The sequence below is a fragment of the Pituophis catenifer genome, unplaced genomic scaffold (genome assembly GCF_029215685.1).
Source record: "Pituophis catenifer annectens isolate HBS135680 unplaced genomic scaffold, rPitCat1.0.hap2 SCAF_4, whole genome shotgun sequence".
Taxonomy (NCBI): Eukaryota; Metazoa; Chordata; class Lepidosauria; order Squamata; family Colubridae; genus Pituophis; species Pituophis catenifer.
Genome location: NW_027256884.1, coordinates 15,138,966 through 15,211,054, shown reverse-complemented (window position 1 = coordinate 15,211,054; position 72,089 = coordinate 15,138,966).

Genomic DNA, 72,089 nt, shown 5'->3' with positions numbered 1-72,089 from the left:
ACATATTACATGCCCCTTTTCCTCTGTTTCCATGAAAATAAGACCCAGCTGGAAAATAAGCCCTAGCATGACTTTTCAGGATGCCCTAGCATGACTTTTCAGGATGCTTGGACTGGCTTGAGTTAAATTTTAAACTGATTTTAAATTGGGTTGTTTTAATTTACGGCCAAAATATTTAATTATTTTAATACTGTTTTTAAATTTTGTATGCTTTGTTTTTTACTTTGGCTGTTCACCACCCTGAGTCCTATTTGGAGAAGGGCGGTATAGAAATGGAAACAAATAAAAATAAATAAATAAATAAATAAGCCCTATCCACAAAATAAGCCCCAGTTAAGATTGTCAGCCAGATGGATGCATTTAGTATCATAGTTTCCCCAAAATAAAACCTAACTGGAAAATAAGCCCTAATGCATCTTTTGGAGCAGAAATTAATATAAGACCTGTCTTGTCTCTCCTTATGGACCAAGAAACTCAGCAACTGTCCTTCAAATGTTAAGTAGGATGAAGTAGGAAGAAGGAAGGAAGGAAAGAAGCCAATCCTTCTTAACATGGCAATTTTAACAAATAATAAGTTATAAGGGGGCAAATCAGAACATTCTCATGCTTTATGTCCCTTTCTGCTGCAACTTCGTCCTTGGCCTTACAGCCTCTACTGAGATAGAGCAGAAACTTTAGCAGATACAATAGAATAGACTCTTCAGCAGCTCCTTTACCAACTACCAAGGAGATTACATTTATAGGCAGAGTGTGCCTATAAATGTAAGGTGCACACATTTCTAGATGCATATATGTATCTTTGAATTATTCTCTTCTGTTGTACCATATCTCTCGAACAAAATTTTGGCTTGCTTTTAGAACAAATATTTATGTTACTGTAAATGTACTGTCAGAATCTGCTTGCATCGTTTTGGAAAATAACTCAGTGCCTAAATATATACAGTTCCTAGTGAGAGATTTTGTATAATATCTGCATTCTAAATATGTTGTAGAGGCATCTGTAGAATCCCAGTGGTGGGATTCAAATAATTTAACAACTGGTTTTCTGCCCTTCCAACAACCAGTTCACCAAACTGCTCAGAAAGTTAACAACCGGTTCTCCCGAAGTGGTGCGAACTGGCTGAATCCCATCACTGGTTGTAGATGAATAGCATATATCTATATGCACATAGATATACACACAAGGAATATATTTACTTAGATCATTATCCAGTTCTTGGTCACTTTCTTCCTGATTTTTTTTTTTTAACAGAAACTCTGCCAACGACCTATAAAATTTTGGGAAGTTTTTTTTTTTAATTCTGAGCCAACTCAGAAAGCTCAAACTGCCCAAAAAGCTGCTGATTCAATTCTACAGAGGAATTATTGAGTCTGTCATCTGCACCTCTATAACTGTCTGGTTTGGCTCTGCAACCCAACAAGACAGACACGGACTTCAACGGATAATTAGAACTGCAGAAAAAACAATTGCTATCAACCTGCCTTCCATTGAGGGCCTGTATACTGCACGAGTCAAAAAGAGAACTGTGAAAATAGCTACAGACCCCTCGCATCCTGGACATAAATTGTTTCAACTTTTACTCTCAAAACAATGCTGCACACCAGAACAACTAGACACAAGGACAGTTTTTTTCCCGAATGCCATCACTTTACTTAACAACTAATTCCCACAATACTGTCAAATAATTTACCTGGACTGTATTGCTATTATTCTTCTCTTCCTTACTAGTATCTATCTCTTCCCACTTATTACTATAACCATGTCGCTTGTATCTTTCAATTTATATTGTTTTTATTTGTTTCCTAGTACGATTTAATAGCTTATAAGTAACCTTGACTCTCACTAAGTGTTGTATCTTTTTATTCTCAATGAATGTATTTTATTCTCCTTATGTACACTGAGAGCATATACACCTAAGACAAATTCCTTGTGTGTCCAATCACACTTGGCCAATAAAGAATTCTATTCTATTCTATTTCAAATATCGTAAAATGGAAACGTGAACTCAATCCAGAGGATTAGGAATGAGAAGAATCCAATGACTGTTTTTTCTCTCTCTCTCAAAATCATTTGCTTCTCACTAAGTGTTTTTGCCTGCAAAAAAAAATAGCACTAATGAAGCTATTTGAAAGGCTTTTTTTGGACAATGGCGTCTTCTTTGAAGATTAAATGAATGATGTTGATGTGATTACTCTTGTACAGGGAGTGATGGAGCAGGCAAAAAATACCTTGGTGATTTTCATAATTAAACTGAATCAACATTTCAAAGAAATGCCAGTGTTATCACTTGTACTGTACATTAGAATTACATTCATTAGAGAGAAGAAAACAAATAATTTGAGTAAACAAGGTTTTTTTTTTGTCTTCCTTTTAGTGTACTGAGACGTTATGCCCTGCCTTTGAGCCGCTTGTTATAAATCACTGCCACTGATTAATTTTAGCCTGAGTGTTTCATTTTAATTTTATAGGATTTATTTTGTGCTTTAAAAAATATAGCAAAGCCCTGATAAATTGCAAGTGACCAGCTTTACCAGTTCATATTTCCCATCTTAAGTAAATTCTGCAGAATAATAATAATAATAATAATAATAATAATAATAATAATAATAATAAGACTCTACAAAAAACCACCTTACTCAGAACAGCTTACATCCTCCGACGATACCTTAACAGTTCCTAGGTCCTTGGTTAGGACTCGAGCTGCTGAGCTATTAACCAGCCTCAAAGGCTGTGAATCTCACTAAAGATTAACCAATAAATAATAATAATAATAATAATAATAATAATAATAATAATAATAATAATAATAATAATAATAATAATAATATAATGGAGCAATACCCAAAGGGCTACCCTGCTATTTAGAAATTCTAAATTTGCCGGACTTGAACATTTTGACTCTACAAAAAACCACCTTACTCGGAACAGCTTACATCCTCCGACGATACCTTAACAGTTCCTAGGTCCTTGGTTAGGACTCGAGCTGCTGAGCTATTAACCAGCCTCAAAGGCTGTGAATCTCACTAAAGATTAAATAATAATAATAATAATAATAATAATAATAATAATAATAATAATAATAATAACAACAACAACAACAACACAACAACAACAAAAATAAGAACAATAATACATGATAATGACTGGTCATTATGTTAAAAATATGCCCTACCTGTATCCGAAAAGTCATGGGAACATAAAGTGGAAAAAGTTGTTGAAACTGAAATGGTGGAGATCTTGTGGGACTTTCAAATACAGACAGATCATCATTTGGAACACAACACGCCAGATATCATGGTTGTCGAGGGCCAAAGAGTACAATTTATTGATACCGCTGTACCAGGAGATGCCAGAGTTGAAGAAAAAGAACTGGAAAAAAATCATGAAATATCGCGACCTGGCCATTGAAACTACACAGTTATGAATGAAACGTGTAACAGTGATACCCATTGTCATCGGGGCGCTTGGTATCATGTCCAAGAATTTTATAAGACACATCAACAAATTGCATCTTCCTGCAATAACACCAGCGGAACTGCAAAAAACTGTGAGACTCGGAACATCGTACATCTTAAGAAGGTACTTGGTTGATACCTAGGAGGCTGGCAGCAACGCATATCAGCCATTAGCACCAGTCAATTGTATTTGTGACACATTTTTAAGTGTTCAGTTGACTGAGTTTCATGTTTAATGAATAAAAGAATCCTCCTCCTCCTCCTCCTCTAACCTTCAAATGTAATGTAAAGCCATTCTATTAAGTAGGCACACCTTAATATAGGTAGTCCTCAGCTTACAACATTTCACTGAGTGACCAAAGTTACAACAGCACTAAAAAAAAAAAGGGATTTATGACCATTTTTCACACTTATGACCATTGCAGCATCCCCATGGTCATGTGATCAAAATTTGAACGCTTGGCAAATGACTCATATTTATGACGGTTGCTGGGTCCCAGCATCACATGATCCCCTTTTCCAAACTTCTAACAAGCTAAGTCAACAGGCAAGCCAGATTCCCTTAACAGCTGTGTTACTAATTTAACAACTTCAGTGATTCATTTAACAACTGTGGCAAGAGTAGCAATAGCAATAGCACTTACGTAGACTTATATACTGCTTCACAGTGCTTTACAGCCCTCTCTAAGCGATTTACAGAGTCAGCATACTGCCCCCAACAATCTGGGTCCTCATTTTACCAACCTTGGAAGGATGGAAGGCTGAGTCAACCTTGAGACTGGTGAGAATTGAACTGCCGAACTGCAGGCAACCGGCAGGCAGCAGAAGTAGCCTGCTGTGCTGTATTGTAACCACCGTGCCACTGCAGCTCATAGGAAAGGCCGTAAAATGGGGCAAAAATTCACTGAACCAATGTTTCACTTAGCAACCAAAATGTGAGGCTCATTTGTGGTAGTAAGTCGAGGACTACGTGCATTGCAGAAATTATGTAACCTTGTGTTTTGATATCACTAATGTTAGTATTTTTTATTTCTAAAAGCCCAGTTTGACCACAAGATATAAACTGCTTAGAGAGGGCTCTAAAGCACTGTGAAATAGTATATAAGTCTAAGCGCTATTGCTAAAATTCCCTACTACACAGTAAAGATAAAGTAGACAGCAGTCACTCTGACATGTTCTCCAGAGCAGTATGGGGGTTTTTTTTGGTCATATTTCTTGTTTTGCAGTATCAAAATCATTGTCAACAATCTCCAATTTCTCTTAATCCAAGTACTGTTAGAATGAAGGTGAAGGGTTAATGATTGTTGCCTCGGTACAAATTCAATGTATTGCTTGTCCTATCACCACTTTAAATTATTTTAAAGGTTTCTTTGTGACTTTTGGTAACCCTGATATTTGCAGTGCATTTTCGGTCATACAGCAATCTTTCCCTCTGCCGCTGTTTAATGGAAAAAATGAAATTACTTCCTTAGCTTAGTAGATCAAGAAACAGCCTTTCACCTCTGGGCTTCCTAGTTTGGTCCAGCTTGGTCATCTTAACTGAAATGAGTTTAGCGGTTTCTCCACATCATCTCTTCTCAGCTTCGTTCAAGGAATCCACATTTAGGGTTGAGTTAGGATCCCCAGACAAGTAGGATGGATTTTTTTTCTGAACGGTAAGACGAGCATGTGAACTTTATAAAAAACAATTTCTGGAACATTCACAAAATGGCGTAGACGGTTGATTTAGAAAATAACTAGTTTAGCGTAACTCTAGAAAAGCAAAGTTAACTCAGTGTATTTTCAGGAAAGAAGGAAGGGAGGGAGGGAGGGAAGAAGAAAGGAAGGAAAGAAGGGAGGAAGGGAGGGAGAGAGAGAGGGAAGAAGGGAGAAGGGAGGGAGGGAGGAAGGAAAGAAGGGAGGAAGGGAGGAAAGAAGGAACTGAGGGAGGAAGAATGGAAGGAAGAAAGGGAGGGAAAAAAGTGGGAAGGGAGGAAGGGAGGAAAGAAGGAATGGAGGGAGGGAGGGAGGGAGGAAGGAAGAATGGAAGGGAGGGAGGGAAGGAGGAAGAGAGGGAGGAAAGAAGGGAGGGAGGCAGGAAGGGATGGAAGGTAGAAGGGAGGGAGGAAGGGAGGGAGGAAAGAAGGAATGGAGGGAGGGAGGAAGGAAGAAAGAATGGAAGGGAGGGAGGGAGGAAAGTAGGAAGGGTGGAAAGAAGGAATGGAGGGAGGGAGGAAGGAAGGAAGAATGGAAAGGAGGGAGGAAGAGAGGAAGGAAAGAAGGGAGGGAGGCAGGAAGGGAGGGAGGGAGGGAGAGAAGGAAGGAGGGAGGGAGAGAGGGAAGAAGGAAGAAGGAAGGAAGGAAGGAAAGGAGGGAGGGAGGAAGGAAGGAAGGAACTGAGGGAGGGAGGGAGGAAGAATGGAAGGAACGGAGGGAGGAAAATAAGAAGGGAGGAAAAAAGGAATGAAGGGAGGAAGGAAAAGGAGGGAAGAAGGGAGGAAGGAATATTGTTACTAAGTTGTCATTTCTATTTAACTACGTTATGTCTACAACATTATGACTCCATGATGTCTAATTCAAAAACAATTCATCAGCCTCTCTTTTGATACCTTCCCTGGTCTGCTACCTTCTTGGTCCTGGGCATTTGCAATATTCACATCTGTGAATGTTGCTCACAGCATCTGTGAGCATGTTATTGGTGCAATTCATTAAATACTGTCATAAAATAAAACTAGCTTCGTTTTATCTTTTTTTTTTTTTTTTGCTTTTTTGCCTTCGTTTTATTCTTTCCCTTTTTTTAGGCTGAAAGGGATCCAGGAGCTTTCCCACCCATGGAGGAGAGGCTGTAATTGGCAGCATATTATTGAGATTTATTGCTATGTAGTTAGGAATGGAATTATGACATTATGCTTGTCCGTCTCTTCTTTTATGTCTACAGGTGCTATGGCTTGTCTTTGCATTAATTAGAGTTTCTGTTAAAGTGCAAAACATCATTGTACCACTTAATTTTACAGAGCTGTTGCTCTTCCTCCTTTCTTTTGTAAGAGGAGAGAAGCTGCACGAACACATATTCCTATATATATAAAAAAGATTTTATAGAGTCATAGAATAATAGAGTGAGTGGCGCGGTGGCCTAGAGGTGGAGCTCTCGCCTCACAATCAGGAGGCTGTGAGTTCGATCCTAGGTAGAGACAGATATTTCTCTCTCTCTCTCTGGGCACAATAAGAATGTATCTGCCTGAACAAAACTCCGCATTGGCGACAGGAAAGGCATCTGGCCAGTAAACCCTCAGCTCCATTCAGTTGCCCAGACGCCACCCCCGCGAGGGATTATGGGGTCATTAGAAAAATAGAGAAGCACCTGGCAGATAATAAGACAGGTGTGGCAGGCGTTGCAACATCTAGCCAATTATAAGGGAAATACGATGAAAACAGCCAACACTGATGCGCTGCTGGTGGAGGAGCTGAATAGCTTCTTCGCCCGCTTTGAGGTTAAAAGGCCTGTCTCTATAGCGCTAGCTCAAAGGCCCTTTAATCTCCAGCCACTCACCCTGCATGAACATCAAGTGAGAGCTGTGCTGAAGGCCGTAAATCCCAACAAAGCTTGCAGGTCCAGATGGACTGCTGGGGAAAGTGGTAAAAACCTGCACTGACCAATTAGCAGGGGTCCTGACAAGGATTTTTAACATCTCCCTGCAACTGGCTACAGTCCCATCATGTTTGAAAGCAACCACAATCATCCCAGTTCCGAAGAAAGCAGCCATAAACAGCCTGAATGGCTATAGACCCATTGCGCTGACGTCTATAGTAATGAAGTACTTTGAAAGACTGCTTCTACAACACCTCAGGGCAGATGGTGAAATGTAAAATTTGTTACTACCTGTTCTGTGGGCGTGGCTTGGTGGGAGGGGGTAATGTGACTGGGTGGGCGTGGCCAACTTTTTTTTTTTAACTTTTAAAAGCATTTTTTTTCTACAACCTCCTCGGCCGAAGAGGTTGTAGAAAAAAATGCTTTTAAAAGCTTCTGATGATCAGGCAACTCAGCTGGGATCGTCAGAGCCTTTTAAAGGCATTTTTTTCTACAACTTATTCAGCTGCAGAGGTTGTAGAAAAAAATGCTTTTAAAAGCCTCTGACGATCCCGGCTGAGCTGTGCGATCATCAGAGGCTTTTTTTTTTTACTTTTAAAAGCATTTTTGTACAACTTATTCGGCCGCAGAGGTTGTAGAAAAAATGCTTCTAAAAGCCTCTGACGATCCCAGCTGAGCCACGCGATCATCAGAGGCTTTTTTTTTACTTTTAAAAGCATTTTTTCTACAACTTATTCAGCTGCAGAGGTTGTAGAAAAAATGCTTTTAAAAGCCTCTGATGATCCCAGCTGAGCCACGCGATCATCAGAGGGGGGGGGAGTGCAGGGATTTTTGCTACCAGTTCTCTGAACCACCCACTGCAATCGCTACCAGATCGGGCGATCCGGTCCAAACCGGGAGCATTTCAGCCCTGCCTCAGGTCCTGTCTTCCACTAAATGTTGATCAACACCAGTTTGCTTATGGAGGCAACAGGTCGACAGAAAACGCCATCACCACTGCTTTACATACTGCATTGAGAAACCTGGAAACTATATCAGAATGCTTTTTATAGACTATAGCTCAGCCTTTAATACCAACCTACCAGGCATTCTCATTGAAAAACTGACCGACCTGAATTTCTCTTCTCTCATTTGTGACCAGGTCAAAGACTTCCTGACGGACCATCCACAAACAGTAAGGGTGTCAAGCTTCGTTGTTATCTCCAAATAAATGAATTTCCAAACGCCCGATCTTTGAGGAAATTTTTCTCTTTATTGAGCATAACGAACTGACCCTGACTCAATGCGCAGTTAGCACTGAACTTTGCCCCCCCCCAAAACCCTCTCTTTCCGGTTCCCAATTCTCTGCGTCTCATTGGCCATCTTCCAAGCCACTCTCTCATCCCATCTCTGTCAGTTCACAGGAATGTCCCCCCTCCCATCCCATCTCCGTGGAGACAGTTCTTCAGGGGAATTAAGTAGGTGAAAGTTCAAGCCTCTCCTCTCCTTCCTTATGGCAGCTTGGAAGCTGACAAAGGGTTGGTTCCTTTACATCTTCCACCCTGAAGCTCAGCACAGGTTCCCCTCAGGCCTGCGTGCTCAGCCCCTTCCTGTACCTGCTGTATACACATGACTGCACATCCTCAAATCCATCTAACACCATAATAAAGTTTGCACAACGGTGTTGGGGCTCATAACTGGAGGGGACGAATCAACATACAGGGAAGAAGTCCAGAAGGTATTCATATGGTGTTCAAAAAAACAACCTACATCTAAATACTAGTAAGACAAAAGGAGATGGTGATAGATTTCTGGAAGCATAGAGAGGAACCTGCCCTACTGTATATCGAGGGGGGTTGTGTGGAGAGGGTTTCCTCTTTTGAAGTCTTGGGAGTGCTTATTAGTCAATATCTCACCTGGAAAAACAACAAAGGGGCCTTGGTAGTACAGGGGTTTAAGGCACCCTGTTATTAAGCTGGTTATTAAGACCAGTTGCCTGCAATTACTGCAGGGTTCGAATCTCATCAGGCTCAAGGTTGACTCAGCCTTCCATCCTTTCTAAGGTAGGTGAAATGAGGACCCAGATTGTGGGGGCAATAAGCTGACTTTGTATAAATATACAAAAGGATGAAGGCTATTGCTGAGCACATTGTAAGCCGCCCTGAGTCTTCGGAGAAGGGCGGCATATAAATCAAATTAAAAAAAACAAAAAAAAAAAAACATGTCCCTAGTGGTTAGTAAGGCTCAACAGAGTCCTGTGGAAAAATCGGGTGGGACAATGGCTGATGACCTCTTTCTATCGGTCTACGATAGAAAGTGTCCTCAAATTCTGTATAACAGTATGGTATGCTCAGTGGTGGGATTCAGCCAGTTCGCACGACTTCGGGAGAACCGGTTGTTAACTTTCTGAGCGGTTTGGCAAATTGGTTGTTGGAAGAAAACATTAGGGCAGAGAACTGGTTGTTAAATTACTTGAATCCCACCACTGGGTATGCTGGTTTAACTGCTGTGGACAGGAAGGCACTACGGAGAGTGATCAATTCGGCATAGAAACCATCAGTTGCCCTCTAACACCGCTAGATGACATAGCCAGGTCTCGCTTTTTCAGAAGAGTAAGGAAGATATTTAGGGATGATTCACACCCTGGCCAGTGTCTCTTTTCGCTTCTATCATCGGGCAGAAGACATCGAAGCATAGCCAGCCGGACAAACAGGTTTAAAGACAGCTTCTACCCATGGGTAGTAAACACAATCACAATCACTCCACACACATATGGAAACGTATGAGCAGTCTTGTTTTCCCAATTACTTGAATTATTCTCTGTACTATTTATGCCGTTTTGTATTTTCTGTTATGGATTGCACCAGAGAGGCTAAACCAATTTCGTTGTATATATGATGTACAATGACAATAAAGGCTATTCCAGGGGTGAAATCCAGCAGGTTCTGACTGGTTCTGGAGAACCAGTAGTGGAAATTTTGAGTAGTTCAGAGAACTGCCGCTGGCTGGCCGCAGAGTGGGGTGGGAATGGAGATTTTGCATTATCCTTCCCCCTGGAGTGGGGTGGGAATGGAGATTTTGCATTATCCTTCCCCCTGGAGTGGGGTGGGAATGGAGATTTTGCATTATCCTTCCCCTGGAGTGGGGAAGGAATGGAGATTTTGCAGTACCGCTCACCCCGCCAGTACCTGCTTGCCCCGCTCACCAAGCCATGCCCACCAAGCCATGCCCACAGAACCGGTAGTAAAAAAATTTCACCACTGGGCTATACTATACTATAAAAGAAGGTGACAGAATAATAGAGTAGGGAGGGACCTTGGAGGTCTTCTAGTCAAACCCTTTGCTCGAGCAGGAGATCCTATAACCATTTTAGACAAATAGTTCTCCAATCTCTTTTTGAAAGCCTCCAGTGATGAAGCACCCACAATTTCTGAAGGCAAGCTATTCCATTGGTGGATTGCTCTCACCTTTAGGAAATTTCTCCTTAGTTCTAGGTTGCTTCCCTCCTTGGGTAGTTTCCCATCCATTTTTAAACTTTTAAGAATTAAATTTTTTAAACTTGCATCATGACCAAGACATAACATCTACAGGTTGCCAAGCATCTGAATTTTGATCACATGATCATGGAGATGCCACAATGGTCATAAGTGTGAAAAACTTAAGTCTTAAGTCACTTTTTTCAGTGATGTTGTAACTTGGAACGGTCACTAAATGAACTGTCGTAAGTGGAGGACTACCCGTATTGGCTAAAATATGAACACACAAAATCAAGAGGACATTGATATTGAGAAAAGGGTTAAATAGTTCCTATTTTGCCTTCAATTTGAACAGTTCATATACATTCTGCGAAAGGTAAAGGTTCCCCTTGCACATATGTGCTAGTCGTTCCCGACTCTAGGGAGCAGTGCTCATCTCCATTTCAAAGCCGAAGAGCCAGCACTGTCCAAAGACGTCTCTGTGGTCATGTGACTGGCATGACAAAGGCGCACGGAACTCTGTTACCTTCCCACCAAAGGTGGTCCCTATTTTTCTACTTGCATTTTTTACGTGCTTTCGAACTGCTAGGTTGGCAGAAGCTGGGACAAGTAACAGGAGCTCACCCCATTACGCGGCACTAGGGATTTGAACTACGGAACTGCCGACCTTTCAATTGACAAGCTCAGCGTCTTAGCCACTGAGCCACTGCGTCCCTTCTAAAGCATATCAGGAGTAAATTACATGCACCAGTGACACTTGCATCGAAGTAAGCATGCATAGGACTGCAGCTTTAACTGCAACCTTTCCCTTATACATTTGCAACTCACAAAGTAGTGGCTTCTGTAAAGTAGAGAATTATGTGAAATAATTCCAGCTTTATTTCAAGTGTGGCCATTGCACAGCTAAGCCGGTGGCAATTTTCAACCGAGTGGTTATCAGCAATTTAAACCCCATCTGTTATGACTTTGCTGTCAAGCTCCTTGCTAACAAACTGGCTGCGCTTTGCATTAAAAGCAAGCAAACATTATTCTCTAAACAACTGCTAACTAGGCAATCGTGCCACTCGTTCAGTGGGAATGCGAGCCTATTTCGTGATGCGATGCTCCAATCTGCCTCGCAGATCTGGTTGGCTGGTGACCACGGGCTTTTGCCCAACCTTGTTGGAGGAGAGAGGGGCTCAGCTGCTCCAACCATCTGCACAAAGACCACCCAAGACATGTGGGTGCCCCAGGAAGAAACATAAATGGCAAGCTTACCTCGGTAAAGAAAAATAATAATGCATCAAATCACTGGCATTTTCTGCACGTGCGTGGGCAGGCATGTTTCGATGCGCGCACTCTCCTCAAACTTTGCAATCAGGTGCAGGGCTTGTCACTCTGCCTAGTATTACATTGGTGTGATAGAATTTCTGATCTTCTTTTTGCATGCCACTTTGAGGGTAACCAAGGCTTAACCAAGGAGCCTGAGTGGCGTAGGAGGCTAATGCCTCCTACTAAGGCAGCATTTAACATCCAGCTGCCTGCAATCACTGCGAGTTCAATTCTCACCAGGCTCAAGGTCGACTCAGCCTTCCATCCTTTCTAAGGTGGGTAAAATGAGGACCCGGTTTGTGGGGGCAATAAGGTGACTTTGTATAAAATATAGAAAAGTATGAAGGCTATTGCTTAACGCATTGTAAGCCGCCCTGAGTCTCCGGAAAAGGGCGGCATATAAAAATAAATAAATAAATAAATAAATAAATAAATAAATAAATAAATAAATAAATAAACAAACAAACAAACAAATAAATAAAATAAATCTCAAAGGTGGACTTGGCATGCTGCTCCCTAAGACAAAGGGTGAAATGCTACCGGTTCGCACCGGTTCAGGAGAACTGGTAGTGGCGGTGGCGGGTGGTTCAGAGAACCAGTAGCAGCGGCTGCAAAAGGCTCCACCTACGTCAAGACGTAGTTACTTCCTGGTTTTAACCTGTTTTTGACCTTCTGCGCATGCGCAGAGGGTCCAAAATCGCACGTGATGCGTGCACGTGTGCGAACGCGCACTTCCGAACTGGTAGGGAAGGTAAGTAGATTTCACCCCTGCCTAAGACTATGAGTAAAGTTTCTTCAAGACATCTCAGGTTTAGACTCCCAACCATTTGACCCCTTAATTAGCAAAGGTTAGAATACTGCACCTAATTTCAGTCACCCTATTAAAAAAAACATGTAGAGTTTCTGGAAAGAGTGCAGAAAAGAGCAACGAAGATGATTAGGGGCCTGGAGGCTAACACATATGAAGAAGGGTTGCAGGAATGTGGCTTGTCTAGTGAAAAAAAGGACCGGGGGTAACATGATAGCAGTGTTTCAATATTTGAGGGGCTGCCACAAAGAAGAGGGAGGGGGGGTGTTCAACCTATTTTCCAAAGCACCAGAAAGCAAGACAAGAAACAATGGATGGGAACTAATCAAGGAGAGAAGCAACCTAGAACTAAGCAGAAATTCCCCGACAGTGAGAAAAAATAACCAGTGGAACAGCTTGCCTTCAGAAATTGTGAATGCTCTATCACCAAATGTTCTTAAGAAAAGACTGGAAGCCACTTTTCTAAAGTGGCTATAGGGTGTCCAAATTGTGCAGGGGGTTGGACTAGATGACCCACAAGGTCCCTTCCAACTCTGTTATTCTGTCTTGCCTCTTCCTGCTCTTCTGGATAAGCAAAGCACTCATATTGAGCCTGGATAGCTCAACGGACAGAGCTCTGTAATTTAACACCAGCTGTCTGCAATTAAAGTAAGATCGAATCCCGCCAGGCTCAAGGTTTACTCAGCCTTCCATCCTTTCTAAGGTAGGATGAGAAGCGAAACGTCTTCAAAAGGAAAAAAAAAAAAACCCAGAAAGTCCAATTGCCTCCTGAAAAAAACGCCTTTGGGACAACCGCCTGGTGGCTCAGCAGACTGATAGCATTGTGATTAACACCAGCTGTCTGCAATTACTGTAAGTTCGAATCTCACCAGGCTCAAGGTTGACTCAGCCTTTCATCCTTTCTAAGGTGGGTAAATTGAGGACCCAGTTTGTGGGGGCAATAAGCTGACTTTGTATAAATATACAAAAATATAAAGGCTATTGCTTAACGCATTGTAAGCCGCCCTGAATCTCCGGAGAAGGGCGGCATATTATTCAAATTAAAATATATATATATATCTGCAGATTTGCTCTTCATACAATACATTTGGAAAGTCCAAGGAAAAGGAGAAAGAAAAAGTACAAACTGGAATTATCATATTAGGGCTGTAGAAGAGTACCAGATGTCTTTACAGTATTATTCTGCTGCCACCCACTTATTTTTCTGACTGTCTGTAGTTCAGATACAATAGACTACCAGGGGGAGGGAAACAATAGCGAAAGAGAAAAAGGAACAGGAAAAATAACCAGTTTATGGGAGAAGATGAAATGCAAGACAGAATACCTGGTAGCACATATGGGCTCTAAATTGCATTGTGCTCTCTCAGCTTTGGCAACATCAGTTTATAAAGCCAGGGTTATCAAGCATTAGGCGTAATGACTTCTTATGCCCTTTAGGGATGTCCGATAAAGCCTGTGCTACCTCAGTTCCATTCTGCATAAATTATCGGAGAACCTTTAGGATTAGAAGCTGATGGTTTTTTTTTTTTTTTTAGTTGGCCAAAGGGCTTTATTGCATACTAGTGCTGAAGTCTCTTCTTTGATGCAATTGTGCCGATCACTGCAAAAAAGATCTATAAATGGTTATGGGCAGAAAACAGGGCAGAATTACAGAGAAATTTGGAGAACATGACAAATTGGAATGGGGGATTTGGTATCAAATTTGACAAGAGTGACATTATTGATAAAAAATATATACAGTATATATAGGCACAATCTCCGAACCTTTGATGAGAGAGTTGGTCTCAAAACCCACTGGGATTTGATAGCTCTTTGTATACTTTTGTATCATTTTAATTTCCTGAGGACTATTGTTTTTAATCTGTTAAATCTTCTCATTCATAACGGTAGTATGTTGTCAGAATCCATTCCTCACAACTTCTAAACATTCCTGTTTACATGCATTATTGGTACTAATGGGATTGGCGACATCTCTGAAATATTGTTTTGTTTATTGATCAACGTATTGTTGGATAGATTGAAGCTGTCATTGTGACAAGAAAAATATAAATAACATCTGATCGTTTATTTTAGTTCCATGGATCTTTTCATGAATATTATATTTCCATGTCAAACGTTTGAAAACCTAATTTTAATCTCTCCCTCCCCACAGACCAAGAATGTTCTGTCTGTCTCTGCTTGTATCTCCACATAGCGAATTCTATTTATTTATATCCTCGTGCTATTTAAATATGTTTTACCTCTTTGTATTCTATAATCTTTTGAGCTGGACATCAAACTTCCTTAAAATCTGCCTACAGTCTTTGAACTGTGAATCTGCATTAGTTTTGCCACATATTATTAAACTAAATGAAGATCTTTGCGCAAATTTAATTCCATTGCACTTTTGTCATATCAAGTCAGTAGCTGTGTTATTTTCATTACCACTATTCCTCTAACACACTTGTGTTAGAAGCGATGGGTAAGACATTTTTTTCTCAGTGGTATAACATTTGACACACCGAAAATCATAAATATTCCAATTATTTGAGGTTCTTAAGTCAAGTGATTACCACATACCATTGTTTTCTGCAACAATTTCAACATTGGTAAATTAGGCAAATAAAAACAGAAACCGTTCTTGGGTAATTTTCTATAATAAATTAGGCTGCGGGTCAGTTTCTTAGATTAATCTTATTGAAACGAATGGCAGTTTAGAAACTGGAGGAATTTGAGTGTTATTTTTCTATTTGACCAGAGTCTTTGAGATGATGTGAATGAGCCTTATTTACCTGTTATTTTTACATGCGCACCAAGACATAATGCAAATATATTTTAAAAGTATTTTTTTTCCTCAGGAAAATCAGAATTGTAGAAACAGTTAGTAAAAGCAAGAATGACAGAAGGGTTTGGTAATTACACTATATTTATGCTAAAACAACCTAAAATAGCCCTAGAAATACTTTTTAATTATAAAAGTCCCAAAAGTTCTTTTTTCAAAAGGCAGTTGGATTTTCTTTGTTTTTTCTAGAAGACATTCACTTCTCATCCAAGAAGCTTCTTCAGTTCTGACTGAATGGTGAGGAATGGAGGAATTTATATTCCTTGCAATCACCTGATTGTTAGCATTGTCTCTCAGAGTTGTTGAGGCCGCTTGTTTTTTTTTTTTTTTTTTTTTTTTTTTTTTTGAGGCTTGACGGGCACAGATAAACCCCCAAGAGGCCTCAGTGGCTCTCAGGGAAAGTGCTAATGACCAGATGACTGCAAGGAATATAAATCTTTCCATTCCTCGCTGTTCAGTCAGAATTGAAGAAGCTTCTTGGATGAGAAGTGAAACATCCTCAAGGAAAAAAAAAGTATAGTTGCTGTTTCAAAAAGCACCTTTGGGACAACCATGGCCTGGATGACTGAGAATCTTCATAGACATTAATTACCGATGGCAACCAGTATAATGCCTTTTTTACTGCTTTCCCCTCTTATAATTTACTTTGGTACCAAATACTCTAGCAGGCCCTTAATCACATGAGGTTGGCCTTATCTCATCCCCAGGCTAGGTTTTAACCAATTGTATGCCAATATTTTCTGTTTTGAAATAATAATCAGTTTATTCTGCTTAATCACTCGGGACAATACATAACATGCATTTTGTTAGCCAGCTAAGCTATTCATGAAAGTCAGGACGCCATATTGTCATCTCGTCAGGACATCTAACAAAGACGGAACTATGGTGCATTAAAGATCTCTAATGAGGAAAACTCTTGATTTGGAAGGACTTTGCTGTTTAAAAACACCTCAGATTCACTGAAAATGGTGTTTTAAAAAATATTTTACACACTGCTCAAAGCACAGCTGAGCTGACTAGGCAATTCCTTCTCAGAGCGTGAATACACCTACAAAACATAGAACTGAATAACAAGCCTTCAGTTTTTTCTGCTTCTTTGAAAGCCTCTTATCAACTCAGTCATGAATAACGTTTTTGAGATAGACACGGAAGAAGAAGAAAAAAAAGGCCCTGAAGCATGTTAGTCTGTCTTATAAATATCATTGTCATTGCATTTGTAAAGACAGCGATTATTGTATTTCAAGGATTTTTGTTTAATTATTTTAGACAGACAGACATACAGACATATAGATAGATATAGATGATAGATAGATAGTTGATAAATGGATAGATAGATAGATAGATAGATAGATAGATAGATAGATAATAGATGATAGATTTCAAAAGAAATCTGTTCCAAATGCAAAACACAAGCAGAGGAGAGGAGTTTCACTTTCAGTTTTACTTTCACAGCAGAAAGCAGCTTTACTACATAACACTTGAGCTAAGCCACACCCAGCCTCCTTCCTGTCTTCTTCTTGCTCACACAGCAAATACTGTTTGAGTTTCCAAACATCCCTCAACTCTCTCACACACTGACAGGATACTAGCCAGATGAATACCGATGGATGCTACAGGCTGGAACATTCTACTCCCCCTTCCCCTCTGTTCCAACTGCCAGTTGCATTGTATTAACACACTCTGATGCTACGGAGCTACACATTCTACATTAAGTTTCAGGCTGTAAGTGTCAATTTATCAAGCCTGAGCACATAGTTTCATAGCAAAGCACGGGCATCCAACTAGTTACATATATATAGTTTATCTCACTACAATGACATGAGTGGCTGACATCAGGATACAAATCCCATTCTTACCAACTTGTATCCCGATATCTGAAGCAAATATGCTAGCCAAGTATTTTTTATCACTTGCTGTCCATCTCCTGCTAAGGTTTCTTGAGTGCTTCTCTGAACAAAAAGGAATGGTATAAATTGACTGAATAAATACTAACTGAAAACGTAATATGTAGTATAGTGTAACTCTAAAAAATATTCAATCATTTCGAATTTTGACATTCTGATTTTATTTTTGCTCTAGTAGTTCACATCCTTCGTTTGCACAAGCTTTGAGTATTCTACCCCACACTAAAATGTTCAGTCTTCACAAATGCCTAGTTTCTTTGACCATCAGACAGTTTTGAAATGACAGTTGCACGAAAGTTGGTTATTTTCAAATAGTCACCATATAACAATTATTTTAGATGCAAAAACACATTCCTGTTTTCTATTGTGGCATCTTTGGAAATGTAAGGTCAATATTTAACCAAACAAAGACCTTCTTTCTATAGAAGTGAAAACCTGAATCAGAAAGCGCAAAAATGCCAAGGATGCCCTATGAAGAGAAGTAGTGAACCATCTTTTAATCTATAAATACCAGCTCTGAGGTGAATTTCATTGAGTTCAATGGTAGCTTAACTCAAAACCAGCAAAACCAAAAAGAAACTATAATTTCCCCAATGAATCAATCAAGTTCACCAAAGTTTAGTTTATCCTCAGCATAAAAATACTTGCGCCATGGAGGTGTGTTACATTGAGAAGTGCAACTGACTGCCAAAGGAATTTGAAGACTGCCAGAAAAGATGAAAGGCCTCCAAAGAAGAGTCAACATTGCTGAAGGAAACTGAAGTTCTTCAGAAGCCTGCGAGAAGTCAGAAAAGGACAGGAAACAGCCAGGATAACTTCTTCAGAAAAATAGGATTCTTCTGAACATTACTACGTTTATTAGTACTGTAAACTCCCCCGTCCCCCCACTGAAATGTGTAAAACGAGGAATGGAGTCAGGAGATCAGTGGAATGATGACAAGAAAAGAATCTATTGATCTCTTAAGGCACCGTCCCCTGGTCCTCATTTCATGGGTTCTTTGTTGTTTCAACAACAACAAAAAAATACACATAACAGGACTTACTTTATAACACAATCATGAAAATATGACTGTAATGCCACCTGGCATTCAAGAAGCAAGGTTTTTTTCCCCCAGAAGGGACTGAAACAGGGGTGAAATGCTCCCGGTTCAGACCAGATCGCCTGATCCTGTAGTGATGGCGGCGGGTGGTTCGGAGAACCAGTAGCAAAAATCCCTGCGTGCCCCCCCAGTGCTCAGCTGAGCAGCGTGATCATCAGAGGCTTTCAAATTTTTTTACTACCGGTTCTGTGGGCGTGGCTTGGTGGGCGTGGCAGGGTAAGGATACTGTAAAATCTCCATTCCATCCCCAATCCAGGGGAAGGTTACTGCAAAATCCCCATTTCCTCCCGATCAGCTGGGTCTTGGGAGGCAGAGAACAAATGGGGCAGGGCCAGTGAGAATTTTTACTACCGGTTCTCCAAACTACTCAAATTTTCCGCTACCGGTTCTCCAGAACTGGTACGAACCTGCTGAAACCCACCTCTGGGGTGCATGTGCAGGAGGCCAGGTGCATGTGTAGAAGGTGGGCGCACAGTGAACTGGTAGTAAGATAATCCAAAACCCACCGCTGCTCATGATCATATTGTCTGATTGGTTTCAAAGAGCTAGACGCAGTTAATCTTTATTTGCACAAGGACATGAAAATAAACTCAGAGACTCATGCCGGTTTGAAGCTTCTGAGAGAAGACTGACACATTCTATTAAATAAATAAATAAATAAATAAATAAATAAATAAATAAATAAATAAATAAATAAATAAATAAATATTCTGGGCTATGTTTCTACATGCTCATCTCTCTTGCTGTTATGTTGGATAACAGGCCTCTTTCTGAGTTCAGGACAATTTTGTATTCCAACTCTGGTTTTTCGCGCAAACATTGAAAAAGAATGTAGTTTAAAACCACTGGCTACATCTGGTGCCTTATATTAAGCCTGGAGCAACACTTACACACTCTGGCGCTCTAATGATGAGTGAGATGTAAAACATCTGAGCACTAGAAAGAGAAAGTCGGGAGATAAAAATTCCTGGAGAGAGACTGACCTACTTCTGATCAAATTTAATATGGAACCTGCAAATCATGCCCAATTCTGACAGCTATAAATTATGGTCGCTCCTATTCTTGGAGTTTGCCATTACAAAATAGCTCATAGCAGCCTACTTTTCTAGGGAGCAGAATGAGTAGCAGGTAAGTTCAGAAGGAAGCAGATCAGGGGTGGGTTCTACTTACCTTTACTACCAGTTCGCAACGGGATTGCATGCGCGCGCTCGCTTCGCTCGCGAGCGCACCTTGCTTCTGTGCATGCGCAGATCGCCGATGATGACATCTGGGGCAGTGGGCGGGGGCTCCCGCCGGTTTTACTACTGGTTCATGCGAACCGGTCTGAATCGGGGGCAACCCACCACTGAAGCAGATGTGTCTATATGGGAACATATAGTGTCTACATTCTTATTTCATTTATCAAACCTCCCCAGAAGTGAGAGGAATATTAGCAAACAAATGTGCTGGAGAGAAACAGTTTGGGGCAGAATATGGGAGAGATTATGTCATTTGTGCTACATAACCTCAAATTACATGATTCTGTTAGTTCTTGTTAGTCCCAGGGTGAGAATTTTGAAAAGGATTTTTAAACTTTGAACTATGACACAGAGCAGACGATTTCTAGGCATTTTCCTGCACTGTCTCCAAAATAAATCCTGCAGTATTCAAAGTTTACTCCAGATTTCCCCAGCTGTCTTTCTCATCTATCTATCTATCTGTCTGTCTGTCTGTCTGTCTGTCTTTCTTTCTCTCCCTCTCTCCCCCTCTCCCCCTCTCCCTCCTTCCCTCTCCTTACTCCACCCATCCTCCTCCTCCTTCCTTCTCTCTCTCTCTCCTCTCTCCCTCTCTCCCTCTCTCTCTTTCCATCCCTCTCCTTCCCCCACCCCATCCTCCTCCTCCTCCCTTCTTTCTCTCTCCTCTGCCTCCTCTCTCACCCTCTCCAACCTTCCCCCACCCCCACCCCTATCCTCCTCCCTTCTCTCTCTCCCCCCTCTCTCCCCTCTCCCTCCCTCCGTCTCCTTCCCCCATCCCATCCTCCTCCTTCTCCTTCCTTCTCTCTCCTCTCTCCCTCTCTCTCTCTCCCTCCCTCTCCTTCCCCCACCCCATCCTCCTCTGTTCTCTCTCTCCTCTCTCCCTCTCCCTCTCCCTCTCTCCTCTTTCTCTTTCTCTTTCTCTTTCTCTCTCTCTCTCCCCCCCCCTCTGATCTATGATCATGGGGATGTTGCAACGGTCGTACGTGTGAAAAATGGCCATAAGTCACTGCTTTCCATGCCATTATAACTTCGAACAGTCACGAAAGGAATGACTGCTAAATTGAGGATGATCTATACTTATTTTGAAACGTTATAGCTAACCATGATTCTGGGTGGGGTATATCAAATAAAACCTCAAGAAACAATATTGCAAGTTAAAAACATCAGTGGGGGGAAAAAAAAACCCCAAAACCCACAAGGTAGGACTTTGAACAATGTCCTGCATTGTTGGGGCTCATCATTAGACTTTTCCGAGAAGAGGGGCTCAAGTAGCGTCCTGGTCCAACACTCAGGGGAAAAACCCTTCCCCCCCACTCTTAAAGCTTTCCTGAAGGCTAAAGGATTGATTCCCATTTGTATTTCTGACAAGAACATCCTATACATGTCAAGGGGGAAAGCAGTTTTTAAATAATGTAACAAAAAAAACCCAGGCAGGAAGAGGCTGCACAAGGACTGGAGAGGTGACCGAAAGGAACCAAGAAGGCACATCAAACAAAAAATTTGCACCGCTCAGCTGGAGAATAAGTGTGAACTATTAGTAGGCATTATAGCCGCTCACTGTGGATTTGGCCTCCCATCATAAAACCACTGTTGATACATCTGAAGATTGCTAGAACTGGCTGTTCTGTCATTTTATCTCATGGCCTCCCCTATCCTTTCACTTCAGGGGAGATCAACAGAAGCTGTTGCCAGGCAGGGCTCAATTGATTATCTTAATTTTTTTTTTTTTTGCTCCTGCCATTGACCGCCATGCCTGCGTGCATGCGCGCACTTGTGTTGTCTGTGAAACCGCCTTTGAATTATTCAGAATAAAAACATACAATGAAGAAATCAATAGGGCACAACTGATATAAAAGGCAAATTAAAGCACAACCGGATAGGCTAGCTTGGGGGCATTAAACCCCCTATGAAAAAGGGCAAAGCATTTAGAGGCAGAGAGTGTGTCTTTTCTTGTGTTTCCTTGTCCTCACTGTGATGGTTGCCGTCGTGTGCACAGAGATATTTATGGTTCCCTTTTCATGTGCGGAAATTTAACTTCAGGGGCCATTTCAATAATTCCTTCTCACCTCAACAGTTTTTGGTTTTTGTTTTAAAAAAACTTAGTTGCAATGCACGACTATCTTGAAGGATAAAACCAGAAAAAGGAAAACAGGTCAGAGGAAGGAAAAAAAAAATCCTTACATGTCAACCAGTGGTGGGTTGCCCCCGGTTCGGAGCAAATGGCATTGGCCTCTTCTAAACAAATACCCAGTAGAGTGATTTTCAGTAGACCTGGGCTCGTACAAGATCACACATCGTATGTGTCTAGTAAAGGTAAAGGTTCCACTTGCACATATGTGCTAGTCGTTTCTGGCTCTAGGGATGGTGCTCATCTCCATTTCAAAGCCGAAGAGCCAGCACTATCCGAAGACGTCTCCGTGGTCATGTGGCCGGCATGACTCAATGCCAAAGGTGCACGGAGCGCTGTTACCTTCCCACCAAAGGTGGCCCCTATTTTTCTACTTGCATTTTTTACATGCTTTCGAACTGCTAGGTTGGCAGAAGCTGGGACAAGTAACGGGAGCTCACGCCGTTACCCGGCACCAGGGATTCAAACTGCTAAACTGCCGACCTTTTCGATCGACAAGCTCAGCATCTTAGCCACTGAGCCATCACGTCCTTTATGTGTCTAGATAACAACCTAGTATTTTGCTAGGGAAGAGTAGGCTTCCCTTTTTTTAAAAAAAAAGAAAGAAAGAAAGAACTGGTTTGGGGTTCAGAATTCAGAATTCTGTTCTGAATTACAGTTGGGGTAGTTTTATCTCAAAAACAGGTTTTGGGTTATTTTTCTCTGGGTTAATTGCATTTTTGGAAGCCAACAATCTGAAAGAAGGCTGAGAACACCTTTAAAGGTTGACATTTTTGTATCCTAAGAGATAGCTTTACTGCTGCTCATTTCATCTCATGCATGGAGTGTCTTAACTCATGTGGAATTCAAAAATATTGGGATGAGGCATTGAGAGAAAAGGGAGAAGACAAGACGATTGTGCAGAGGATAATTTTGTGAGAGCATTGCCAGTATCTTATCGATTAACAATTGCATTTATTTTTTTAAAAAAATGATTGTGTTGGTCTAGAACTTCTGAGATCTATTGCTGAAATCTATTGAAGCATGTAAGCTTAGCTGGCTTCTGTCCAATTAAATTGGAAACATCTCTTTGTTCCAAAACCGATTCTTTGATATTTGTAAGGTCAGGTTGTGGGAAGCTAAAATGTTACTTTTGACATTGTATGTTTTGACTCTTGGTATGAAATGTGTGTCTATTAATAGTCTGGCTATTTTGCCCTACCTAGAATCCAGAGACGCATTACTGCCGATGATGACATATGTCACATTAAACTGGGGGTTGCAAATAGACATCTGAGTGTGATGCAGACCCTGGTTCCCATTTAAGTGTATAATTGTTTTGTTGTTCGTTGTTGTTGCTTTTGAAAATCTGTTTTAGGTTTGGTGGTTATCTAAGCAACCATGTGCTTAAGAAAGCACAGTGTTATTGCCCTGTACTATATCTTAGTAATAATGCATCTGGCTGAGTGATGTCTATTATGAGCAGGAGATGACAATGAGGGGAAATCTATATTTCTGTTTTTGGAGGCTGTCTTCTAATTGTGCAGAGACGAGTGCAGAGAAGAGCAACAAAGATGATTAGGGGACTGGAGGCTAAAACATACGAAGAACGGTTGCAGGAACTGGGTATGTCTAGTTTAAGGAAAAGAAGGACTAGGGGAGACATGATAGCAGTGTTCCAATATCTCAGGGGTTGCCACAAAGAAGAGGGGATCAAACTACTCTCCAAAGCACCAGAAGGCAAGACAAGAAGCAATGGATGGAAACTAATCAAGGAGAGAAGCAACCTAGAACTAAGGAGAAATTTCCTGACCGTTAGAACAATTAATCAGTTTTAAAGAAGAGATTGTTTCCTATTTGAGCAGTGGGTTGGACTAGAAATCATCCAAGGACCTTTTCAACGCTGTTGTTCTGTTCTGTTCTGTTCTGTTCTGTTCTGTTCTATTCTATTCTATTCTATTCTATTCTATTCTATTCTATTCTATTCTATTCTATTCTATTCTATTCTATTCTATTGTTCTCCAAGAGGCTGATGAACTTGTTTTGGCACCCCAATGTTAATGTAACAAGCTATGTCCTCTGAAGAGCAATATGGAGGGAACATTACCAGTTCTGGCAGCATGAAGAAAGAACTCCAATGTGGTGATCTTTGAGATGGAATAACTAAATGAGCAATGTAAATTAAATTGCATTGGCAGGCTTTGGGGAATAAAATTTACTGGAACCATCCTATACTACTTTCAAAAGCAGCTGTGGCCCTGAGGGCTCATTGGCATGTCTTGCCTGATGTTGAGGATGGGCCACAATCTCCAGTACTTTTTAGGTATAGGAACAGATGCTATCACAATATTTTCTAACTTCTGCCAACACACAGGCTGCTGTGCTTCGTTTCTCCTTCCCCTTCCCCTTCCCCTTCCTCCTCCTCTTTTTCCTTCACCTCCTCTTTCTCCTCCTCCTCTTTCTACTTCCCCTTCCCCTTCTTCTCCTCTTTCTCCTTCTCCTCTTTCTCCTTCCATTTCTGCTTCCCCTTTTTCTCCTTCTCCTCTTTCTCCTTCTGCTTCTGCTTCCCCTTTGCCTTCCCTCTTCTTCTCCTCCTCCTTCTCCTCCGCCTTCTCCTTCTCCTCCTTCTCCTTCTCTTTCTACTTCCACTTCTGCTTCTCCTCTTCTGCTTCCCCTTTGCCTTCTCCCTCTTTCTCCTCTTCCTTCTCCTCCGCCTTCTCCTCCTTCTCCTTCTCCTTCCGCTTCCACTTCTCTTTCTCCTTCTTCTCTTTCTACTTCCACTTCCCCTTCTCCTCTTTCTCTTTTTCCTCTTTCTCCTTCTCCTCTTTCTCCTTCCCTTTCCCCTTCTCCTTTTTCTCCTTCTCCTCTTTCTCCTTCCGCTTCTGCTTCCCCTTTGCCTTCCCCCTCCTTCTCCTCTGCCTTCTCCTTCTCCTCCTTCTCCTTCTCTTTCTACTTCTGCTTCCACTTCCGCTTCCGCTTCCCCTCCTCCTCCTCCTCCTTTTGTGAGTTATGGCCATTTAAAAAGTGGCCATTTTTTACACTTAGGACCGTTGCAATATACCCGTGGTCACATGATCAAAATTCAGACATTTGTCAACTGACTCATATTTATGATGGTTACTAGGATCCCGAGATCACACGGTTACCTTTTTTTTAACCTTCTGACAAGCAAAGTCAAAGAGGAAGCCAATTCACTCTACAATTGTGTTACTAACATAACAATTCCAGTGATTCACTTAACAAGTATGGCAAGAAGGTCGTAAAACAGGGCAAAACTAACTTAACAACTGCCTCCCTTAGCAGCAGAAAAGTTGGCCTCAATTGCGGTTGTAAGATGTCAAGAACTACTTGTATATAGAGATGAGTTCTCCATTTCAACTCAGAGGCTCATGGTAAGAACACAAAGTAAGAGATATTCAGGTTTCATCCAGTACTTCATAGCTTCTGCTATCATTACCCATGAAAATTTGCACTGTTAATTTTCTCTTCCTCCCCTCTGTCATTACAGAGTGTGTGATAACCTTGTGAATTGTTGTGTAGACTTTACAAGCTCCTGTCTTTCATATGTGGCATTAGATCCACCAATTCTTATACAGATGCTCAGCATTCAATCCTGGAGGCCTCACTCCATCATCAGGTAATTAGTATTTTCATTAACTTGCTTATTGTCAAGGAAAATGAGCCTTGATCATCTAATTTTTCCTCAATGAGTTGAATATTGTAATATATCTATAATTAATGCGCTTTATGCCACAAACGTGTAATGGAGTGAAAATCTGAGCTTGCTCCCAGCAGTCATTGTCAGTAAATGTTTGATGAATAAACAGAGACTTTCTAATGGGAAATGGTGGCAACTTTTATAAGCAGACACAATAAAGACTTTATTAACATACTTAAGAAACATTCTGGGAAATAGAATTGAATGCATTATTACTGCAGACTCCTTTTGTGAAAAGTAAATTTTTATCATCCCCAAAGTAGGATTTCTCTTGCTTAGTGGAAACCACTCTTAAAGAACATCCAATGTTGTAATTTGGAGGAAATATTTTAAATTAGCTGTCCTATTTCATATTGAGAGCTGATTTAACTTTCCGTCCCATTTGGATTAGCAAATCTGGTCGAATCTGGGAAGGGGATCAAGCTGCAAGATATGTATCTTCTTGTGGTGGATGATAACAAGGTGAACAGCAGCATTTGTGATGAAAAGAAAGCTAATGTGTAAAATGGCTGATTAAAAGATTATGAGTGTTAATAGCACAATGTAATGAATGAATTTAAATCTCCTGACAGAATCCAAGCGAGCTGTAATCAGCATGAGTTTGAACCTATTATAATAAAGAGATACTTATTACATTAACATCTGGCTCTATGTCACATTGAAGGGATATATATGTGTGCGTGTATGTGTGTGTGTATATATTACTATTATGGAGTAGAGAGTTGGTCTCTGACAGAAAGCCACTTGAAGAGACTAGAAGCATTTGAAATGTGGATTTATAGGTGGCTGTTATGTATAAGTTGGGTTGACAAAATGAGAAATGAGGAGGTGATAAGTTGTCTGGGAAAGCCAATTTTGAGTAGTTCGGAGAACCGGTAGTGGAAACTTTGGGTAGTTCAGAGAACTGGCAAATGCCATCTCTGGCTGGCCCCAGAGTGGGGATCCTTCCCATGGAGTGGGGTGGGAATGGAGATTTTCCCGTATCCTTCCCCTGCCACTCCCACCAAGCCACACCACGCCCACCAAGCCACGCCCGCAGAACAGGTAGTAAAAAAATTTGGATTTCACCACTGTCATGATAGATATGGCAGAAGAAGAAGAAGATGATAGAAGAAGATGATGATGATAGAAGAAGAAGAAGAAGAAGAAGAAGAAGAAGAAGAAGAAGAAGAAGAAGAAGAAGAAGAAGAAGAAGAAGAAGAAGAAGAAGATTAATACTATTAATTGGATTTTAATCCCTTTGTATTCAAGGTTCAAAAGCAGCATTTTTTTTTGAAAAAGAATTATTCTGTAAAACTTCTGAACCTGCCAATGCAGATGTACATTCACGCCTACATTTTAGAAAAAAATATATGTAGAAATCAAGGCATAAGACAGAAACGTTTAGAAAACAACAAGATCCCTTGGAATGCTTTCTGAAGTCTTGTTTCTCGTAACCAATTCTCATGGAAGCTCCACATTATAAGAACAACTAATTTATATGGAGATTCAGTCTTTTCAATTAAACAATATGTGAGGAACATGTGCCATTCTGTCATTGGAAGATGTGTTTCTGGTGTGTGCAGATGAGCATGTATAAGCCAATGTTCTCCTGTAAAGATATATTTTTAGCACTGGTAGAGATAAAACCTTGTGCTGAGAAAGCTTTGTGGAGGGTGAAACATCTCCAGCAATCCAAACCAAAACCAAAAAAACCACCCCAATAAATCTCCCAAAATTATCAAAGACAACCTTGGGTCATAACAAAAGCAGAGCAAAGCTTATTCTATTAAACAACTTTACTTTAATTGCAGACATGCAGGTTGAAAAATTAGTACCAATAGCAATAGGACTTAGACTTATATACCGCTTCATAGTGCTTTACAGCTCTCTCTAAGCAATTTACAGAACAAACATATTTCCCCCAACAATCTGGGTCCTCATTTTACCAATCTTGGAAGGATAGAAGGCTAAGTCAACCTTGAACTGGTCAGGATCGAACTGTTGGCAGTGGGCAGAGTTACCTGCAATACTGCATTCTAACCCCTGCACTAGCAGGTTTCTTAAGGAAGAGGACACAAGCTGTAATCAATGGCTAAAGTCAATCATGTGGACTAGACATGTTTCCATTACAGTTATAGGACAATAGATTAGAATCTTCTATGGAGGTTTCAGATAGCAAATTGATTCTCATGAGTGTAAATGTAGAATGTTGTTGACAGCTAAAATTTAAATTAAAAATGGATACAGAATATTATAAAGTGTAGGTGGTATAAATGGTTGGAGAATAGGAAAAATGAGAAAGAGGAAAAAAGGAGAGAGGGGAGAAAAAATGTTGAAGATCAAAGTACAATCTTGACGAAAGAAAGAATGATGGAAAAATAAATTGTTGAATAAGATAAAGTTAAAATGTGACTGAATAGATGTAAATAGTAAGAAAGGATCACTTCGAAGTAGCTGTAGGGAAAAGTGATATGTATATAAATGTGTGTTTGTGTCTTGTTTTTAATGTTTTCAAAATAAAAAACTTAAAACAAAAAGAAATGGACCAAAATATTATTACTGTACAGACAGCCAAGAAACATAAACAATGGAAAATAATCCAAATATATAGGGAGAACAGTAACAACTATAATAAGACACCTCAAAATATAGTCAACGGTAATTGACTACATCTATAAACAAGCATCCTAAACATTTATGGATGCCAGATAATGAATTCTGAATCATTAACTTACTTGAACATTATAAATATGAATGTTACACAATGATTTCCCATCTTCAAAATTCATTAAGGATCCTGAATAGTAAGTTGGCTACAAATAGTTCAGTTGTCATATAATATTAAACATTTATGTTCTGATTATCAGATGTTCTGAGTAACCGTAACCTTAATTAAAGTTAGAAGGGTGGAAATTATAATAATGCCAAAGGTCTGAAATGGATGATTATTCTTAGTAAAAGTTATTTTATTTGCTCCTTTTAGAGAAAAGCTTTTTTTTTCCGCCTTCAATTTTTGCGGGGTTTTAACAGGGAGCAACCTAATATTGGGAAAATATTAAGAAATGATTTTTTATATTTGTGCTGATATAATTGCACCAATGTATCATCGAGTCTTTTTTCTTATCCACATATAAACAGATCCACACACAGTCTGTACAAATCATAAATATATTATGCACACACTCATTTAAGACATAAAATGATTTTTTTTTTAAAAAATGAAATTTGCAATACCCCCCCCCCCAGTTTTATAAAGTACCGTATTTTTCGGAGTATATGACATACTCCCCCCCCCGCAAAAGAGAGTGAAAATTTGGGTGCGTCTTATACACCAAATGTAGCCAAAAATGCGAGGCAAGGCGATGGTCTATGGCAATCCTTGAAGCCTGGAACAGCTGATTGGGGGTGTTCCAGGAGGCTGATCCATCCACCAATCAGCTGCTTGTGCTGAATCAGGCTGAAATAATGTGCTGAAGCTGACCTGGCTGTTCACTATTTGCTGCAAGGACTGTCAGAGTTTGCAGCAGCAAGCAAAACACAGAGGAAAGGAGTTTCAGTTTCGGTTTCAGTTTCAGAGATCAGCACAGCATACAGCTTTAGAACAATTGATCTAAGCCACGCCCAGGCTCCTTGCTGTCTCCTTCCTTGTTGCTCACACAGCAAATACTGTTTCAGTTTCCAAACAGCCTCACACACTGACAGGACGCTAGCCAGTTGAATACAGATAGATGCTGGTAGGCAGAGGCAGAATTTATAAGGTCTGTCTTATACTCCGGAGCTTCTTATACTCCAAAAAATACGGTATATCTCTTCTTACACACAGGATCTCATCACATCTAAATTGTATGTTTCCTTTCAGGGGCAGTATATTTCTGAAGTTCAGAGTCTGGCTGTTGGAAAGTTAATGATGATTTTTTAAAAAAGTTTTTAAAATGTCATGTAAATAAGTAGATTTTTTGAATACCGCGATGCAGGTAATAATAATAATATATTTTTAAAAGCCAGGGAGAAAGAGAAGCAGAAGACAAGGGAAGGCTGTCTGTCAGAACTCAAAAACTGTTCCTTGAGACTAGTAGACATTTTCTTCCTGCCCCCATTTGGCATGTACAATAAATTAATTATCAGTAAAGGGACTGCAAAGATTAGGAGTGAGATTGCAATGATCTGTGATGGATAGAGACAAGAACTACAGCAATCCAAATCATCGAGCAAAGATCTAAATCAATACAGGTAGTCCTTGAATTACGACCATAATGGAGCCCAAAATTGAGGTTGCTAAGTGAAACATTCATTAAGTGACTCTTGTTCCACTTTACGAAGTTTCTGTCACCGTGGTTCAGTGAATCATTGCATTTGTGAAGTCAGCAACAGCTCTGTTAAGTGAGTTTCAATGGTGAAAAGTTCTGTTTGTGACTAAGAGACTCTGTGCCAAATTTTGCCTTACTCTGCGTTTGGAAACAAGTTACGTGGCAGCTTGCCAAATGAGATAAGGTGTGTTGAGAAATATTCCTTTGAAAAACTGTTTGGGCAAACCTTCCTGACTGTGAATGAAAGTAATTCACAGTCGTGTAAATAAAAGAGGTTTTGCCGGGACCAATTCCTGCTTCCTGCTTTTTAAGGGAGCCTAGGTCAGAACAAGGATGAAGTGCAAGATGGAACACCAAAGTTGTGTATGGGGAAATTTACAGACGGCTGTTACGTATAAATTGGGTTGACAAAATGAGAAATGAGGAGGTGATAAGCTGCCTGGGAAAGCAAAGAGAAATAATCAAAGCCATTAAAAAGCAAAAGTTAGAGTATTTTGGACATGTGATGTGACACCCAGAAAAATACAGTATCCTTCACTTAATCCTCCAGGGAAAAATTGAAGGCAAACGAGGTCCAGGCAGAAGAAGAATATCATGGCTTCAAAACCTAAGGGACTGGTTTGGGCAATACTCAGCAGCACTTTTTCATACGGCTGTTGACAAAAATAGGATTGCCAACATGATTGCCAACGTCCGATGATGGACATGGCACAACAAGAAGAAGAAGATGGGGAAATTTCAGAAAACTTTGACCCAAGACATTATGAGCAGATGAACATAAAGAAGCTATAGAAAGAGGTCCTTTGTTCACTTCTGTTCAGGATGCCTATAATTGCAAGAAATACTTGTCATCTATTGGATAGAAAAATGCTAAGACCAACAGAATCAACAAGATACGTAGGAAACCACTGCCTTGTCTTATTCAGCCGAGAGCTTGCTAGACAGAATCAGGTTGAAAATCTTCTTTTCTTTGCCTACGTTAATAATACTGTGGGCATTTATGCTCGTGATGTTAAACAGAAAATAAAAAAACTGTAAATATGCATATTCAGTATTTCGACAGGAATGAACAGGATATTGGAGCAGACAACCACAGTGTTACAAAAAAAGAATTGTTACTGTATTTTACCTAACTCAAAAGGGTTGTTGTGAAGATGCAGTGAAGAGACATTCTTGGACTCCTGGACAAGAAGTGGGACAGATACCTAAGGAAACAAACCAATATACAAACGATGGTAAACAGATTTGAACAACGCTTCAGATTTGTCAAAATCTATTGCGTTGTGTTGATTTTTTATTTTTTAAATCGCAAGTGATTTGCCACTCTTTGAAATGCTGCTGTACATTAAATGAGATTTATATTTTAGGTATCCAGTGTTTCCTGATAACAAGCTAGGCAGCTAACTACTGTTAAATCTATTTCTTGTGTTCAAATCTACTATATGTTTTAAGAAATATAGATACTCCTCTGTATATCAAAGTATGTATTTCAATTGACTTTTGTTTACATGTCCACCAAACATAATAAAATGTCCCTGCATTCTGTTCACAGTTCCAAGTACCTTCATATATAGAGTATAAAAGGTAAAGTTTCCCCTCGCACATATGTGCTAGTCGTTCCTGACTCTAGGGGGCAGTGCTCATCTCCGTTTCAAAGCCAAAGAGCCAGCGCTGTCTGAAGACATCTCCGTGGTCACATGGCCGGCATGACTCAACGCCAAAGGCGCACAGAACGCTGTTACCTTCCCACCAAAGGTGGTCCCTATTTTTCTACTTGCATTTTTTATGTGCTTTCGAACTGCTAGGTTGGCAGAAGCTGGGACAAGTCACGGGAGCTCACCCTGTTACGCAGCACTTGGGATTTGAACCGCTGAACTGCCGATCTTTCAATCGACAAGTCTTAGCCACTGAGCCACAGAAGATAATTCCATATTCAGTACAATAACTGGTATATTATGCCAAGACCTTTCAATTTGTAAAATAGTTCTGTAGTGTAAGCCAGCTTAGCACTTACTCCAAAGTTCAGTGTTAAACATTCCTTCACATTAGTGTATATGGATGTCTTGAGAATGGATCACATTAAGAAAATATCGGAACATAACTTTTTATTTAATCATTAAAACTGGTTCAGGTGGCAAGTTCAAGGAAGAACGTTTTGACAGAATAGGTGATGTACATGTTATGAATAGGCTCAATCCCTCCATTTTTCTGCACAGCAGTAATGATACCTCGTCACCACGCTTAAATGGCTGTGGAGTACATTTTTAGTAACTTTTATATTCTATGTAATTACATCTAATTTAGTTTTGTGCTCTAATGACTGGCATAAAGATCTAGACCAACAGATTACAATTATACTCCTAAAACATGCCTTATCCATTATAAATGAATTAGAATGCTCTTCGTGACACGTTAGTTTTATATTTACAAAGATAATTCCTCCGTCCCATGCACCGTCCTATGTTCACACCTTTATCAGCTATAATCTAATGTGGCACATTGGATGAAAAGTTTCATTATTTGTCTTCATATTGATGGGCTCTGTAGGAAGTTAACACCCACCCCTCTCCTAGAAGAATGAAATGTTTTAGGGAAAAGGGTAGAATATTTCCCCTAAAAAGGAGGCAGAAACTCAGCCCCCTCCCTTTGTCAATGGGCCATTAAGGCCTGGCCAGTCTATTCTACATAACAATGATCTACCTCCTTCAGGCAGAGCCATTTAATTGCCCTTCATTGCATCACCCGGCAAGTTTCAACAAATGTAGCACACAGACAACCTACAAAGCTAGCCATGACCTCTGACAGCAACCAATCAGGATACTCTTCCTATGGCCCAGGAAGTTCAAAGCCCAGAGAGGGTATAAAACTCAGGTACTCTCAGCATCTCTGCCCTTTTTCTTTGCCCAGGACCAAGAAATCCATGTGGTCCTGTCCACCATTAAACCATCTTTCCAAGCAGTCTCCATGTTTCCAGTGTCTTTCTTCCCACTTGGAACTGAACCAAGGATATTGGTTCAGAAGAATATCCTGAAGAAGGATATTTCTTCCAACAGCTCTAAGGTTGAATTTTAAAGGCTTTTTGCACTCGTGTCAGAAGCCTCAAGGCGCTTCCTGGTTGAAAGGATTAGCTGATGACATCACCGTTGCTCAGGGGATGCCCAATTGGGGGCTCCTTACAAGTCCCCAGCAGGAGCTGGAGCAAAGGACGAGAGCTCACCCCACCCCATGACAGTACTTGGGTCTCGAGCATGGGCTTGCTTAAATTTCTAATACAGCATCCTAATCACGACAGCCACCATGCTCTATTGTAAAGGCTGAGATGACCAGAAGAACAAAGAATGCTCATCAGCCAGGTATATCACTTAGGCCAGGGGTGTTAAACTCAATTTCATTAAGGGTCACATCAGGGCTGTGGTTGACCTCGGAGCCCCCGGTGGGTGTGGCCGACTGGGTGGGTGTGGCTGACTGGGTGGGCGTGGCCAGCTTGACACCACTCCCCAAATTGCTGGCATGTTTCCTTTTCACTCTGGGTAGACAGAGCCAAAACTATGCTGGCCCAATGTTTCCTCTTTGTATTGGGTAGACCCAGCGGTGAAATCCACTTGCCTTCGTTACCGGTTCGGAAATGAGAGCACATGCGCAGAAGATCAAAAACGGGATGTAATGACGTCCTGGTGGGTGGGCGGAGCTTCCCGCCACCGGCACTACTGGTTCGCGCAAACCAAATAGATCCGTCTGGATTTCACCGCTGGGTAAACTGCATTGGGTAGACTGAAGTGATGCAGGCTGGGTCCTTACATTTTCCAGGACAGTCCCCTGGGCTGAATCCGACCACATCATGGGCCTGCTGGCTTTGATACCCTTGACTTAGGCGCATCCAGTTTCCTTCAGAATGGGTTAACGCTGTTGACTGATTTGTGTTGCTGTTTCCTTAACTAAAAGCACTTAAAATTAAGGTGTATTAAATCTGCCTTGATCATTCACAATAAATAATTCAGCCCGTGGAATTTAACATCTTTCTCTACTCACATATTATCCACAAAGAGGTCACTCTTTGGTTAATTATTCAATGAATTTTGCAATGAACATTTCCAACTCAGCAAAAGACTATTGTTCCCAAAGTGTTATGCTGGAAATGGCTGGGATGCTGAAGAACTAGATAAATATAATCTGCTGAAAAATAAGCTTTGGAGTATTCCCATTCAAAACAACGAAGAGTTGCTTCTTGAGAATGCGAAGCCTCCTGTAATCCACGAAACTTGGACAAACAGATCTCGCACAAAGATCAGGCATTGCAAATTTAACAGTGAACTACTCTTGTATTGTTGCCAACTCCCTCTCCTCTTTGCCCAACATGGATGCATCTATATAGTTCTCAGAAATTGATCTGAGCTTAAGAAATAGTTTAGTTATGAATTTATAGAAACTATAATGGTGGAATCCAGGAGCCTGGATAGCTCAACAGACAGAGCTCTGTAATTTAACATCAGCTGTCTGCAATTAAAGTAAGATCGAATCTCGCCAGGCTCAAGGTTGACTCAGCCTTCCATCCTTTCAAAGGTAGGTGAAATGAGGACCCAGATTGTGGGGGCAATAAACTGACTTTGTATAAATATACAAAAGTATGAAGGCTATTGCTTAACGCACTGTAAGCCGCCCTGAGTCTTCGGAGAAGGGCGGCATATAAATCAAATTAAAAAAAAAATATTTCTCCTTGTGTCAACATGTTTAGGTGATAAACTATGCAGGAGATGCTTGGTTATTTGTCATGTGGAAGAAGGCATTCCGCCAAGCACCAGGGAAATCAGGAGATTCAGGCAGTTCAAATGAGCATAAGGATTGGTTGCAAGCTTAAGCTCTCTATAAAAATCTGAGCTACTAACAGTGAAGGGAAATGAGCGGGAATGAAGAAAGCATTGAAGGTGGCTGGGACTTAGATCTCTTGCAGGCGTGCAGGGATTTGTGATTTATGACGCATTTGACCCCTTCCTTGGGCTCAGCCTGGTCATCTCCTACACATTCTCTGCAATCATGAAATCCAATTTTTTTACTACCGGTTCTGTGGGCATGGCTTGGTGGGCGTGGCAGGGGAAAAATACTGCAAAATCTCCATTCCCACCCCATTCCAGGGAAAAGATACTGCAAAATGTCCATTCCCTCCCCACTTCTGGGGGAAGGATATTGCAAAATCTCCATTCCCACTCCACTTCAGGGGAAGGATACTGCAAAATCTCCATTTCCTCTCCACTCCTGGGGGAAGGATACTGCAAAATCTCCATTCTCACCTCACTCTGGGGCCTGCCAGAGGTGGCATTTGCCAGTTCTCTGAACTACTCAAAATTTCCGCTACCGGTTCTCCAGAACCTGTCAGAACCTGCTGGATTTCACCCCTGATTCTCTGGTATTAAAGAGGGAAGCAACCTGGCATTAAGGAGAAACTTCCTAACAATAAGAACAATTAACCAGTGGAACAGCTTGCCTCCAGAAGTTGTGAGTGCTTCATCACTGGAGGCTTTTAAGAAGAGACTGGACAGCCACTAGTCTGAAATGGTATAGGGTCTCCTGCTTGATCAGGTGTTGGACAAGAAGACCTCCAAGGTCCCTTCCAGCTCTATTCTGAATTTAAAAAATCAAATCAGTCCCAGATTACAGAAAACACTGTTTTAGGAACCAAGTTCCCATTCCTCCTCTCTTGCACCGAGTTTCTAATTGCTTACTGCTTTCATCATGATTTTAATTTGCATAAATACCGTAATAATAATTAAAACGTTGTATTTTAACTATTGTTAGCCACCTGGAGTCCTCATTTGAGTAGAAAGTCAGGGTATAACTAGAATAAATGCTTAATGAATAAGCCTTACACTGTTTTGCACACACCCTGTTTCTTGCACACACATAACTCAGAAAAGAAACAGAGAAGAATAAAAACTCTCTTTACCCCAAAACACACAAAAAAGTACACACACACATGCACACACACACATACATAGACAACACAACACACAAAAATATACATTCAAAGCAGGGGTGAAATGCTCCCAGTTTGGACTGGCTCGGGTGAGTAGGTAGCTATGGTGGCGGGCAATTCGGAGAACCGGTAGCAAAAATCCCTGCCCCCGTCCCCATGCCCAGCTGAGCCGCGCAATCATCAGAGGCTTTTTTTTCTTTTAAATGGCTCTGACGATCCCAGCTGAGTTGCCTGATCGGCAGAGGGTTTTTTTAAAAAACCCTCTGACGATCAGGCAACTCAGCTGGGATCGTCAGAGCCTTTTGAAAGTATTTTTTACATGGTTTTACATGGTTTTTAACTTTTTTTAAAAGTTAAAAAAAATTGGCCACACCCACCCAGTCACATTACCCCCCCCCCACCAAGCCACGCCCACAAAACCGGTAGTAACAAATTTTAGATTTCACCACTGATTCAAAGTAATTGAAAGCTGTCTAAAATATGGGAGACATGAACAGATCATGTCACATCTGCAGTGCAATTAGTGCAATTCCATCAGAATAAGAAAAATATCAGATTTATGCAGTTCACATTTTGGATCTATATTTCAGATCCTGTTTGTTCTTATTGCTGCTATTTTTAATATTTAAGACATGTTGTTGTTTACTCTTATGTTAAGGATGATTATCGAGATGAATGTGATTACATCCGGAAGGAATGATGTCATATCATGAATGGAATGAAGTTACTCTAAGGAAAATATTATCAAACTCTTTTTTCAATCCATCTCTTTTCCCCCTTTGATTATTATTATTATTTTTCTCCTTACAAATCAGGTGATTTTTTTCCACCGGGAAAGTACGATAAACGGAACCTATACTTAATACTACATGTTTTGACAGCAGCAAGAATTGTATTTGCACAGTACTGGAAAAATGAGAAACACCTACAGAAGATATAATTTTTTAAAAAAATTAGATTGTGCAGAAAAGGTCAGATTGACACTAATAATAAAAGAAAAAGAAGACACACAGTATTTTCAAACATGGGACTTGTTTTACAAACGGTTGGATAGTAGAGGTAGAAATTAGGAGTGGGGAAAAGTATTACTATATATAATTAAAATGATCCAGACAATACACTGTTCACTAAGCACTTGTGTAATGTAATGTGAAAATATATAAATAAACAGTTTAAAAAAAAAATCAGGTGATTTCTTTTTTCTCATATATATATATATATATATATTTAATTTGATTTATATGCCGCCCTTCTCTGGAGACTCAGGGCGATTTACAATGCGTTAAGCAATAGCCTTCATCCTTTTGTATATTCATACAAAGTCAGCTTATTGTCCCCACAAACTGGGTCCTCATTTAACCTACCTTAGAAAGGATGGAAGGCTGAGTCAACCTTGAGCCTAGTAAGATTCGAACCTGCAGTAATTGCAGGCAGCTGTGTTAATAACACAGGGTGCTTTAAACCACTGTACTACCAAGGCTCTTTATTGTTTCAACAGCAGCTTTGCCCAAAGCAGACCACTCAGCAATGTCACAACTTTGCCGAGCTCATCTTCTGCAAACCACATGCTTTCCAGCCTCACGATCAGTTGGTGGGTTGCTCCTGGTTCGGGCCGGTTCTATAGAACTGATAGTAAAACTGGCAGGAGGCTCACCCACCCAGCACGACGTCATCGTGGGTGATCTGCGCATGCGAACGAAGCGATAGTAAAGGTAAGTAGAACCAGTGGTGAGTTCCAACTGGTGTTACCATCGATTCTCTTCATGCATGATTGCCACATGCATGCTTGCTTTGCTTGTTCGCATGCCGTACTTGCACTCCGCGCAAGCGCATTAGATTTCTGCCCAGCTGAGGCGCAGCAATCCACTCTGCTGTGCCTATCAGTTGGGCTAAAAAACAACAAATAAAGGTAGGTATAACACAGGGGCAGGCGGGAGGGCCCAGCTCACAGTCATAGAGAACCGGTTCGCTGACGTCATATCATCACCACTACCGGCTCGCCCGAACCGGCCCGAAACGGGAACAACCCACCACTGAGTAGACCCCACCCCTGCTCACGATTGTATGATCCTGTTAGCAAATGCAAGATGTGATTCAGACGTGGGGGCCAGATTGACGGTAACCGCATTCTGCAAACAGAGCCCCTTTTTACGGAAAGCAACTCTGTCTCATTCAAAAGGCATCTCCTGAAACCGTATCTCTCTCTCTCTCTCTCTCTCTCTCTCTTATTTTTTTAGTGCTCAGGTCCTGAAAAGAGGCACTTATTCTCCTTATAATATTTTCCAATAAATACATATGGGGGCAGTCAGATGTCAGTGGAAACATCAATAAGCATACGTCTATGTGTGTGTTTGCGTGCATGCATTAGTCACTGTGCCACACGGAGCCCCCTGGAACAATGAGCCGCTCCGTGGAAGACCCTTGAATGGAAGCCGATTTGCCTCTTAATCCAAATGAATAATTAATGATAATTATCATGCTGCAGTTATTATCTGGGATAATAATATATCCGTAAGGTGAATAAATTCAATCCGCTACTCTGCAGAAACGGCAACTCATAATATCTCCTAAGAAATACAGATGTAATTATCGGTATTAATGGTCAAGAAGGGGAAGGAGGTAGAAGGAAAGCGATTAGGGCACCAAAAATTCTCTGCTTTGAAAGGAAAGAGTGAAAAGACGACTTTTAAACAGGTTTATAGAAGCGGGTGGACTTTTGCTGTCTTTTTCATGCCAATGGGAGCTTCTTTCTAATAGTTATGAGTCTCCTTAATTTATTCTAGGAAGAATTGGGAAAATCCATTTGCTAATTACTAATTGACATATATCTATTGCATCCTGGTTAATATATTACTTAGGTTTTTTTTTTTTAAAAAAAAATCTATAAACAGCCTTAGAGGTGCTTGTCAGTCGAACAAAGAAATGTAGGGTTGTGCATTTATAATGTATAACCCTACATGTATATAATGTAAGGTTACACAGTTATATATTATAAAAATCCAGACAGACAGCAGACATTACTAAATGGCAATAGAAATAGCACTTAGACCTATATACCGCTTCACAGTGCTTTACAGCCCCGTCTAAACGGTTTACAGAGTCAGCATATTGCCCCCAACAATCTGGGTCCACCTTTTACCGACCTCGGAAGGATGCAAGGCTGAATCAACCTTGAGCTGGTCAGGATTGAGCTGCTGGCAGTCGGCAGAGTTAGCCTGCAATACTGCGTTCTAACCACTGTGCCACCACAGCTCTGGTAGTGCTCTCAAAGCTATCAAAATTTCTTTTGCTGCCATTTGTGGCCCTCAACCTTGGCAGTCTAGGTAAACTCTGGCTAAAAACAGGTGTGTACATTTCTCTGCCATATAATCCAGAGGTTCAATTAATTCTTCTTCTTCTTCTTCTTCTTCTTCTTCTTCTTCTTCTTCTTCTTCTTCTTCTTCTTCTTCTTCTTCTTCTTCTTCTTCTTCTTCTTCTTCTTCTTCTTCTTCTTCTTCTTCTTCTTCTCCTCCTCCTCCTCCTCCTCCTCCTCCTCCTCCTCCTCCTCCTCCTCCTCCTCCTTCTTCTTCTTCTTCCTCCTTCTCCTCCCACTCCTCCTCCTCCTCCTCCTCCTCCTCCTCCTCCTCCTCCTCCTCCTCCTTCCCTAATCCTATTTTTTTTTTCTGTTACAAGAAATCTGGAATCAGATGTCTGCCCAAATGTGAAATTCTCACTTCCTTGGAAGAAAAGGCACAAAGCAATGCGTATGAAGTTAGACATATTTGTGCTCAGCACAGTTCTCTAAGTGCCTTGGGGCAAGTATTTCACTTAGCACAATCCAACCCAAATGCTCAGTTTTGGTTATGAAAACTCCCTCCCCACTAGCTTTGTTAGGAAAATGAGAGATTCCTGTTGTGTGCATACTTATTTGTTCATTTAAGGGATTTGTGGGCTGCAGCCCAAAAGTTTTCTCAATAATTTTTTCTCAAAACGACTCACAATCAGAACGCTATAAACAAGTACAGTGTGTAGGATCCAATCTGGGTCGGTCACAGGAAACAGAGGTTTTGTCTTCTGAGCTTTTAGGCTCATGCTGCAGTGCATTCTCAGATAACTTTCCTCTAGCAGAGGGTGTCTCTAATTTCAGAAGATAAAATCTCTGGTCCTGGTGACCGATCCAGAATAGATCCCAGTTTTTTCTTATTTTCTATCCAGTTCACATTGGACAGCCTATAGGTTTGATTGACAGAGATATGGATGGATGGATGGATGGATGGATGGGAGAGAGAGAGAGAGATATGATAGCTAGATGATAGTGATAGATAGATAGATAGATAGATAGATAGATAGATAGATAGATAGATAGATAGATAGATAGATAGATAGATAGATAGATAGATAGGCAGGCAGGCAGGCAGGCAGGCAGGCAGGCAGGCAGGCAGGCAGGCAGGCAGGCAGGCAGGCAGACAGACAGACAGACAGAGATGATGGGTGGGTGGGTGGGTGGGTGGGTAGATAGAGATAGAGAGAGGTAGAAATAGAGAATCTTCAACAACTTCACTGCCATCTATTTCTAATGTTTTAGGGCAGACATAAGAGGGGTGCCGTAAAAAAAAAAAATAGTGTAACAGCTTTCAAATTAACTAGAAAATGCCTACAAAGCTGAACCAGCCTGCCACAGTGAAATGGAATGTTCTACAAATAAGTAGGCTACAGTACAGAGAGACTTATTTGAAGACTTACAAGTTGCTTTTGTCAACCCACTGTTCTTAAGAGCAGTAAAAATCTAGGTCGGCACCCATTCAGACATTATTCATTATTATTATTTTTCAGATATCATTCAGACACAATAACCATGTCCCATAAACAGGCACCACTTAAAAATAAGGTTTCATTTAAGAAAGCATTCTGAACTGATGAGCTTTGAGTCCATCTTTAAAGTGCTGGTTTGAACCTCTGAAACTTTGCATTAGCATAGGAGATTGTGCAATTATGGTTTGTGCCTGGCCACATTGTTGCCTCTTGTGGATCTATTCAGCATTCAAGAAGATAGTGCTCCTGGACACCCTGACCCATGCTAATATCCACACTGCTGTCAAAATCAGAATATCTCTGATTTAATTAATTGTCCACTTAATATCTATGGCGATTCTCAGTCATCTGGTTCATGGTTGTCCCAAAGATGCTTTTTCAAGAGGCAACTGGAGTTTCTGGTTTTTCTTTGAAGACGTTTCGCTTCTCATCCAAGAAGCTTCTTCAGCTCTGACTGGATGGTGGAGAATGGAAGGATTTATACTCCTTGCAGACAGTTGGTCATTTGCATTCTTTTAGCAACCAGGAGGTTTATCTGCATCCTCAGGGTCAACTGAGTGGTGCAAATGGGTGTGGAACCTTCTTGGAACAGTTGAAAGGACTGTGTTGTAGACTGGAGATAGATGATGTTGTGCCCCTCCCCCTCTGTTGAGAGAGGGCTGTTCAATTTTGATAGAGATGGCCTCTTTGACCCCTCTTTCAAACCAGCGATCCTCTCTGTCCAAAATGTGGACTTTGCTGTCTTTATTTATTTATTTATTTATTATTTAGATTTCTATACCGCCCTACTCCTGAAGGAGTCTTCAAAAAAATGGCCTTTGTCTTTTAAATGCAGATGGACTGCTGAATCTAGTCTTGATGGGTTTGTTCTCCAATGTTGTGCCATGCGTTTATGAAGTGGTTGTTTTGTTTCCCCAATATACTGTTCTGCATATGTCTCACTGCATTGTACTGCATATACCACATTGCTCAGTTTGTGTCTGGGTGTTTTATCCTTGGGATGGACAAGCTTCTGCCTTAGTGTATTCTTGGGTTTGAAGTGTGCACGTATGTTATGTTGGCTGAAGATCCATTGTCCACTTCAGTTCTTTGCTCTTTGTGAAGTTGTGATGACTGGAAGAACTCAAGTTCATTGTCTGCCAGCCACAAGTCAATCAGGCAACAGCTAGCAGGTGTCCAGCATATTTGAGTGAGAAAAGTTTTTTATGGCATAATTAGACTGCATAAACTTTGGCAATTTGTTTTAGAATATTACCCTGTTTCCCCCAAAATAAGACATCCCCTGATAATAATCCCAATCGGGCTTTTGAGCACATGGCAATAAGGCCAAGCGCTTATTTCAGGGTTCAAAAAAATATAAGACAGGGTCTTATTTTCAGGGAAACATGGTATGGATTGTGTCTGTGCAGGTAATTAGAGCTGATTCATACATGCATAAAGTCACAATTGATCATCACCTAATTATGCATCCAGGTTTGAAATTCACTTACCTTCCCTACTTTGCTCGCGCGCACCATCGTTCACGCATGCCCAAAGCCTTCTGCGCTGAAAATCATTGCAAAGAAGGGATGTCACAATGCCCACATGGATGGGTGGGGCTTTGCGCAGTCGGCCCTACTGTATCACGCGATCCGGATAGAACCAGCTGAATTTCATCCCTGTATGCATCACATTATCCAGGAAGCACCACATTTCAGGCGATATTAGATTGGGTTAGAAAAATCTGTCAGTTCTGGTTTTTCCTATCTATGATTGGAAAACACAAAGAAAGTAATTCCACCTCCCACGATCCTTTTATGACAAAAAAAAAATAAAATAATATAAGTCTTTAAATAGTTTTCAGAAAGAATCCGTTAGGGTGGAGACATAGAAATGGCTGCAACAACGGTGAACAAACAAAGAAAACAAAATGATAACATCTTCCTGTTGTTTAATTCTTATGAACGAATTAAATGAGACGAAAGAGGTAGCAGTTTAATTCATCCCTATGAAGGATAAGGGAAAACGCAGGGGGAAAAACAGCCCTCATACCAGGGGTGAAATCCAGCAGCTTCTGGCAGGTTCTGGAGAACCGGTAGCAGAAATTTTGAGTAGTTCGGAGAACTGACAAATACCACCTCTGGCTGGCCCCAGACTGGGGTGGGAATGGAGATTTTGCAATATCCTTCCCCTGGAGCAGGGTGGGAATGGAGATTTTGCAGTATCCTTCCCCTGGAGCGGGGTGTATCCTTCCCCCTGGAGTGGGGTGGGAATGGGGATTTTGCAGTATCCTTCCCTGGAGTGGGGTGGGAATGGAGATTTTGCAGTATCCAAGCCACACCACACCCAACAAGCCACACCCACAGAACCGGTAGTAAAAAAAAATTGAATTTCACCACTGCCTCATACCTTTTAAGAGAAAGAAGAACTCAGAGCCACTATAAATTTTATCTTCCCTCACATATTGTTTAACTCTCAAATTCATTCATTCATTGCATGAAGGAATATAGAATAGAATAGAATAGAATAGAATAGAATAGAATAGAATAGAATAGGAGTTGGAAGGGACCTTGGAGGTCTTCTAGTCCAACCCCCTGCTTTTTGTTTGTTTGTTTGTTTGTTTTCTTAGCAAAACCAGATTGTACAAAATCCTCCCTCTTCCTTCATGACCTGAATCCTCTGAGGCGGTTTGCTTTCTCTATATCTCATTCAGAACTGTGCATCCTTTCTTGGGCCTTCAAGTTAGCAACAGATGAACCTCATCCTAACACAAAGGAATTTCCAAAATTACCTGTAGCCTGTTAGCTATCCTTAGTCTGCCTTCATGACCTGAAACTTTGAACAGTCCTCAGTACTTCAAGCAGGGTGAGCACATTTTCCTTAAACGTAAAATAATGAGTCAGACCTACAAAATAATAGTGCATCATTTGATGAGAGGTTCTAGCATTCTGGCCAGTCTGATTCATTTTTCTATTTTATTTTCCCAATTTTTAACTGGTTGCTGAGCATAGTTTTCTAAATCATTAGTATTTCTTCCGAAAGATTTTTTGTATTCCCGGATACAATTTTGCAAGCTGCCAAACTGCTGTCTCCTCTCTTAGAAGGTTGACAGTGCCACCTTGGTTATGTAAGCAAAATAAAACCACAGCTTCCCAAAGACTAAGAGCCTGAATGGCGCAGCAGACTAATGCTACTGTTAAAGGTAGTATTTAGCTTCCAGCTGCCTGCAATTATTGCGAGTTCAATTCTCACCAGGCTCAAGGTTGACTCAGCCTTCCATCCTTTCTAAGGTAGGTAAAATGAGGACCCGGTTTGTGGGGGCAATAAGCTGACTTTGTATAAAATATACAAAAGTATGAAGGCTATTGCTTAACGCATTGTAAGCCGCCCTGAGTCTCCGGAAAAGGGCGGCATATAAATAAAAATAAAAATAAATAAATAAAAAAAGACTGAAAATAGAAGGACTAAGGAATATTTGGAGGTCATCACAAGATCGTATGTATAAACTCTATGTCACATATTTTCTTCAAGGAAAACCTTTTTTTCTTTATCATTATACATATATCCTAGTTACAGAAATGGGACATATGTGCCATTATATATGCAGAATAACATGAGTCTCTGAATACCAGCATGAATTTTGCATTTTTAATGATGTTAAACTACACAGATATGATATATACTCTGTGTGTGTGTGCATGTATGTATGTACCGTGTTTCCCCCGAAAATAAGACCCTGTCTTATATTTTTTTGAACCCCAAAATAAGTGCTTGGCGTTATTTTTGGAGAGGCCTTATTATTTTGGGGCAGGTGGAGCAAGATGGGGCTCCTCTTGCTGTCTTACCTGATTTCCAGTTCTGCGGTTAAATATTTTCATGGAGGGCTTATTTTTTGGGGGAGGCTTATTTTAGCACATGCTCTCAAAAGCCCAATTATTATTATCAGGGGATGTCTTATTTTCAGAGAAACAGGGTATGTATGTATATATACTGTATTTTTCAGACTATAAAACACACTTCCCCCCCAGCAAAAGTGGGTGGAAATGCCTGTGCTTCTCATACAGCAAATATTGTGGTGGGGGAAGGGGGGTTGGTGCGGTGCCAATCAGCTGTTCTAGGTGGCGGGGATGGCTGCTGTCTCTCGCTGCCTCTCGCTGCTTGAATGGGCTGTGGCAAACGGGCTGCAGCGAATGGGTGGCGGTGGCAGAGGCAGATTTTTTTTCTTGTTTTCCTCCTCTAAAGCTAATATGTGTCTTATAGTCCAGAGCGTCTTATAGTCTGAAAAATACAGTATACTATCAGAGAGAGAGAGAGACAGAAACAGAGACAGAGACAGAGACAGAGAGAGACAGAGACACACAGAGAGAGAAACAGAGACAGAGACAGACAGAGACAGACACAGAGAGAGAGAGAGAGAGACAGAAACAGAGACAGAGACAGAGAGAGAGAGAGAGACAGAGACAGAGACAGAGACACAGACACAGAGAGAGACAGAGACAGAGACAGAAACTTAGACAGAAACATAGACAGAAACAGAAACACATACATGTCAGGGGTGGGTTCCACTTACCTTTACTACCAGTCTGTAATGGGGCTGTGCATGCGCACTTGCTTTACTCGTGCACACGCTCTTCTGCGCATGCACAGAAGCGTTCTGATGATGTCAGGGTCGGTGGGCGGAGCCTCCCTACGGTTTTACTACCGGTTCTATAGAACCGGTCCGAACCAGGGGCAAACCACCACTGATACATGTATACATATCGCGTGTGTCTATATATATTTATATTTATGTATGTATGTGTGAGACAAATAAATTGTGGGGGGGGGGGTTGGTATTGCTTCTTTTTTTCTTGCAAGTGATTGGGTGTTTTTTTTTAAAAAAAGGCTGTGCCCTTTATGCAATATTTTCATGCCCTCTCCTGAAGCTCCCTAACCACAGTACCCAAGAGCCACTTAAAACTTGCAGTAGTATTTGATCCCCTGAGTAAAAAGAAATTTGGAAGATGTATTATTGATTTATATTTTCAAAAAAAATCAGGCTATTATGTATGTGTGGGTTACAGGAGCCCTTGGGCTGATCTGCGCAATAATAAACCATTTTATTGTTTATGCAAATGGTAACCGGATTGTTCGCAAGCCAGATGAATTACACAATGCCAAATGAAGGGGGAAAAAAGCAGGGAAGTTGCCTGTCTCTATATGAAGAATGTGGATACAGCTGGCTTTGTTGGAAGTGTGCTATTTATTTCCAAAGCTGAATATTATTTGCGTTAAGGCACAGTGGGTCCACTAGTTTTAAATCTGAGGGGAGACCTGGATGATACACTCACTCATAAACCCACTCTACTCTTTGTAGCACTTACAAGGGGGCACTTACAAGGCAATATATTGATGAGGATATTACAGCCAAAAGCCATGTTTACTTGGAACTCTGGGAATTGTAGTTCATCCCATCTGGAAGATGACGTTAGTGAATGTGGCTGCAGTTAGTAGATTGCTTTTCAGAAACTTGTCCTGAGAGAACCTGATAAGAAAAGAACATTATAGAAAGAAAGAAGGACAAGGAGAAGCGGGATAGGGGTGGGGGTGGGGGATCCAGCAAGAAAAAGAATTCCCCTGAATGTATTTTCATCTAAATTACATTTAGGCAGGGAAAAATCAAAGGTATAAGTACAGATTAGGTGAGATCTGGCTCAAAAACAGTAACTGTGAGAGCAGGGGTGAAATCCAAATTTTTTCCCTACCTGTTCTGTGAGCGTGGCTTGGTGGGCGTGGCAGGGGAAGGATATTGCAAAATCTCCATTCCCACCCCACTCCAGAGGAAGGATACTGCAAAATCTCCATTCCCTCCCCTCCTGGGGGAAGGATATTGCAAAATCTCCATTCCCTCCCCTCCTGGGGGAAGGATATTGCAATATCTCCATTCCCTTCCCACTCTGGGGCCAGCCAGAGGTAGTATTTGCCGGTTCTTCGAACTACTCAAAATTTCCGCTACCGGTTCTCCAGAACCTGTGAGAACCTGCTGGATTTCACCCCTGTGTGAGAGGAACCTTGGAGTCTTAGTGGATGATTACTTGAATATGAGCCAGCAGTATGCAGCTGCAGCCAAAAAAGCTAATACGATCCTGGGTTTTATAAACAGAGGCATAGAATCAAGATCACGTGAAGTATAAGGACCACTTTACAAAGCCCTAGTAAGACCACACCTGGAATACTGGAACCAATTCTGGTCACCATACTACAAAATAAGATGTTGAGACTTTGGAAAAAGTTTAGAGAGGAGCAACTAAGATGATCAAAGGCCTGGAGACTAAAACATATGAAGAACGGCTGCAGGATTTGTTTGGCTAGTCTAGAGAAAAGAAGAATGACATGATAGCAGTATTCCAGTATTTGAGGGGCTGCCACAAAGAAGAGGGGGCCAACTTAGTTTCCAAAGCACCAGAAGGCAAGACAAGAAACAACAGATGGAAACTAACCAAGGAGAGAAGCAACCTGGAATTGAGGAGAAACTTCCTAACAGTGAGGACAATTAACCAATGGAACAGCTTGCCTTCAGAAATTGTGGTTGCTTCATCGCTGGAGGTTTTTAAGAAGAGACTGGACAGTCACTTGTCTGAAATGGTATACGATTTCCTGCTTCAGCAGGGGGCTGGACTAGAAGACCTCCATGGTCCCTTCCAGCTCTATTCTATTCTAATTCTAAAATCTTATCTGCTGTGTCCCCTTAAGCAGGAAGATGTCAAATATTGTATATTGGAGATATTTCATGAATTAATTTCTTGAAAAAAAAAACCAGCTAAACCTTAGAATGTGGGTGGAAAGTCAGAAGTCAATGTTAGAATCCTGGGAATGTGGATCTATGGGTAATGTGAGTTCCTTGATGTTCTCAGCTTGGTCTGACTAACACTGAAGATGTTACCTAGTTTGGTAATGAAAACAATGACGCCCAGAGATCATCAAGGATCTCTCATTTCAACCCTAACCTACAAATATTCTCCATTATTGTCTTATGGATAATCCTAGAGTAGAAGCTGTTGCTTTGATAACAGAATATTTCTCTCTCATTCTGGGGGTTACTATTTTGTTACAGAAATAATTCAATAAGTGTTTGTGTTTGTATGTAGAATCTTGGATCATCAGTTCAGCAACATGGGACTTGAAGCATTAGTACCACTTTATAAAACCTTAGTAAGACCACACCTGGAACACTGCATCCAGTTTTGGTCACCACAATACAAAAAAGGTGTTAAGACTTTGGAAAAAGTACAAAGAAGAGCACCTAGGATGATTAAAAACCTGGAGAAAACAACATATGAAGAATAGTTGCAGGAACTGGGTCTGGGTAGTCTAATGAAAAGAAGGACTAGGGATGACATGATAACAATATTCCGGTATTTGAGGAGCTGCCACAAAGAAGGAGGGGTCAACATATTTACCAAAGCACCTGAGGGCAGGACAAGAAACAACGGATGGAAACTAATCAAGGAGAGAAGCAATCTAGAACTAAGGAGAAACTTCCTAACAGAGAGAACAATTAACCAGTGGAACAGCTTGCCTTCAGAATTTGTGGTGCTCCATCATGGAGTCTTTTAAGAAGAGACTGGACAGCCACTTGTCTGAAATGGTATAGGGCAGTGATGGGTAACCTTTTTGCCATCGTGTGCCAGGAGTGGGGGGGAGCGCAGGGGAGTCACGCTAGTGCATGCCCACACCCATAATTCTATGTGCCCTGCCCCCGCGCATGCACTCACGATCCCCCCGCTCCCCCCGCTCCTGGCATGTGATGGCCTAGTGGGCCTGGTAGGCCTGTTTTTCTCTCTCCCCAGGCTCCAGAGCCTTTCTAGGAACCTGGGGAGGGTGAAAATGGGCCTTCCCAATCCCCTGAGGCCCTCCCAAGGCAGGAAACAGCCTGTATCCCTACTTCTGGAGCTGAGCTCAGGTGCCCACCAATATGGCTATGTGTGCCACCTGTGGCATGTGTGCCATAGGTTCGCCATCACGGGTATAGGGCAGGGGTGTCAAACTTGCATCTTCATGGCGACATCACGTGACATAACAGGACTTTTTTCCCCTTTGCTAAACCGGGTGGGGGTGGAGCCAGCATGTGACTCATCCAGCCCACAGGCTGTGAGTTTGACACCCCTGGTATAGGGTCTCCTGCATAAGCAGTGGGTTGGACCAGAAGATCTCCAATGTCCCTTCCAGCTGTATTCTGATGAACTGAAGGTAGGGTCTCATATCTTTCACCAACTGTTCTTGTGAACCAACCTTTGGAACAGATGCAGTTTAACTCAACGCATGACAGACCTGAAGTCTGTCTGTTGTGATTCAGTCTACTTTCATTTGAGGATTCTGCTCTAGCTTGAAAGCATCTTCAAAACTCTATGCTGGGCAATCAAACTTACTTGCTTTGGCTTCAGCCGCAGCACAAGAGGAATTGCTAAGGGTGTCCTTGCCAGTTTTTCATCATCCTGCATTTTGCAACCCACTGTAGGAAGTTAGCACCCACCCCTCTCCTAGGAAAATGAGATATTTTGGCAAATATTAAAAGGGCAGAATATTTCCCCTAAAAGGGAGGCAGAAAATCAGCCTCCCCCACCTTTGTCAATGGGCTATTAACGCCTGGGCCAGTCTATTCTACATAACAAAGATCAACCTCCTTCAAGCAAAGCCATAGTAGGAATTGCCCAAAGCCCCTTCATTACATCATCACCCAACAAAGCTCAACCAAGCTTGGGACTCAAGACACAACCTACTAGAGCAGTGTTTCCCAAACTTGGGAACTTCAAGATGTATGGACTTCAACTCCCAAACTCCCACAGCCAGCCATGCTGGATGGGGAATTCTGGGAGTTGAAGTCCACACTTCTTAAAGTTCCCAAGTTTGGGAAACACTGTACTAGAGTTACCCATGCATGTCCCCATGGGAGTCTGACAACCAATCAGAATACAAGTTCAAATTCAAAGCTGAACAGGGGGTATAAATCTTTCTCTCTCCCCTCCCTCCCTCTCTCCCTCCCTCTCTCTAACTCTCTCTCTCTCTCTCTCTCTCTCCCCTCCCTCTCTCTACCTCTCTCTCTCTCTCTCTCTCTCTCTCTCTCTCTCTCCTCCTCTCTCTCTCTCTCTCTCTCTCTCTCTCTCTCTCTCTCTCTCTCTCTCTCTCTCTCTCTCTCTCTCTCTCTCTCTCTCTCTCTCTCTCCCATGTGCTTTTTGCCCAGGATCTCAAACTATGAGGTCCTCTCCACCATTAAAAACCATCTTTCCAATCAGCCATCATGTTTCCAGTGTCTTTCTCCCCACTTGGAACTGAACCCAGATGGACATTTCTTCCAACACTACAGTCAGTTCTTTGGTAGACTTCACAGCCAACTCAACCCTTCTAATCTGTTTCATGATTCCTGTAAAAAAAATAGGTACTTTTCCTTGGTTAAACAGAATCTTTATTGGCAAATCTCACCTTAATCCTTCCCAGTTTAGCAGTCCTGGTTAAAAGCTCCCCTTCTGTTTCTTACTTGGATAAGCAGTGTGCGCACTAAACTTTGGCCCCCAACTGAGGTTGTGGCTGGTAGAAGAAGCACCTGCCTATTAAACTTCGGTACTATGTCATCCTCATGGCTTTCAGCAGCATTTCAAATGTAGAAGAAATCTCATTTTCCCAGCCAGGTCTTCTCATTTAAACAGGTCATATTTGGCAGAGAGAGAGCCAGATGCATACAACCCATGTTGTAAACACAGGGGAAGGATATAATTTTATCTTTTTTTTTTCCTTCTGTGCAGTGAGGCTTATAATCTGATTTATACCCTAATGTTTTAGCAATTTTTGCTAGAGGGTGGTGGGTTTTTTTTTTTTTTTTTTTGGCTTCTTGGAACCTGCTGGAAATTAGTGATGTAGAATATTTTGGTAGGGAGAAGAGATGAAACATCCAAAATATTGTCCTATGATTTCATTTTTTAAAAAAAAAAATCACAAAATTGGGCAATATATTTGCAGAATTTGTGAAAGGAAAGAAAGCTATTGAGAGCCTTGGTAGTACAGTGGTCTAAGGCACCCTGTTATTAAGCTGGTTATTAAGACCAGCTGCCTGCAATTACTGCAGGTTTGAATCTCGCCAAGGCTCAAGGTTGACTCAGCCTTCCATTCTTTCTAAGGTAGGTAAATTGAGGACCCAGTTTGTGGAGGCAATAAGCTGACTTTGTATAAATATACAAAAGGATGAAGGCTATTGCTGAGCACATTGTAAGCCGCCCTGAGTCTCTGGAGAAGGGCGGCATATAAATCAAATTTAAAAAAAAATTGTTTTTAAACTTGTTGGCTGTCTACCAGTCGTAGGCAGATCCAAACAGATCAGGACAAATGCCATAAATAATTTTAATCTGAGAGTCTGGATATTCACTAAATATCCAGGAATTTATGGAGAAATTAAATTTTAAAGATTAAAAATATGCACCCCCCCCCCTTAAGGGTTTTCAGTTCAACCTAGCATGCCCATTGGTCAGTCATGAAGGGAGTTGTATGCCAACTAAATGTGAAATGTAGAAAGCTGGATAAAAATGAACAATGGCCAAGAGAATAGCTGTAGCAATAGCACTTATATACCGCTTCACAGTGCTTTTACAGCCCTCCCTAAGTGGTTTACAGAGTCAGCTATATTGCCCCCAACAATCTGGGTCCTTATTTTACCAACCTCAGAAAGATGGAAGGGTGAGTCAACCTTGAGCTGGTCAAGATTGAACTCCTGGCTGTGGGCAGAATTAGCTTGCAAAACTGCATTTAACCATTGCATCATGAGGGCTTTTTAATGGAATTCTTAAGGAATAAGGAATAGTCCAAGTAGAGTTTGATATATTGATTAATTTACCTGTTGCCAAGTCCAGTTAATTGAAATATTGGCTTAATTGGTTGGCAGCCAATACAATGGTGACAAATCGCATTGAACAATAGTCAATCTAATAGATGACACACAGGGGAAGTATTTTTGATGAGAAGAGAAGATGAACAATTGTCAGTAGACACAACAAAAACACTATCCCAAAGGTAATTTTTGAAGAGGCAACTGGACTTTCTGGTTTTTCTTTGAAGACATTTCAGTTCTCATCTAAGAAGCTTCTTCAGCTCTGACTGGATGATGGAGAATGGAAAGATGTATGTTCCTTGCAATCTTCTGACCAATTTCTATTCATTGCAATCATCTGAAGAAGCTTTTTGAATGAGAAGTGAAACGTCTTCAAAGAAAAATCAGAAAGTCCAGTTGCCTCTAGAAAAAGCACCTTTGGGACAACCATGACGTGGATGACTGAGAATCTCCATAGACAATGGAAATACTAATATTTGTTGTTAGTTGTGAAGTCATGTCAGACCCATCATAACCCCTTGGACAACATTCCTCCAGGCATTCCTGTAATCTACCATCCTCTGGAGTCCATTTAAGCTCACGCCTACTGCTTCAAGTGACTCCATCCAGCCACCTTGTTCTCTGTCGTCCCCTTCTTCTTTTGCCCTCAATCTTTCCCAGCATTAGGCTCTTCTCCAGTGAGTCCTTCCTTCTCATTAGGTGGCTAAAGTATTTGAATTTCATCTTCAGGATCTGGCCTTCTAAAGAGCAGTCAGGGTTGATCTCCTCTAGGACTGACCGGTTTGATCATTGTGCAGTCCAAGAGACTCGCAGGAGGCTTCTCCAGCACCAGAGTTCAAAGGCCTCAATTCTTTAGCGCTCAGCCTTTCTTATGGTCCAACTTTCACAGCCATACATTGCAACTGGGAAAACCATAGCCTTGACTATACGCACTTATGTTGGCAGGGTGATGTCTCTGCTTTTTAGTAAGCTATCTAGATTTACCATAGCTTTCCTCCCCAGGAGCAAGCATCTTTTAATTTCTTGGCTGCAGTCCCCATCTGTGGTGATCTTGGAACCCAATATTAATTAGTCCAAATTACAAATAATTACTGTATGTTCATCTTTTTTTTAAAAAAACAGTCAATATAGCCCAATAGGTTTTGGTGAATGGAATATAATAATTGCTGTTCTTGTGCACGTCACTTGTTGGGGTGTCAAGATACTGTACTCTGATACGTGATCATTTGCACACAGTGTAGATGAGTGCTACACCACTGATGCTCCACGTAGCCCATTCCAATCCAAAGTGGTTTCATGGGGCAGGCATGGAAGAATAGAGAGCTGAAATACACAGCTGTGTTTATGCTGTTACTACTTTTGAAAAGCGTTCAGAATTTCAGTTATGGCAGGCTAACTAGAAAAAGCACTCAGAAGGTATTTCACTTATTATGATTGATTTGGGTTGACGGCTAATTTGATTGTCAACTCGGAGTGCTCATTAATATATAAACACACACGTATGCAGCAATGCAAAAATGGTTGGGAACCTCAACATCTAATGAAATCGTTCCTCCCTTATCTTCTGCATATGGACCATTCCTGAGCTCCATATGATCCTCAGCTGTTGTGTCTGCACACAGCTAGAGATCCAAATGACCCAGTTACTCTTCCTTGCAGCCTGGTAGATCTGTTGCCAGCTGGATGGTGGGACAATTATTTTTATTCCAACATGGCTACTAGCACAGCTGAGACAATTCACACTCACATGCATGCAGAAGTATCTCCTAACTCCAATGATCACTGTATTCATCCATGCAGGTGAGAGCCAGCAGAATTCAGCTGAATACTCAAGATAAATTATGCTGTCATGTACAAAACTGATGTCTCTACTTGTGGGGAATTTGGCCACGACTCACGCAGTTGCCCTACTAGCCCCCTTTCTGAAAAGCAGGAGGATGCTGTAAATTGTGGAACAGGGTGTGTATTCTGCCAATAAATGCCTTAGCCACTCACAATTACAAAAGAAAAAGATGTTGAGACTTTGGAAAAAGTGCAGAAAAGGGCAACTAAGATGATTAAAGGCCTGGAGACTAAAACATATGAAAAGTAGGATTTGGGATTGGCTAGTCTAGAGAAAAGAAATAGCAGTATTCCGGTACTTGAGGGGCTGCCACAAAGAAGGAGGGGTCAACATATTTACAAAAGCACCAGAAAGCAAGACAAGAAACAATGGATGGAAACTAATCAAGGAGAGAAACAACCTGGAATTATGGAGAAACTTCCTAACAATGAGAACAATTAACCAGTGGAACAGCTTGCCTTCAGAAGTTGTGGTGCTCCATCACTGGAGTCTTTTAAGAAGAGACTGGACAGCCTCTTATCTGAAATGGTATAGGGCAGTGATGGGTAATCTTTTTGCCATCGTGTTCCAGGAGCGGGGGGGGGGGGGCGGGGGGTTATGAGAGGGAAAAGTAGAATGTAGGGATTTTTGCACCCGATTCTCAGTTCTGGCTTTGCAATACTGCAATGCACTTCATCTCTAATAAATTATACCTTTCTCAACAAATGGAGCCAAGGGTCATTTCTAATTAGAGGCTTAAGTTGTGGCAGGTCCAACACCACCATTCTTTACTTCAAATTCCTTCAAGAATTGAGATAATGGATGATGCTTATACTCAGATCTACCACTCACAATTGGCAACCAATATATAGCCTCCCTGTATATGTTTTAGCCTGTCTGCTAATGGACTAATTACACATCCTATATTCATTGAGACCATGATGTCATCATCTTCAGCTCCTGAAGATGCAAGATTCACATTCTGCAAGGATTTAGATCTGGGTTGTCAAACTCGCGGCCCGTGGGCCAGATGCGTCACGCGCTGGCCACCCCATGCTTGATTAGCAAAGGGGGGAAAAGTCACGATACATCATGTGATGTTGCCGGGATGACATGAGTTTGATACCCCAGGGGTGAAATCTAAAAATTTTCGCTACTGGTTCTGTGGGCGTGGCTTAATTAGTGGGCAGGGCTTGGTGGTCAGGTGACTGGGTGGGTGGGGCTTGGTGGTCAGGTGGGCGTGGCCAAGTCAACGTCACTTCTTTGCCCTTTTTTAACCTACAAAACACAACACAACACAACTGGCTCACCCACAATGTAAAAGCAGCTGTGCTAGACCCAAAATGGCCCCTGCAACAAGCAGGAACCTCACACAGGCACAAAAAGTCCAAAAAACCAACTTTCACACTTTACACACACAAAATTCCACATACAGCTTTGTGAGATTTTGTGTGTTTGTGTAGTTAGAGTGAAACACTACAGAAACACATAAAATCTCAGAAAGCTGCACAAATATTATTTTATTTTATTTTTATATAAAAGCAGCTAAATTTAAAACTTCCTAAACTTTAAATGGCTAGGTCTAAAAAAAGAACAACTAAAAAAAAACCCAATTAACTATTTTTTTTAAAGCTCCCAAACGGGAAAAAAAACTTACAGGCAGACAGGCAGGCAGGCAGGCAGATAGAGCTGCTCAAGATGAGCTTGATTGCAGGCAGGGAGATTCAGTTGCTTGCTGATTCAATGGATTATAGGAATTACAGCAAGCGAAGCAAGGCAGGCGTTGCAACCAGCGGCTCAGGATTCAGTCCAAAGAGTGAAGGTAAGCAAGCTGGAGACTGGAGGGAAGGGATTTTTGCTACCAGTTCTCTGAACTGTCCGCCGCCATCACTACCTATTCGCCCGAGCTGGTCCAAACCGGGAGCATTTCACCCCTGTGATACCCTTGATTTAGATTCTCATCAGTCATTCTTCACTGGATGTAGATTTTCCAGTCTTGCTATCCAACATTTGAACTATGCCTCCACTTATTCCTGAATTTTGAATTCTAACAAAGCAAAGCATTTGCACTACATACCAGGTTTGAACCTCACTTGTTTAAAATAATCCATCAGTGAAAATGTAAAGAAAAGCTCCTCCTCCTCACTTTTCTTCTGTTCTGTTTGCACTCCTTTCATTTTCTTTCTTTTTATTAATGTAAGCTGCCCCAAATCGAGATTGACGTTAAATAAAATATAAAATAAAATAGATTACTACCAATTTGTCCAATGAATAGTAGTGAAGCATCACTGGGTTGCATACTTACTGTATTTTTTGGAGTATAAGACACCCCTTAGTTTTTTTGGGGAAAAATTTCTGCCTACCAGGTATTTTTGGGGGCTGGTGGGTGGGCAGGGTTATATTCAGAGTATAAGACACACCCAAATTTTCAGCCTCTTTTAGGAGGGAAAATAGTGTGTCATATACTCCAAAAAATACGATATATAGTGATGTGTTAGTGCTTGATTTTTTTTTCCATTTCAACCCAGAGCTGTTTTGTGATTCTAAACTACAAAAAAAAAAAAAAGGGGGGGGGGGGCGAATTCAGGATCCTAAGAAATGGCATATTTGATCATCCAAATGCAAACATTTGTGCATGAGGGAAGCTTAGGATATTGCTGTCTAGGAATAGCTTCCGATTTGCAAATCTAGCTAGTTCTGCATGATGGAATAAATTATTCCACGCTCTAATCACGAAAGGCATTAAGGAGCCTAATTTATTCCACAGCGCTGCTCGAATAACTTGCACTTCTGAGCTTCTTCAGATGTTGAGTCACTAGAGAACCCAAATTGACAAGGGAGTAGGGCTTTCCCCCCACCCCACCCTTAAATAAATCTTAGCTAAATAAAGACTTCCAGTGTAAAATATAGCACTTGGGAGCTTATGTGTGTTTCTGGGACTTTCTCAAAGGACCAGGCCTTCATACATCAATGCATTGATTACAATGAGTTTAATACATAGGATCTACATTAAAATTATCCTCTGGTTATCCAATAGAAATACATATATGGTTTTATATTCATAAGTCCAATATAATAATGGAAAGATACGATGCCTGGATCAATAGAGGAGTTCACGGGGGGGGGGGGGGGGAGGCTTTCTCCTTTCTCCTATGGAAAGACAAATCAGTCTAATCTTTTATGTTTCAGAATGATGAGCTAAATTACAACTGAGCTAGAATTTTATATGGGGATGAGGCATACACACACACACACACACACACACACACACACACACACACACATACCGTGTTTCCCTGAAAATAAGAACCTGTCTTATATTTTTTTGAACCCCGAAATAAGTGCTTGGTCTTATTTTCGGGGAGGTCTTATTATTTTGGGGCGTGGAACAAGACGGAGCTCCTCTTGCTATCTTACCTGATTTCCAGCTCTGTCTCCCTAACCCTAACCAGAGGAAATGGTGGGGATTGGCTGCGCATGCGTTTAAATATTTTTGGGGAGGGCTTATTTTTGGGGGAGAGCTTATTATCTGGGGAGCTCTTATTTTCGGGGAAACACGGTACACACACACACATATTACAGAAATAGGTGCAATATTCTAAACTACTCATATTTAGAATCTAGTTTGTTTCCTGGGTTCAGCCAATATGTACACACCTCACTTATTCTTAACTTGATTAAGCAGACATTATTCCAAGGTTTGATTATTTGCGTGATTTAATAGGCATTGCAAACCCACTTCTGATCATGAAGCAATTGGTCTTCTCTGAATTCCACTTTTGTTATTGTTACTGTTGGTAGCTACCCAAAGTCAACTGTTTGAGATAGTTAACCATATAGATTGAATGGATGAAGAAATAAATGAGTACAAAATAATGCAAAGGATTTTTTTAAAAAAACACTGCCCCATCAGTACATTCTGAAAAGATGCCAAAAGTTCCATCCTGCCATTTCTTATGCATTTCCACCACCAAAAAAACAACAATCACACACACAAAAATATAATGCTCCAGCAACTACGTGTATAAGTGCACTTTTCTTACTGAGATACACAGTAGGCAAATGAACATTTATTATTAGTGTAAAACATTTTTTTCTGATGCCTCTATATAGCAAGACCCCATAAAATTTTAAAGACTCATCACTGTAAAGTTCATATTTGACAAAATAGTATGTGTTCAAAGCTCAAAGATGATATTATCTCTCTTTCATAACATTCCCCTGGTTACATTTAAGCAAATGCCAAATTGCTCCCCTGAAAAGTAAAAAAAATTGCCTCCATTGACTTCTGGGGTACATCCTCAAAAATCACCACTGAAACATGAAATAATTTTTGTGACCAGTGTCAACATTCACAGTCCTCCCCAATTCATATTCACATCCACAGATTCATCATCCTTCAACTCCACGGCAGGATTGTTTCCATGTCATCTTCAGACCAGAGATGGTATTCAGCATGTTCTGACCAGTTCTGGAGAAACGGTAGTGGAAATTTTGAGTAGTTCGGAGAACCGGTAAATATCACCTCTGACTGGCCCCGCCCCCATCTATTCTCTGCCTCCCGAGTCCCAACTGATCGGGAGGAAATGGGGATTTTGCAGTAACCTTCCCCTGGAGTGGGGAGGGAATGGAGATTTTACAGTATCCTTCCCCTGGAATGGGGTGGGAGTAGAGATTTTACAGTATCCTTCCCCTGGAGTGGAGTGGGAATGGAGATTTTACAGTATCCTTTCCCTGCCACGCCCACCAAGCCACACCCACCAAGCCATGCCACGCCCACCAAGTCACTCCCATAGAACTGATAGTAAAAAAAATTTGAATCCCACCACTGCTTCAAACCACCAGCGACAGATCATTCGGGGAATTTTTCTCAATTTGAATTGCATATGAGAATCGAAGTTTCACATGGGTGCAACTGCGAATTATAAACACAACCTTGGATGACAACAGGTAACTTATACTTTGGAATGAAACATCGGTTCAGCAAACTTGTTAATGTAATTTTGTTTTTTAACAAAGAGCCTTGGTAGTACAGTAGTCTAAGGCACCCTGTTATTAAGCTGGTTATTAAGACCAGCTGCCTGCAATTACTGCAGGTTCGAATCTCGCCAAGGCTCAAGGTTGATTCAGCCTTCCATCCTTTCTAAGGTAGGTAAATTGAGGACCCAGTTTGTGGGGGCAATAAGCTGACTTTGTATAAATATACAAAAGGATGAAGGCTATTGCTGAGCACATTGTAAGCTGCCCTGAGTCTCTGGAGAAGGGGGGCATATAAATCAAATTAAAAAAAAAACAAAAAAAACAAAGGCAACATACACGGTACATTTGCAGAATCAGATTCCATGAGTGTTAGAGCTGCACACATGCACAACACAACATTTAAAAAGTACCATTAAGTTGAAGAAAGGAGTGGAATAAAATAAAATAAAAGATCAACCCTACAAGCCATGTGCACTTGCAATTGCAGTAAAAAAAAAAGAAAAAGCTGAATTAACACGCCAATGATTTGTCTCCTGGGTCAAAGGTTAAGAATGATACTGTGAAGACTGACATGTTAATCAAGAGAATTGGGGTGGGGGAACCTATTGTGAGAATGAATGATGGAAAAAGGAGGCAATCAGGAGTCCTTGAAAGAACACTGAAGGCAGAACGGTGGAAAAAGGATATTTCCAAAAGCATGGAGATAATGGGTTCCACAGTTACAGAAAGTCAATCGCTGAACCTAGGTATAAAAAGGTAAAGGTTCCCCTCGCACATGCGTGCTAGTCATTTTCGAGCTCTAGGGGGCAGTGCACATCTCTGTTTCAAAGCCGAAGAGCCAGCGCTGTCCGAAGAGGTCTCCGTGGTCATGTAGCTGGCATGATTAAATGCCAAAGGTGCACGGAACACTGTTACCTTCCCACTAAAGTGGTCCCTATTTTTCTACTTGCATTTTTATGTGCTTTCAAACTGCTAGGTTGGCAGAAGCTGGGACAACTAATAGGAGCTCACTCCATTATGCAGTGCTAGGGATTCAAACCACTGAACTGCCAACCTTCTGATCGACAAGCTCAGCATGTTAGCTACTGAGCCACTGCGTCCTAGGAACCTAGATATAGTGTTGAACTATTTATTACTGTATGGTGTTGTTACAGTAGCCAGGAGACCACAATGCAAGTGCCGAGTGGCAATTTGGCTTGCCAAGGTACCAGCCTTGTTATCGGACACGCTTGCACATTTCTCAAGGTACACCACAGGCGGGCGAGCTGGCTTTGCATCAAGGAGAAAGATGACTGGCTCTTCCTGAAGCATTACCCTAGGCCCCCTCCCATCCCTGAGCTGCCTCATAAATGGGCACTGCAACTGGGAAGGGTTTAGAGCCATCAGAAATCTGACTGCCTGCACAGAGCACCAGCTCGTCTCCCCACCAAAGTGGTACCTATCTATCTAGTTGCATAGAACATGCTTTCTGACTGTTAGATGGACAGAAGCTGAGGCGAGTCAGGGGTGTCAAACTGGTGGCCTGTGGGCCAGATGCATCATGTGCAGGCCACACCCACCCCAGCTCTGCAAAGGGAAAAAACATCGCAAAACGTCACATGATGGCAACATGACACCACAAATTTGACACCCATGATCTAAGTATTGATTAAATACAACTCTGTGTAGCTTTTTGAGATGATAAAGACTAGCTAGGTACTGGCCAACCCAATTCTGGTTAAGTCATGTCTAAATATTTATTTAATTTTTAAAAATCCCTGCACAACATCAAAACTATGTTTTGGGGGTTGCAAGCTAAACATTTTAAAAAGAAAATAGATTTAGGTAGTAAAATACAAAAGTTAATTATTGATTACAGTGTCTTTAAAAACACCAGATGATAATTAGATTTTGTTAGTTTGCCAGACTTTCAAGTCAGTATTGACTTCTGGTAACTGCCTGATCAAATCCCTGCAGTTCCCTGGCAAAATTTTCAGAAGTGGATCACCATTGCTTTCTTCCTAGGGCTGAAGAGAGTGACTGGCCACAGTTACCCAGCTGGCTTCGTGTCTAAGGCAGGAGTAAAATACACCATCAATAATTTCTAGCCTGATACACTAACCGTTACACAAAATCAGTTCTCTGATATTTCTAATCCCCTATAACAGTGATGGCTAACCCTTTTGCCATCGCATGCCAGGAGCGGGAGGAGAGGGTGTCGCATGTGCGTGTGCCTACACCCATAGTTCTATGTGCCCTGCCCTGTGCATGTGTGCATGACCACCCATGCTCCCCCCACTCCTGGCACATGATGGCATGGTAAGCCCATTTTTTGCTCTCCCCAGCCTCCAGAGCTTTTCTAGAAGTCTGAGGAGGGCGAAAACAGCCTCCCCCCCTCCCGGAGGCCCTCTGGAGGTTGAAAATGGCCCATTTGCCAACTCCCAGGGACAGCATAAATGGGACTTCGAGCACCACTGGAAGTTGGCAAACGGGCCATTTCCAGCCTCTGGAGGGCCTCTACGGGGGTGGGGAAGGCCATTTTCACCCTTCCCAGACTCCTAGAAAGGCTCTGGAGGCTGGGGAGAGAGAAAAATGGGCCTTCCCCACCACCACCCCGAGATCCTCTGGAGGCAGGAAACAGCCTGTTTCCCTACTTCTGATGGGCCCAGAAGGCCCAAAAATCAGCTGGCCAGCATGCGCACTAGAGCTGAGCTCGCGTGCCCACCGATATGGCTATGCATGCCATAAATTTTCCATCACAGCCCTATAACATTTCAATCTCTAGCTATAACCAGATATAAACACAAAACAAGGCCGGGGAAATCAGGAGATTCAGGAAATTCAAATGAGTATAAAGATTTATTGCAAGCTTAAGCTCTCTACAAAAATCTGACATACTAACAGTCAAGGGAAATGAGCGGGATTAAGAAGGCATTCAAGGTAGGCTGGACTTAGATCTCTTGTGGGTGCAGGGGAATTCATGACTGATTAGGCGTTTAACCAGTTCCCTTTAAGGACTGAACCTGTAGTTCTGAAAAACTGGAAGGCATCAGATTGGGAAAGACCTCTCCAGTTCTAACAGTTGCTTTGTATCTCAGAAAAATATCCATTTTAATGGAAAATCTGAATGAGATCCATAACATAAATGTACTTGCCCTTTCGAAAGACATGCACGCCAATCTAGATCGATGTACAATACAGTGCTGGATCATTAGTAATGGATTCATACTTCTAAGTCTTAAGATGCTATAGTTGCAGAAAATAATGTAATGAACAGCAGTGACATTTTAGCTTGTAAACTGTGTTGAGAGTAACTATAACAAGCATGGGGGTTATATACATATATATATATATATATATATATATATATATATATATATATATATATATATATATATATCAGAAAAATAGAAACTTTGATCATGGTGGATGTTAATTTCTTAGATACTCTCCTAGGATAACAAGTATGCAAAAAAATAAATAAAAATCAGTCGGGTGGGAGGAATGTGCGTTCCCAGAGGCGGTGCGTAATTGCTTACTTACTCAAGTCAGCTTATTGACTGCACTTCATGATCACAGGAACTTCTGCATCTAGAGCTCAGAAATTAACCCATCTTGGTAAACAAAACTGTGCTTATTTTAGGATCACATACAAAGAATGTAATCGTATGCAAAATAATGGGAAAGGGAGGAGGAGGAAGTGTGGAGGAGACCCCCGGAACTGTTTAATTTAGCGAAGGAGTCAAAAAAGGATGATCTACACCCTGAAGGAGAGCAGAGTACATAAATTAGTGAGCTGTTGGGTTGCGGACAAAACTATACTCCAAAGCTATAACAGAAGGGCCCGCATCACCAACAGTGCTTGCTGGAAGAGAAGATGTTCTCACGACTATGCGGAGAATAATGGGAATTATTTACAAAACAGCTGGACATGCTTCAATTACAATTCATTCTAGCTAGGTCTCAACAGGGAGAATGTAACAGAGAGCAATCTGGTTCTATAAAATAACAGTAATAGAACATCTTCTTGGGGGAGAAGGGAGATTGCTGAGTCTTTTCTTTATTTTTAAGGCTGATTTTGAAGAAAAGAAGGGAAGGAATAAAAAAACAACACGTAGTGTAAAATATTCCATGAAAAAAAGAACCGTGGCACACTGTCCAAATTATTATTTCTAGACATAGGACTCCACCAGGGTGGAGTGGCGGAAGTTAAAATTTGCATACTGGGAGGGGGCCTGCATTGCAACAGAAGTCGCAATCCTTTTGTATGTGTATACAAGGTCAACTAATCCAACAAACGGGCAGGACTTCACTTGGGTTGCCCTGCCCTACATCGTGTTGATTCTGACAGATGGCGTCCATGGATGCTACTGCTTCTACATTTCATGCCTATTCTCTAAAAAACACTTTTTTAAATTTGCATACAACAAGTGATGATTATAGGAGACTTATTTTATTTGTTTTATTTATTCAATTTATATGCTGCCCCTCTCCGAAGACCCGGCTCACAATACACTCAAAAAATCACTATAAAAACACTTAAAAATTAAAAACATTAAAGACATTAAAGACATTAAAGACATAAAACCCATTCACACCATTCATGGCTGGATCTCGTCAGATCGCAAGCGAGATCAATGGCCCCAGGCCTGCCGGAAAAGCCAGGTCTTCACCGCTTTTTGGAAGGCCAATAGGGTGGGGATGCTCCGGACCTCAGGAGGTAACTGGTTCCAGAGAGCTGGGGCAGCCACAGAGAAGGCCCTCCCGTGCGGGCCCACCAGCCGGCATTGTTTAGCTGATGGGACCCAGAGGAGACCAACTCTGTGGGATCTTACCGGTCGCTGGGAGCTATGCGGTAGAAGGCGGTCTCAAAGATAACCTGGCCCTGAGCCATGGAGGGCTTTAAAGGTAATAACCAACACCTTGAATTGTGACTTAAAGATAAAGGTAAAGGTTCCCTTCGCAGTTACGTGCTAGTCGTTCCCGACTCTAGGGGGCGGTGCTCATCTCCATTTCAAAGCCGAAGAGCCAGCACTGTCGGAAGACGTCTCCATGGTCATGTGGCTGGCATGACTAAACGCCCAAGGCCAAGAATCTTAAAGATTCAAAATCTAAGTCAAAATGTTTATTACAATCAAATACCAGTTCAATTAAAAATACTCAAGGAGTATCCAATTAAAAATTCTAGAATAAAATGATAACAGATTTTATCATTTATCATATCATAAGAGCCTGATAGTACAGTGGACTAAAGCGCTGTTATTAACATCTGCTGCTTGCAATTACTGCAAGTTCAAATCTCACCAGGCTCAAGGTTGACTCAGCCTTCCATCCTTTCAAAGGTAGATAAAATGAGGACCCAGATTGTGGGGGCAATAAGCTGACTTTGTATAAATATACAAAAGTATGAAGGCTATTGCTTAACGCATTGTAAGCCGCCCTGAGTCTCCGGAGAAGGGCGGCATATAAATTAAAGCAAAAAACAACAACAACAGATAATCAATAGACTGTTAGAATCATAATTTGGTATCCTAGCTGTCAGTCGCATGTAGTCTTAAAGATTAATAATGCTAAGAAACCAAAAATGTTTTTATTGAGACTATTGAGAAAATGAATTAGAAAAAACTGGTGGTCAATTGATATTGATGGAAGAATAATGAAATTCCCACAGTGAAGTAACGGACTGTGAAAATGTCAGAATTTGCAGAAACGGAGAAACTGACCTATTTGAATAGAGAATGAACAATAAAAAAAACTTTTTTATTTTTATTTTTTATTATTTATTTGTCAAGAACGTATTAGGTAATAAATATAAACATGGATTGGATAGATCAAATAGATACAAATAGAGGAAACATTAGGACAGGGACGGTAGGCACGCTGGTGCTCTTATGCACACCCTTTACAGACCTCTTAGGAATGGGGTGAGGTCAACAGTTGACTGTCTTAGGTTAAAATTTTGGAGGTTTTGGGATGAAACCACAGAGTCAGGTAGTGCATTCCAGGCACTGCCCACTCTGTTGCTGAAGTCATATTTTCTGCAATTGAGTTTGAAGCGGCTTACCTTGGGTTTGTATCTATTGTGTGGTCATGTATTATTGCGGTTGAAGCTGAAGTAGTCATTGACAGGTAGGACATTGTAGCAGATCACTTTATGAGCTACGCTTCGGTCATACCGAAGGCGGCGTAGTTCTAAGCTTTCTAAGCTTTTCTGAAAGATTGGAAACTTTACATTGACTGTTGGGTGAAAGAAGGAAAAAAAATAAATTGATTTCACCAAAGATGAAATTGCCGGAATGATTTCAGACTTATTTTTTTTAAAGGAAGGAAATCTGGGTTAAATGCAAGATTATGCAATGGAAAAAAAGTTTGCCAATCCTTGCTCCCTTTAGCTCAGATCTATATGGGATATCATACCACTGTGCATAATATAGGTTAAGTTGAAAAGTTATGTAAGGGAGAAACGACCCTGTTTTCACTTTCTGCAAAATTAATCCACTCCAGTAAGCAGATGCCTTCATAAATGTAGGTTAAGGGAAAAAAAAAAACTTTTATTCAATCAGCAACTCGGGATAAATCCCAATTTACCACTTTTGGCTTAAGGTTGCTCCGTAAATGCATCCTCCTGAAACATGGCTCTAAATAACTCATGAAAGCATTCCCATGAATTCCAACAAACTGCTCTAGCAAAGACCATTTGTTGGGTCTTTTGGTGGCACGATTAAAGAATCACAAGCAAAATGACCCTGCTTCTCAGAGGTGACCTTCACATAATTTAACAACCGGTTCACCCCAGCACCAAAAATGTGAGCATGCACACACCCTTCTGTGCATGCGCTTTGCTCACATGCACGCTTGCACGCATGCGCACGGCTTAAAAAACGCAGCTAAATAGGATGGCATAGAACCATGGCGGGTGGTGGGGCTCACCTGCAGGTCACAACTACCGGTTCGCCAAAATTGGTCCGAACCGGCTGAATCCCACCTCTGCCCATCCTTACCCATTCTTAAATCTTCCTTTGTAGGTTTTTTAAAAACTGCAGAACAAACCTCCATAAATGGAGAACCAAGCATTAAGGAAGAACCAAGGGTTGAAGGAAATCATCAAAACCATAAAAAAGCGAAAATTAGAATATTTTGGACATGTGATGCCACACTCAGAAAAAAACAGCATATTTCATTTAATCCTCCAGGGAAAGATGGAAGGCAAATGAGGTGCAGGCAGAAGAAGAACATCATGGCTTCAAAATCTAAGGGACTGGTTTGGACAAAACTCAGCAGCACTTTTTTTTTTTAATTTGATTTATATGCCGCCCTTCTCCGGGGACTCAGGGCGGCTTACAATGCGTTAAGCAATAGCCTTCATACTTTTGTATATTTATACAAAGTCAGCTTATTGCCCCCACAACTGGGTCCTCAATTTACCTACCTTAGAAAGGATGGAAGGCTGAGTCAACCTTGAGCCTGGGGAGAGTCGAACTAGCAGTAATTGCAGGCAGCTGAATGATAATAACAGGCGGCTGTTGGCAAAAATAGGATCACCAACATGATCACCAATATCCGATGATGGATATGGAAGAAGAAGAAGAAGATGGAGGAGGAGGAGGAGATGGATATGGAAGGAGGAGGAGGAGGAGGAGGAGGAGGAGGAGGAGGAGGAGGAGGAGGAGAAGAAGAAGAAGAAGAAGAAGAAGAAGAAGAAGAAGAAGAAGAAGAAGAAGAAGAAGAAGAAGAAGAAGAAGAGAAGAAGACAATGATGATCATGATGATGAAAAGGAGGAGGAGGAGGAGGAGGAGGAGGAGGAGGAGAAGGAGAAGAAGTAGTGTTGAAGGACAGCAAGACGAGGATCTCTGGTAGCAAAATCTAAGGGCTACTGTGACACCTTTGTACAGGTAATCCTTGGCCTGTGACCACAGTTGAGCCCAAAATTTATGTTGCTAAGCGAAACGTTTGTTAAGTGCATTTTGCCCCATTTTGCGACTATTCTTGCCACCGTTGCTAAGTGAATCGCTGCAATTGTTAAGCTAGTAACATGGTTGTTAAGTGAATCTGGCTTCCCCATGGACTTTGCTTGTCAGAGGGTCGTAATCACATAACCCTGGGTTATGGCAACCAAATGGTCAGTTGCCAAGCCTCTGAATTTTGAGGGGGGAATGTTCCAAAGGTCGTAAGCGTGAAAAATGGTCATACATCACCTTTTTCAGTGAAGTTGTAACTTTGAATGGTCACTAAATAACTGTTGTAAGTCAAGGACTACCTGTAGCCTTTTTGCTTGCCAGTCTCTGGCTGCATCAGATATTAGAAAACAAAATGGAGGCTACAGCACAGCTGCTGAAGGAACGGCAGAGTTTCGCATGGTATCGGATGCTTTTACCACCTCTGACGTTGAAGAAAGGTTTACCTGACAGCCTAACCACTGTTAGTAATTGGAAGAGGCAGCAGGTTCTATCCTAGCTTGTTGCCTAGTAGCAAAATAACAGTGGGGATTGTTCCTTGAGGTAAAGCGGGCATGTGTAACACACAATCTTCTTGTTTATGGCCCCTAAAATCCCCCTTTATCAACAACTGCTGAAAATGGTTCCTCACTATTTTGAGGTAAAAAAAACACACAAACTTTGCACTGTTTTTCCCATTCATGGACATATGGGTCATTATGATAGCCAAATTTTTCAGAGGATCTAGGGTTGTTTTTTCTTTTCTTTTTTTTTTGCAAGTTCCCTTTGGGCCCCGCAAGCTCTTTTTCTCATGCTAGCTGACACTGATGCGAAGTGACACTTGCACCTGTTATCGCCATCTTATGGTAATTAGCACGGCACCTTAAGTACCAACGGCAACCTTCCCATCCCAACACAATCCATTAACATATTGCAGCTGTCACCAGGAGAGCACAATCTAATGGCGTTAGTGGCTTTGCCCACCCTTGCATACCTTGGCTCTCTGTTAGCGTTTGCCGCTGCTTCCCATATTGGGGTCATCGGGGATGGTGGGAAATGAAAGGTGGGATGAAAGCAGTCAGGAGTGAAAGAATACATTTTACTGCAGGTTTACTTTCATGTATTATGCATAACCTTCAAGGTCACCGCATGATCATTTATAAGATTTTAATGAGATATCAAAGAAAGAAAGAATGAAATATAATTAATGGAATATATACATACATGCATGCCTGCATGCATACATACATACATACACCACCCAATTAAATAAACCAATAAACAAGACAACGCCAGATGTAGAACCAGCTAAAAGTTGCTGGCTAAATTGCTCGGTAGATTCCTTTGAAAAACAAACAGACAAACATCCTGTCCATTGATTTCTTCCTTCCGCCTGTCAATAAAATAATAGAGACAATTAACAGCCACACCAGCTGATTCCAGAGGAGGAGAGGGGAGGAAGGGGAGAGGACAGGAAGGAGAGGAGAGATGGGGAGGGGAGGGAAAGGAAGGGGAAAGGAGAGATAGGGAGGGGAGGGTGTCAGATGTAAATGCCTTATTCTCTAATGTGTAAATAATGTATATATGGAACATCAGGGGTTAACTTATTCTTTGGACTTTAATGTATTCATAATTTACCACTCCCATTCCTGGCTCCACCCCTTGTATATATAAGGAGCCATCCTCCCCATTTTCCTTGCTTCTATCTTGAATATTCAGCGAATATAGAATGCCTATTATGATTAAAGAGAGATATATTTAAATCTTTAACTTCTATTATCTTTATTGAGTCTGATCCTGAAAATATTTCAACAAGCTGGTAGCAGAGGATGGTTAATTGACTCAATAAGTAATTAAAAATGTCCAAGAAAGATAGGCCCAACACCAGGGCCTACAGCAAAGAAATAGAAACTGATCAAGAGATGATCAACGAATCCACTAATGCGATTTCGAGAGAATCCGAAGAATACACCACTGAAGAAGAAGAACTGATGAGTGAAAACAACGACCAGGAAGAAATTGAGATAGAAAATAACGAACTCAGGTCAGAGATATTAAAGATACTAAAAAGCCAAAAGAATGATGAAAGCCTCATCGCGGACCTCCAGGAGATGCTGAGGAACAGCGGAGCAGCGAGAGAGAAAAACGTCATTAAAGAAAAACCCAAAGATCAAAAAACTGTGAGTGAAATGACTACTGAGAAAATAGTTGTAAAAAAGAAAAGATGTGACCTCGCGCGAAATTTTGAACGGCAGCCATCTTGGTTTCAACGAACTTCAAAAGAGAGTGAAGCAGAGCCAATCAAAAAGCTCAGTTCAAAATTTCTGGCGCGAAAAACGCTATCAGACGAAGAAAGTGAAAAAGAAGTCTCAAACTCTTCAGATGAACCAAAATCAGAAAGTGAAGACGATTTAACAAAGTCTCAAGTAAAGTCAGCAATGAAAACGCTTTTTGCTGCTTTTGGGCCAAGATTGAAAATCTCCAAGACATCAACGAAGAAGCAAGAAATCAAACCGACAACTCAAGATCTGCACGCTCCCATCCTGACTTCGAAAACGACGACACCCGAGCCCAGAGAGCCATGCCGATTCCGTCCTACACCGCAGACAGAATCGAGTGCCAACGCACACAAGAGAAAGAGAAGAACCGTCGCCATCACCAAAGCCCCAAAAACCGAGCCAGAGACCGACTCATCTGAAGAGGAGCGGATCGAGAGAGCTGAAATGGAGAGAACCTTCCACAACGGCGCCAAAGAAGAAATGAGCAACGCGCATGTGCAAAACTACGTAGACGGCCCCGAAAGACTTGAACTGGCCAGAGAACCGCGCAGACTCGTTACAAGCATCCCAATGCCGTTCTGTAATTTCCTGCACTTGAGAGACCACGGACTGCCTCAGGTTGTAAGTAATGGACAAAATAATGTGGGGAACTTACCCAGTGACTTCCCAAAACTTAGAATTGATGGCATTAATTTACAAGAGTGGTACCAACAGCTTCAGGTTATTTTCATGAAAGAAAATTTACTATTCTTTATAACTAGTCCTCCAAGAAGACCTTGGACTTTAAAAATAGATTGTTTACATCATAGAGCATTTTTCATAATAATTTCTAGCGTGTCTCCTGCAATGTATCATAGCATCAAACCAAACCTAACTGTATCAGAAATAATTCAATGCATGTTTAATCTATTTCACAGCGATAGCGTAGCCACAACCACAAGAATGTCTAAGGATTTCTTTTCTTCTAGAGTGAAACCAGGGGTTTCTATAAGTGAGCATTTGATAAATCTAAACAAAATAAGAGCTGAGCTGCAATTGAGGGGGGGAAGTGATTTCAGATCAAACAATGAAAAGTGTTATTATCAATTCACTTGATCCATCATGGGATAGCTTTATGTCACACTTAGATACCATTAATTTGGGATATTTATCAATAGAAAGTCTATCTAACAAATTGATAGCAGAAGACAATTCAAGAAAAAATCGTTCCAGTAACCAAACAGAACACAAATCTTTTAGGAAAGTAGTCTTTCAAGATAAATATAATGAGGCCTTTAGATGCCACAATTGTGGATCCAGGGAACACAGTAGAAGAGACTGTCCCAAAGTCCCAAGGGAGAGACATAGGCCAGAATATAGGAGCAAATACAATTACAGACAATCTTCCACAGATAGACACAAATATAGAAGTCCACCAAATTACAGAGAAAGTAGAGGGGGTAGAGAAAATTCAAAAGAGAGAAAATCTGGGTCACTAAATGGGCTAAATAAACAAGACAGCACCAGAACACAACAAGATGAGAACAATAATTGGCTTATTGATTCTGGTGCAACAAATCACACCACTAACAACAAAAGTATATTAACTTCATTTACAGAAGATAAGTTTGTGATAAAGGTAGCTAATCAAGAAAAGGTTCAAGTATTAGGCAGAGGAAATGTGACCTTGCCTGGTTTAGGGAAAATAGAGGGGGTATTATTAATCCCAGAAATACCTCACAACATACTGAGTGCTATAAAACTAAGCAGAGAATCTGACATCAATATAGTTTTCTCAAAGGGGAAAGCAACTATAGAAAAGAACAAAACAAATGTAGGTACTGTGATGATAAAAGGGGGTCTACCCTATCTGATAACCAAAGAAAGATGGTTACATAACATTGATTCAAATATGGAAGATTGTATTGAAGCAGATGATGAAAATGTCAGTAACAGTGACAATGATGAATGTAAAATAACTCATGATAACAAAAATACACACAATGAGAAGAAACCAAAAATAGGTAAACCAATTCATGATGAGTGTGCTCACATCTTACATAGGAAGTTAGGACATGCAAGCTTTCCCGTAGTACAAAAAATGACTGAACACGCAGAAGGTGTCAAAATAAAAAATTGTGAAAATTATTTGGAATGCTCAGTATGTAAATCCACCAAACTAAAAACCAGTCCCAGACCAAAAAAATCTAACAGATCAACTAACAATATTTTTGATTTGGTACATATGGACTTAGTTGGTCCATTAACTCCATCAATTACCTATAGAAAACGTTACTTCCTAACAATAGTGGATGATTACAGTCGCTATGGTTTTGTTTACACATTAAAGCACAAGGATGAAACCTTTCAGAAATTTAAGGAATTCCACAAACGCATAGAAACACAGCATAATATCAGAATAAAACAAATTATGACAGATAGGGGATGTGAATTCATGTCTAAAGAATTCTCCCAATGGTTAAAGGATAGAGGGATGCTACATTTCACGTCCAATCCATTTTCTGCATTTCAAAATGGGATTGCAGAGAGAAAGAATTCCACACTACAAACCATGATTAGATGCACATTAGAGGATGCTGGTTTAGGCAAACAATTTTGGTCAGAAGCCTTACATTATTCAAATTACACTCAAAATAGAACATGGTCCAGTATTGTGAATAAGACACCATATGAGGTGATGTACAATAGAAAACCCAAATTAGCACACATGCACATATTTGGAGTTACTGCAGACGTACACATACCTAAACAATTGAGAAGAAAGGGAGAAAACGTATCCAGGAGATTAAGATTCATGGGATACGAAACTGGAACCAAAGGGTACAGATTCATTGATAATAATAACAAATTTATAGTATCCAGAACAGCTGTGTTCCATGAGCAGGCCAATTGGTCTAAATTGCACCTTAATGAAATATTTCCTAATAAAAGCAAAGATAATATATCTTGCGAGGAAGGAACAACAGAAAATCAAAATATTAACAAAAGTAAGAACAAAACCAAAACTTGGACAAATAGTCAGCATAAAATAAAGACAGACACATTAACAAAAAAGGAAGCCAGATATTTGCATGACAACCATAGCAAACCTGAAAGAAATATTAGAAACAATAGAAACCAAATACCAAATAAATACAAAGATTACATAATGCATATGGATGGAGAACAAATAACACCTAATACATATGAGGAAGTATTGAAACTTCCCCGTGAAGAAAGAGAAAAATGGGAACTAGCTATGGAAAAAGAGATGGAAAGTTTACAAGAATTAAATGTATTTACACCTGCGATCGCACCTAAGGATAAAACAATTATAGGTACCAGGTGGATTTATAAAATTAAGAATTTGGAAGGAGGTAATACCTTATACAAGGCCAGACTAGTTGCACAAGGTTATGCACAAAAATATCCAGAAGACTATACTGACACTTATTCACCAACAGTGAGAACAGAGAGTGTCAAAACAGCTCTTGTAGTAGCATCTGCACTCAATCTGGACGTGTTTCAATATGACATACAGACTGCATACTTACACGCAAAATTAGATAAGGAAATATATGTAAGAGCACCACACAGTCAATACACTAATAAGAACGAAATTTGGTTATTAAATAAGAGTTTGTACGGATTGAAGCAATCTGGCAAAAGATGGTACGATTGTTTGGTAAAAGTACTTAAGACCATGAATTTCAACGCCACCACTGCTGATAACTGTTTCTTTGTAAAAAA